Source organism: Balaenoptera musculus, chromosome 10 (assembly GCF_009873245.2).
Source record: "Balaenoptera musculus isolate JJ_BM4_2016_0621 chromosome 10, mBalMus1.pri.v3, whole genome shotgun sequence".
Lineage (NCBI taxonomy): Eukaryota > Metazoa > Chordata > Mammalia > Artiodactyla > Balaenopteridae > Balaenoptera > Balaenoptera musculus.
Genome location: NC_045794.1, coordinates 19,161 through 88,968, shown reverse-complemented (window position 1 = coordinate 88,968; position 69,808 = coordinate 19,161). Strand labels below are relative to the sequence as shown.

At 47.7% G+C, this 69,808-nt stretch overlaps 2 protein-coding genes across 7 annotated transcripts; both read left to right on the top strand.

Moving 5' to 3' along the window:
* Positions 1-7,523: 7,523 nt before the first annotated feature.
* Positions 7,524-24,305, top strand: TUBA8 (tubulin alpha 8). Of its 2 annotated transcripts, XM_036865487.1 has the most exons (5): positions 7,775-7,936; positions 17,267-17,489; positions 18,936-19,084; positions 20,441-21,121; positions 23,994-24,305. In XM_036865487.1, exons 1-5 carry the CDS (start codon positions 7,934-7,936, stop codon positions 24,285-24,287), a joined length of 1,350 nt encoding a protein of 449 aa, XP_036721382.1. In that variant the 5' UTR covers positions 7,775-7,933; the 3' UTR covers positions 24,288-24,305. The 2 variants fall into 2 exon arrangements, with proteins under 2 accessions (XP_036721381.1, XP_036721382.1); XM_036865486.1 differs by lacking the exons at positions 17,267-17,489; positions 18,936-19,084 and having other exon boundaries at positions 7,524-7,936; positions 20,445-21,121.
* A 13,781-nt stretch (positions 24,306-38,086) lies between these two features.
* USP18 (ubiquitin specific peptidase 18) lies at positions 38,087-66,183 on the top strand. Of its 5 annotated transcripts, XM_036866253.1 has the most exons (12): positions 38,087-38,141; positions 38,295-38,391; positions 48,971-49,078; positions 50,230-50,326; positions 51,797-51,942; positions 57,155-57,234; positions 57,497-57,643; positions 58,001-58,096; positions 58,533-58,700; positions 63,067-63,198; positions 63,663-63,712; positions 65,583-66,183. In XM_036866253.1, exons 3-12 carry the CDS (start codon positions 49,075-49,077, stop codon positions 65,626-65,628), a joined length of 966 nt encoding a protein of 321 aa, XP_036722148.1. In that variant the 5' UTR covers positions 38,087-38,141; positions 38,295-38,391; positions 48,971-49,074; the 3' UTR covers positions 65,629-66,183. The 5 variants fall into 5 exon arrangements, with proteins under 5 accessions (XP_036722148.1, XP_036722149.1, XP_036722150.1 ...); XM_036866254.1 differs by lacking the exons at positions 38,087-38,141; positions 51,797-51,942 and adding an exon at positions 55,359-55,420 and having other exon boundaries at positions 38,188-38,391; XM_036866251.1 differs by lacking the exon at positions 38,087-38,141 and having other exon boundaries at positions 38,189-38,391.
* Positions 66,184-69,808: the final 3,625 nt, after the last annotated feature.

Below are 69,808 nucleotides of genomic sequence, written 5' to 3'. Positions count from 1 at the left end.
GGATTTTTGCAGAAGTATGTCAGCATAGAGAAGAGTCACTTTAACAGTAGCACCAGCATTATTGATGTGGAGAGATTCCTTAGGCAGAAAACCAAAGTGTACGGTCCTCAGAAGGTAACCAGCAGCCTCGCCGTCAGAGCTGCATTAAGTTCTGGAGAAAAGCACTGATGCTTTTATGTTAAGAGGCTTGTTTTCCAGATGCAGCAGAGCGTAGTCCCTTCCTTGGCTCCTCGCTGCCTCTGAGGGCTCTGACTCTGCCCTTTCTGTTTCTTGGGCTGGTTTCCCTCTGCCCTTGGCCTTCGTGCTTGGAGGGAGCACACCCTCAGGGCTCTGCCGGCAGCTCTGCTCTGTCTGGTCTCCACCCCCATCTCTGACCTCGCAGGCTATTTGTTTTTTATTTCTTCTTCTAGAGTTTCTTTGAATATAAACTTTTTAAAATTTGGATATCGATCCCATTTTCTCCTTTTTTTAAATAAAAATAACTATATTATACACACAGTTTTATTCCTTTTTTATTTTTCAAAGAAGTGGCATGATTTTGAGGAATATAAAGGAATATAGGTTATTATAATGTGTCCTTTTGCTGGTTTGGGTTCTAGCTCTGCTGCTGAATTGCTCTATAACTTTGCAAAAAGCACTTAATCTTTTTTTTTTTTTTTTTAAGTTTTATTTATTTATTTATTTATTTTTGGCTGTGTTGGGTCTTCGTTTCTGTGTGAGGGCTTTCCCTAGTTGCGGCAAGCGGGGGCCACTCTTCATCGCGGTGCGCGGGCCTCTCGTGGCCTCTCTTGTTGCGGAGCACAGGCTGCAGACGCGCAGGCTCAGTAGTTGTGGCTCACGGGCCTAGTTGCTCTGCGGCATGTGTGATCTTCCCAGACCAGGGCTCGAACCCGTGTCCCCTGCATTGGCAGGCAGATTCTCAACCCCTGCGCCACCAGGGAAGCCCAGCACTTAATCTTTAGGTCTCAATTTTCTTACCTTAAAAATGGGGATAAAATTTTTCTGCCTTATTTTCTTTATGATACTTTTGTGTCATATGAGCAAAAGTCCACTAAAAAAACTTTGAAAAGTATTAAGTGATACATACATACACGGGATGGAATATTTAAAACACTACGAAATATTTACTATTATAAAATAGGATGGTTAAGTCTTTTTGATAAAATAGTTTAAAATATTTGAAATAGGTGCATGAAATAGGTTACATAGACACTGACTTTCCATATGGGCACATTTAGCTGGATTAAGGAAGATTAATGGCCCACTAGGGATCTGTGTCTAGTTACACAGGCAAATGCAAATCAACGCTTTCTCTCCGCTGTTTAAAATAATCAGGACTAGGCCAAGAAACGACACGCTCTCTGCCTCACCTTTACTTCGGGCCTGTGGGAGGAGGAGGGTGGGGCTGGAGAGTGGGGAGGTGATGGGGTCTGTGAGAGAATATTTGGTAAAGACAAAGTCTGGGGGTTGTGGTCTGAGGGGGTGACTCTGTCTCAGAGGCGGGGAGAGTTCACGACAGGGAAGCAGGTGCAGGTGGGCACTCGAATTTTAGAGGTGGATCTGTGAGCCGGTACTGCTGGGGTCAAAACTCTGACACCAAATTGACCAGAGTGAAAAATAGCTGGGGTCCAAGCCTGGCTCTGCTGCCACATGGGACGACCAGACTTTACTTTCAGGTCTGTGAACAGGCCACGTTACTCATTGTGTTTGTAAGACATGAAATGTGTTCGTTTAAACAACCTTACTAAAAAACCCATAGAAACATTATCTCCATCTTCTCTTCGATACACATGCATATTGTTTGTCATAAACATATATCTAGTACTTTCAGTTCTGCGTTTTTCATTTAATATGATCATCTATTCAGTTTTCAGCATTGCTGCTTCTTTACTATATGTATTTGTTTCCTGGGGTTGCTGAGACAAAATTAGCACAAACTGGGGGGCTTCAAACAACAGAAACATATTCTCTCACAGCTCTGGAGGCTGGAAGCCCACAGTCATGACATCTCTCTCCAGAGGCCCTGGGGAGGGTCCTTCCCGCCTCTTCCAGCTCCCGGGGCTCCAGGCGTCCCTGGGCTTGTGGCCGTATCCCTCCCGTCTCTGCCTCTGTCTTCACGTGGCCGCCTTCTCGGTTTCTATGTTTTCTGCTTTTCTGTCTCTTTTAATGTCGCCGAATTTAGGAAACACCCTAATCCAGGTGATCTCATCTTGAGGTCTTAATTACACCTGCAAATGAGGTGACAGTGGAGGTTCCAAGTGGACGAATCTTTGGGGTCTCAGTTCTCCATTTTAGCAGCCATGTAACCCTTCCTACTGATGTGCTGGCCATTCTAGATCTTGCTGACATTTTGCTAATGTGAACAACAGCTCTGAACAGACTGTGTGTACAAAGGCCGTGAAACAGCACTGTTATTTTCCTTGTGGGTTATTTTCTTGGGATAGTTTTCTGAAGCAGATTTATGGCAACGGTGAGAGTGGTTTTCCAGCTCTTTTAACATGCTGCCAGGGTGTGGCCCAGAAAGGCTGGATGTCTGTGATACCCACAGCATTATGTGAAATATCTGGAAAACAGAGAATCCAGCAATCGTTTCAGTGTCCGATAGGAGGCAGATATCCAACAAGTGAAGAATCAGCTGCATGCAGAGCACCAAGGCCTCAGAGAAGACCTGACCTGACCGCCTTACCTTTTCTATGGTGCCGCTTTACCCCGTGCAGCTCGTTTGGTGCTTTCTGAGGGGCTGGCAGCTGAAGAAGGTGGTCACCGGATGGGTAACAGAGCCTTGGGTGAGGGCGGGGGCTTCCCCTGGCCTCTGAGCAGCTTGCCCCGGTTTGTGAAGGAGATGAGTTTTTCTTAGTTCACCAAGCTCAGGGTTCTCTGCACTTCGCCTCCCGTCCCGGCTGCCTTGTCTTTCTGCTGAGTTCTGTGTGCCTGACGGGTGATGGCTTAATGGGCTGCCCCCTGGGAGGTGAGCTTAGCAGGGATCAAAGGCAATGCCATGGAGTGTCCCACTTCTGACATCAGCCAGTTGGCAGGAGGGGAGCAAGAGGAGAATCAGGGCCGTTAGGAAAATGCCGCCGTCCCCAGCTTAAAACAAGGCCACCCAGACCCTCCACGGTTGGTTTTGGAAGGGGACGCGCCTTGGAGAAGGGTTGGCTGGACCGTGTGGCTCCGCATTTGCGCCTGTAGATTTCGGTGCCGCAGCCGTCCGCCCTCAGGGGAGCCACTGCACCCGTGACCCCGTGGCCATCGATGCCCCCTGCCCATCCAGCGCCCTGCAGCGCCTGAGACACAAGCGGGCAGTCCAGTATTCAAATGCGAGTGGTCTTACGGCAGGTGGTCACCGGAGTTAAATCCATGTGGCAGGTGCCTAAATCTAGATAGTCTGGTTATGAAACAGAGTCCCCCAGCAGCGTGGGCACCCGGGAAGTACCGGGTCTTCTTCCTCCAGGCACCCGTCGCCCTCCGCCGTAAGCTCCACCTGTAACACCCACCCCCTGGAGCAGCTAGACGTTTGGCCTCCAAGTCTAGCCGAGCACGAGGACAGGCCTCTACCTGAGGCTCAGTCTGGAGGTGATGACTGAGCATGGAGTCTGACCCCCTGAGTGCAAACCCCAGCTCTGTCTCTTACCAGCGTGTGATCGGAATGACAGCTAACACTGCTAAGTTTCAGATTCTTCACCTGTAAAATGGGGGTGATAAGGGTGTTAAGTTCAGGGGCTTGTTGCGAGGAGTAAAAGAGATAAGCACCCAGCACAGCATCTTACACACACAGTGCTCAGAGTCAGGGAATGTGTAAGTAAGGAACACACACATCGTGAAGACCGACCCCAGGGGCTTCCCTGGTGGCGCAGCAGCTAAGACTCTGCGCTCCCAATGCAGGGGGCTGGCATCGAGCCCTGGTCGGGGAACTAGATCTCACACGCGTGCCACAACTAAGAGTGCACATGCCACAACTAAGGAGCCAGTGAGCCACAACGAAGGAGCCCGCCTGCTGCAGCTAAGACCTGGCGCAACCAAATAAATAACTAAAATAAATATTAAAACAAAGCAAAACAGAAGCCTGACTCTCCTCCTGGGGGATTCATAGGAACTATCTTGCCTGCTACTCCGATGCGTGTGGCCCAACACTGTAGGCGTCCCTGTAAGTATTGTACTGGAGAACATGACCCCATAGCACAAAAGCCGCGCAAGGAGAAATAACATGGTCTCTGGAGTCTGGTGGATGTGGAGTAATCTCTTTACAAGGCCTAAATCACGCCGGGAGGTTGCCTTCTCATGAATAGCCCAGATTTTTTTTTTTAATCATTGCAGAAGCTAATTTATTTCACTCTTTTTATAAGAACAGAACAAACTCTTGATCCCAGTTGGGTCCAAATCACCTATTTTCGAGGCTGATTTTTTTTTTTTTTTTAATTAATTTATTTTTGGCTGCGTTGGGTCTTCGTTGCTGCGCATGGGTCTTCTCTAGTTGCAGCGAGCAGGGGCTACTCTTTGTTGCAGTGCGTGGGCTCCTCATTGCAGTGGCTTCTCTTATTGCAGAGCACGGGCTCTAGGCGTGCGGACTTCAGTAGTTGTGGCACATGGGCTTAGTACTTGTGGCTCGTGGGCTCTAGAGCGCAGGTTCAGTAGTTGTGGCACACGGGCTTAGTTGCTCCGCAGCATGTGGGATCTTCCCGCACCAGGGCTCGAACCTGTGTCCCCTGCACTGGCAGGCGAATTCTTAACCACTGTGCCACCAGGGAAGCCCTCGAGGCTGATTTTTAAAAATCTCTACAGGGAGCAGGGAACTTTACAGCTATTAGAGCAATGCTGCTCTTCTCTGTGAACAGCCTGAATTTGACTTCAGTTTTTCCACCTGCAAAAAAGGGGGACTGTGTTAGGGTTCTCCAGAGAGAGGGCACCCATGGGATATATGGAGACACACACACACACACACACACACACACACACACGGAGAGAGAGAGAGAGAGAGAGAAAATAAGGAATTGGCTCACACGATCATGGAGCCCAAGATCTGGAGTCTGCAAGCTGAACCCAAAGTAGCTGCTGGTGTGAGTTCCAGCCCAAGGGCAGGAGAAGACCAGTGTCTCTGCTCAACGGTCAGGCAGGCAGCTGGTCCCTTTACTCAGCCCTTTTGTTTAATTCAAGTCTTCAACTGATTGGATGAGGCCCACCCACACTGGGGAGGACAATCTGCTTTCCTCAGTCTACTGATTCAAATGTTCATCTCATTCAGAAACACCTTCACAGACACACCCAAAATAATGTGTGACTGAATGTCTGGGTGTCCCGTGGTCCAGTCAAGTTGACACATAAAATTAGCCATCACGGGGACTGAAGACACATGTCCTTCCTCCTTGCCAAACTTCTACTCAGGGAGAAAGGCATAGGATGGAGGTGGGGTCCAGGTTGCCACAGATCAAATAATTGTGAGACAGAGGACTTAAAAACCAAAAAGGAGTAGATGTTTTTTACTCTTAAGACGGTCAGGCCACTATCTGAGTCTTTTTTTCACTATCTGAGTCTGAATGGGCTGCCATAACAAAATACCACACACCAGGCGGCTTAAACAACAGAAACTTACCATCTCACCGTTCTGGAGACAGGTAGCCCCAGATCAAGGTCCAGCAGGGTTAGTTTCTGGTGAGGCCTCTCATCCTGGCTTGCAGACGGCCACCTTCTTGCTGTGTCCTCACCTGGCCTCCCTCTGTGCATACACTCCTGGTGTCTCTTCCTCTCCTTATAAGGACACCAGTCCTATTGGGTCAGAGCCCCACTCTTATGACTGCATTTAACCGTAATTACCTCCCTAAAGGCCCCATCTCCAAGTACAGTCACACTGAGGGTTAAGGCTTCATATATAAACTGGAGGGGGCTGGGAGCTACCCATCTTTTTACCTCCCTGGAACCAAAAGATGTCATATTCAGCATTTATGGTGTAGACATGGCTCCTTCCAACCCTTAACCCCATAAAGAGGAAAGATGATGAGGTTCAGTGAATTATCATAATGAAGGCTGCTGAATGCCATCATAATTACCACTGTGTCATTATCATTTTTATCCCAAGACATTAAGAACCTGTTCATAACATATTTGGTGGTTTACAAAGAGAACTCGAAAAATCAATTTACTCAGCATTGTTTATTGAGCATCTTTGATGCACTTGACTGGCTACTTTTGAGGGGGAGGGAACCAAGATGAATAACAACCCCTGCCTTCAAGGTGTACCAGTTTTATAGGAATACTTAAACACATGCACACGTACACATACCAAGAATCCAAAGTGGAAAGTGATAAATGTAGTGGAAGTGATAAAGTGATAAATGTACACTCTGGGAGTTTGGAAGAGAGATAAATACATAGTTGATAATAGTCATCATCCTTTATTGAGCATTTACCATGTGCTTGGCAGTTAGCTTAATCATGATTCTCAATTTTTAGGATCTTACATTATAAGATAGACAAAAGTCAACTCATAGTTTACTAAGCACTGTATGTATCGATGGGTAAAGCATTGTGTCTGAGACTCTCTCAAATGCAAAGATGATTAAGACACGTGTCCCGTCCTCTAGAAACTCATAGTATAAATAGGAAACTATAGGAATGGGTGCTCAGCAGAACAAATTGCTATAAAATAAAATAAAGTATTCTCACTCTCTACTGGCCGGAGATAGGCACCTGTCGGGAAGGGAAGGGAAAGTGAATCTGTGTTTGTGCTTGGACACTTGGCGAGTCGCCACGTCCGGCCAGAGCAGCTCTATGTGGTAATACCTTGCAGAAAAGCCACGGATTTGCCTGGAGTGACATGGGGTTGGTGGTCGGGGCCTGAGGAGAGCGGGAGAGGAGACAGAAGTGCCTTTGCTCTTTAGCACTGAATGGACTCTGGTGGGGAAGTTTGCACTGAGACCAAGGATCAATGTCGGCCCTGCCCACCACTAAACTGGGGAGGGGAGGGGAGAGTGAGGGAAGTTCAGTAAGGTGGACAAAATCTGAAGTGTGAAGAGAGGCCCAGACCCATTGTCCCCACCCCCTCCAACCAGGGGAAGCGGGGCAAGCCCCTGGCCCTTCAGCATCACTTGTGGCCACCAAGAGGAAGGCTTATTACTGAGCAAAGAGGCAGCCAGAATCCTGGTATCCTTGTGCACGTTTTGGGCTTAAAAGTAGGAAGAGGAAAAAAAAAAAAAAAAAGTAGGAAGAGGGAGTGATGAGAAATGAATCAAGAAAGAAACTTGAAAATAATGGTGGAGGGAGGAGTAGAAGCAGGAACAGAGGACGCCCTGAGCACCTGCTAGGGTCTCACGAATTCTTATCTCAGTTAATCCCCCAGTAGCCAGGCCGGCCTTGATGGAGGTGCATCGGGCTTCAGAGCAGAGGCTCCACCCCCCACTCAGCACAGGCTGACGAGCGGCAGCAGAGCTGAGCTCGGAGCCTGTCCCTCCCACCGGGTACCCTGCCCCACCACTCCTGCACTCCCCCGGGTTGGGGGTGACTGCGCGAGCTGAGCCCCAAGCAGGTGCCTTTCCTGCCTGGGCCGGTCCTTCCTGGCGCAGCTAGTGTTTGGCCGCAGGAAGAGGATGAAAGTTTGGGGACCGTGAACGTTTATTCTAACAGCACTTTACATTTCTTTCCTAAGCGGCTGGAGTTACAAAGGCTGATCCCACAGAGCATAGCGTGGGAACCTGGAGCCCAGCCGCGCAACCCCGCGCGGACGGCGCCGGGGACCCGAGCCGCGGGTGGGCGGGGAGGAGCGATTGTGACCTGCCCGGTCCCTCCCTCGCCGGCACTGTGATGCTGCAGGGCAGCTGCTGGCCCAGCGTGTCTGTCCCCGGCCCCCTCCCGCCTGGTGTCACAACAGCGGAGGCGGCTGTATCTGGAGCAGTTGGAGTGGGCAGGCCCAGCCGGGAGCGAGCGGGCTACGGGAGCGGCCGCGATGGTGAGCCTGCCGGGCCGGGGCGCGGTGCGCTGGGGGTTGGGGGCACGCGGCGCCCAGCGCAGGGCCGCGTCTACGCGGGGGCTAGCAGCCATCGCTTTGGATCTGCGGAGTTCGAAGTCTCCTGGGGGTGTCAGTTCAGGGTCGAGGGGTTCGTACCCTCGGGCGGAGGACAAGCCGGTGCCAGTGCCCCTTCTCGTAGGGGGCGAGTCGCCCCTTAAAGGGACCCAAGGGAGATTTGCGCACTCAGGTGAGGGGAAGGGGGACATGGGGGCCCCGCGCAGAAGAGGTGAGGCTCTGAGGCATCACCTTGGGGCAACTCCGGAATCCGAGTCGGGGAGGGGCAGGCAGTCCAGGGATTCCCGGCGGCTGAGGTCGTGGGCGGTCAGGTCCCTACACCCAGCCAAATGTGACAGAGCCCCGAACGTGTCAGGGGACTTAGGGCGTCACAGCCCTACGCCTGGGGGCCTCGTTCTCCTTTCCCTACCCCGGCCATCTGGTTTGGGCTTCCCAGGCCCCCGGCACCCGCTCCAACTCCCCAGTTTTTCCAGGGGTCCAAGCCAGAGGACTCTGGCCCACAGGGCTCTCCCTCCGGAAGGCCGGGGGTGGGGTGGGCTTCAGACCTGTGGTGTCCTACCCTGGCCTCTGGTCTGTCCATCTCCTTCGCGGACTTACTTGCTGGAGAGGACCTCCCCCACCTCCTCCCTTCACCCCCTGCGCCCTGGGCTGGGTAAAATTTGCCTCCAATACATTTGCCCGGACGCCTGGAAACCCAGAAATCTCCTCGTCCAGAGCCCGGCTGTCTGGGCCACTGGGAGGGGGGTGGAAAGGTTGGGTGGGGAAGGGGGCAGAGCGAGCAGTCTCACAGGCCAAGGTCAGGCTTTCTGCACTCTTGCCCCGGTGTCAGTGACCAGAAAGACAGGTGAGGACTGCCCTCCTCCCGGCCTCTGTTCGTTCTGGAGAGTGCCCAGGGCCCCTGGCTCTGGCCCCAGCTCTGCTGAGTCTAGTCCAGGTCTGTCCGGCACCCTCCCTCCCCAGAGCAGCCTCCTCGTGGCCAGAGGAATCCACTCCTGCCTGAGGCCCCTGGTGCGGGGCCACGGAAGGAGCTGAGCTGGGAGTTCAGAGTTTTGGCTCCTGTCTCTGCAGCTAGATGTGTGACTTCAAGAAAGTCACTTAACCTCTCTGAAGTGGTTTTTCTCATCTACAAAATGAAGAGGGCTTATGGTTCAAATTTTCAAGGCTCCACCTAGCTTTACTATTTTAACCTTTTTATACAGAGATATAAAACATATTTTAAACATATACAAAAGAAGAGTGTTATAATGAACCCCTGTATATGCCTCATCTAATTTCAACATTATCTACTTATGATGAGTCTTGCTTCATTTACTCCCCTTCCCCCTCTCTCCCTGTTATTTTGAAGCAAATCCTAGGCAGCATACTCAAGATTTGATATTTAATATTTATAATATCTAGCATGTAGCTAGTGCTTTATAATTTTCAAAGTGCTGTCTCTTGCATGTTTTAATTCCGACCTGAGAGCCGTAGTGAGTCTTAGAGGGGATCCCATGATCCTAATCCAGCTCTCTGAGCAAACTTCAACGTGCATTCAATAGGCCAGTTTCTGAAAATACCTAATAAACCAAAAAATGTAAAGTAAAACCTTATTTTAAATGTGCTAAAGAATTTGAAAGATGTTTAACTGAAAACCTATGGCTGAATATTTTGGAAAGAGAATATCTTTATTTTGAAACACTGAATTTTGTATAGCAGGTTCTATTTGGAATATTTATGTACATGGGCAGCGCTGTCTTGATGGGAAAACATTTTTTATTGACCATTTCACACTCACAGAATCTAAATTTATTTATGTATTTACATTTATTTTTGGCTGCGTTGGGTCTTCGTTGCTGTGCGCAGGCTTTCTCCAGTTGTGGCGAGCAGGGGCTACTCTTTGTTGCGGTGCGAGGGCTTCTCATTGCATTGCGGTGGCTTCTCTTGTCGCGGAGCACGGGCTCTAGGCGTTCAGGCTTCAGTAATTTCAGCACGTGGGCTCAGTAGTTGCGGCATGCAGGCCCTAGAGCGGGTGGGCGTCAGTAGTTGTGGCACATGGGCTCAGCAGTTGTGGCACACGGGCTTAGTTGCTCCACGGCATGTGGGATCTTCCTGGACCAGGGCTCAAACCCGTGTCCCCTGCGTTGGCAGGAGGATTCTTAACCACTGCACCACCAGGGAAGTCCCCAGAACCTCTTTTTTAAAACCCCTTGACTCGTTCCTGCAAGGCTAGGCTGACACATGTGCACACCTGGACCCAGAGTTCCACCCGTGCTGAAAGGACTTGCCTTCCTCCAGTGGCTGGGCTTCCCTCCTGAGGGTTGGGGAAGACTGCCCGTGTTGAGGATGGATGCAGCATTTCTGTAGTTTCTAGGTGAGGATTTTAGAACTAACCCTGTAACTGAGCATTCCCATCTGCTCCCAGGGTCCCTCTGGTAAGCAGTTCTCCTGGGAACTGAGACTGTGACACCTTCTTTGGTGTCGGTGATTCCAGGCCTCAGAGAACGTGTCTGTGGTGCACGGGGGGAGTTGAGAGCACAGCCTCCTCAACTGCACTCCTCCTGGTGGGGCGGGCCCGTGAGTTCAGGTGGGAACTGGCATCTGATGGCAACAAAGAGCCTGTCTTCCTGCAGAAATGGGCAGCTAGAAGGGAGAGTGTCCTGGGCGCGAGGTGGATGCTGCTTCCGAGTCCACAGGCCTCTGCAGACGCCCTGAGCGGGCGGCGTGGCTGAGCCCCACAGGGTCCGGGCTTATCTTCCGACTCCGAGCCCCCCGGGGGCTGCGGTCACTAAGTGCGGGTCCCCAGAGGTCCCTGGGCACATGCTCCGAGTGGCAGCGGAGGCCCCACCCCCAGGCACCGTGTCCACAGGGAGCGTCTGGGCTACGGTCGGGCCCACGCAGAGCCCGGGAGTGGTGCTGCGGCTCAGTGACCTCAGTGACCTTGAGAGGAAGAGGGAAAGTTGCAGTAATTTTTGAGGAGGAAAGAGCTAGTGAGTACAGGGCTAGTGATGGGGTGGGTGGAAGGATGTGGCTCTTGGGGGCAGAGTAGACCCACTGCTCCTTCCCTTTGGCCACCAAGGGACTGACAGGACTGTCTGTGGCCTTTGTGGCTGACGTCCCCCGTCGGTGGCGTCCTGTTAGAATTTCTTCCAGATGAAGAGACCAGGAGGAGAGTGGGCACCGTGTGCGGCAGATTAACACTTGCTCACTCTCTCCGGCACCTGACCCCAGTGTCGGCTGAAGCTCAAGGGCCTTTGGCCTCGAAGGGTCTAGAGAGTCTAGGAGTCTACGACCAGCCCTGGCCACTCCCGAGGGCCGTCTCTGCCACCCCTGTTGCTGCCCTGCTGCAGTGCCTGCAGCCTGATGTTAACTTAGGTCGACTCTGTTCCTGCTGTTTCTGGCTTGCTATCTATTCTTTGAGTCCAAATATGCTCTAATTGAAGGATTTTGAGCAGAGATAGTGCAATCTTTCGTGAACCACATTGTTCTTACTTTAATTATCCCTCTGGAACACTGGCTCTACTTTTTACCTGTCATCTCTGACCTAGATCCTGAAGTGTAGGTGATTTATTATCCTAGCCTGACAGCTAGAAGTAATTGGGTCTAAAAATATGCTTCCTGAAGGCAACTGTGTGGCCCTTGACCCACAGGTGGTTGGGGTATGTGGCCTGGTCTCAGGTTTTCACTGGCCTGCACTGTCAGGTTCCTTCCAAGATAATATGCCAATTTCACTGTTTTGTGATAGTTCAAAACTATTTTTAAAGCTACAAAGCCTCCTTCTGCAGAGGATTGCAGTGAGCTGATCTGAGTCCTCTGAGAGCAAATAAAAAGGAAACGATTACCATTAAAGCAGAAATAATGTAAGGTTGGCCTCAGGAAAGATTTCTGGCAGTGGAGTTGTAAGAGGACTGTCAGGTTCTGGAGTGTCTTTCTTCTGCCGTCCTGCAGAACTGGGCACCCTCCCCGGGGAGGACGCTCGTGGGCAGCTCTGACGCTGCTTCCGCTCTGCCTTCACAAGCCTGCGCTTCGGACAAACTAAGCAGTTTGTGGGACCTGCCCTAAATTCTCCCGCATCTCGTTCACACTGCTCCAAAATCCAGCTGAAAAACCTGCTGGCACATCTACATTCTCCAACATGTCTGCAAATATTCCTGCTCGGGGAAACCAAGCTGCAAGCTGTCTTTTCTCCTTTGAGCTCCTGTTGCCTCTCAGGCCCTGGCCACTCCCCTCCTTGTTAGATAGACTCTAAGCCTCGGCAGGGTTTTCTTTCCAATTACCCCTGCTGCACTCGAGCCCTGTACTCGATGCTGGGTATCTGGCCAGGAAATGGGGGCTCCTTGCTCTCCACCGGGGAAGTCAGAAAAGCAAAAGAGCGGCTAGGAGCCGTGCAGTAGAGCAGTGATGGGGAGGCGGGGGCTGAGGGAGCGCGCCGTGGGGCCCCGGCTGGTGCGGGGCCTTCCAGACCTTCTGCAGGAGGGGATGATTAATGAGCGACTTGAAGGGTGAGTGGGAGTTGGCCCAGTCCCTCCTGATGCCTTCTTGCAGACAACGACAGTAGCTCTGTGCTGCAGGAGCCAACAGAGCAGGTCACTTTGGTAGCCACCCAGCACTAGGTCTGGGGAGGGGTGTCATGCTTTCCTCGAGGAAGGGCGCTCCTGTGTTAGGTCTCTCCAGCTCCCTCACCTTCACCCTCTGGACTGCTGGGCCGGAGGCTCCAGCAGCACAGGCGGGACCCCCTTCATCTCACAGGGGCCCAGGAGCAGAAAGCTGGCCTGAGCCCTACAAGCCCAGAGTCAAAATAGAACTGAGGGAGGAACAGTGTGGGAGAGAAAGCAGGAGCTCTGCCCAGCCAGAGAGGGAATCTGAAACATGAGTTTGGAGCAAACACATGATGTAAATACCCTCTGCTGAGTCAGCTCCTCCTCTCCGGCCCCGGCCTTGGCACACACCACCCGGAGAAACAGTCCTGGTCTTCCAGGGAGGGTGGCCCATTTTCAGAGGCTCCCACCGTGAGCCCTTCTGTTTCTCTCTGCGATGGAGCTTTCTTTGGTTTGGAGGTTTGCCATCCAAGCTTGCCTTGCTCTCTGCTATCAGGCTTGTGCTGCTGTAGATGTGACCCACCAGGGCCCTGGGGGTTAAGAGTGCAAACGAGGCAGGGGGTGGGTGGTGTCAAGGAGAGGACTCGGGCCGAGGTCAGAAGACCTGGATTGGGGCCAGGCTCTTTCCCTGTGAAATTTCCAGTCTGCCCCTTTACCTTTCTGAGTCTCAGCTTTTTCACCTGTAAAATAATGGGGTGGGAATCATATTCGGTGATCCGTGAGGCCAGCCCAGCTCTAGAATCCTGTAGGCTCTGAGCTCACATAATGTCCCTGGTCATGGCAGATGGGTGACCTGTCTTGGGCATGAGGGCCGGCCCCCAGGCCGTCAGCACTGGGGGTGCTTTGCGTTTTCCCGTGTAGAACCTCCAGGCAGGAAGGAGGGATGGCAACGAGGCAGAGTGGCCAGAGGAACCGTGGGGTCCTTGTCCCCTCACAGCAGGTGCAAATGGTGCACAGACCTTAGCACCATTAAATGAGGGGGCTCACCTAACTTTTCATTTCACTGGTGATTTCCTCATATGACTTTATGTAATTAATTAATTTATTTAGGCCGTGCTGCGTGGCTTGTGGGATCTTAGTTCCCCAACCAGGGATTGAACCCTGGCCCCGAGAGTGAGAGCACCCGGGTCCTAACCACTGGACCGCCAGGGAAGTTCCGCCCTCACGTAACTTTAAAGTTCTCATTTGCCCCAACAAACTGGGCTCTTGGTCATTGTTAGTTGAATCAATGACGAAGTGAAAAGGGACAGGAAGAGCCTGGCCCTTTGCGATGGGTCATTAGGGTGAGGGGAGCCCTCACTTGGCTCTTACTCTGTTTCCTTTCTTTAATTTTTGTCATTTTAGTATGAAAACCGTCAAACCTTCAGAGAAGTACGGTAGTGTATCGCCACCCATATATCCAGCCTGATAATAATTTTTAATAATTACTATTAATAATTTAATAATTACTATTTTTCTGCCATATTTACTTTACCTGCTGTGTTTGTGTTCAGTAGTTGTGGCATGCATGCTCAGTAGTTGTGGCTCACGGGCTCTAGAGCGCAGGCTCAGTAGCTGTGGCGCACGGGCTTAGTTGCTCCGCGGCATGTGGGATTTTCCCGGACCAGGGCTTGAACCCGTGTCCCCTGCACTGGCAGGCAGATTCATTCTTAACCACTGCGCCGCCAGGGAAGTCCCCCCCACGCCATATTTTGATTTGTTCAAACCAGAATTCAGTTAAAATTCACATACTCCATGTGGATGTTATGTGTCTTAAGTTCCTCTTGATGTGGGTCAGTCCCTCCTTCACCTTTGTTTTTCATGAGTTAAAAAGATTGGGTCAATTTCCCTGTAAAATGTCTCACCTTCTGGATTCATGTTGTTTTCTCGCAATGTCCCTTATCCCTTTGACCCCTGTGTTTTCTATAAAGTGGGAGCTACATATAAAGGGTGTAATACGTTAAGGCTGAGTATTTTTGACAAGAAGCCTTCATGGGAGGTGTCATGTGTGTCCTACTGCATCACATGAGGTTATCTCACTATTGTGGGGTTTATGATCCAACCCAGTGTCAGAGGCTGGTGACCGTTGCAGTTATTTTCCCCTTGTGACACACAAGTAACCTAAGTAACAGTGATTCTTTGGCACTGTGTGAATATCTAGTTCCCCATCAATCCTTATCCAAATCAGTTATGTAATCAGAAACTCTAACATGCAATATTTCTTAATATATCATTCTTTCTACACTGACTAGCTGGGAGTCTTCTGTTTTAAAAAAAGAGCTTTCCCTCCTCAAAAGGGCTGTTTGGATGGGGACAAATGAGTTTCTTTAGTGGGAGTTTTCTTTCTTAATAACGCGAAGGACATGGAGATTTTTACGTGTTCATCCTGTTTCAGTCGACTGCCGCTGTTCCTCTTTTTGACCCTCAGATTGTTTCACCTTTGGCCATGGGAGCCTCGTCTGGTTGGTGTCTGAGACCTTCCGGCGTCTATTCTCTCAGGCCCCCAACGACGTTCCAGGTCATCCTGTGCATCCCTTGTCCCAGACCTGGAACCCCACCCTCCAGGGAGCCCTGGCTCCTGCTGGTGGAGAATGGCACTGAGAGGCCGCTTCTGGAGGCACCTGTGGACCCATCAGTTGCTTCTGAGTCTATCTTATACCTCCGGTTACTCTTGTGAATTAGTGTAACAGGGAAAACTGCTCCTCCTAAGGAGTGTGTGTGTGTGTGTGTGTGTGTGTGTGTGTGTGACTGATTTCATCTGTGGAGACTGGCACATTGACTAGCATGAGGTTAAAGGGGTGTGAAAACCTCTGTATCACCACGTTGCTGGTTTTCAGGACACTGAGATCCTTTACTCTTCCTCCTCTGACCCTTGATCTTCCTGAAATACCCGTGTATCCTTCCAGAAGGGCCCAGGGGATGCCTGGAGGATGGTTGGGGGGTGGGGTCACAGGACAACATGTGGCACCTGCTCCTTTCAGGTCTCTCCAGGGTCCCCTCAGTTCACACCCCCCCGAGGAAGCCACAGCTGCTTGTGAAGGTGTGGTCTGGTTGGTAGCTGCTGGTTATGGGGGGTTCCTGGGAGAAGGACCCTGCTGCCTTAGGCCTGAATTGAGTCTGAAGATAAAGTCCTTTCATTGTGAGGGGAACGTAGCCTGAGGTCTCCGGCTTTCCACGTGTGCCTCTTCCAGGTGGGGAGTGAAGCTCCAATAATGAAAATGCATAATGATAAGGATAAAGATAAGGACAACCGCAACAAAAACGATCACGGTCACTTATGCTTTTCAGGTGAAGGGGGTTTACGTAACTCAGCCCAGGTCACACAGCACAGCACGTAACTTGAGAGGCAAGATTTGTGCCCTGGGGTGTGGGTGACTGTGAGCAAAGCCCTTTCCTGGCCACCAGGCTCACAGAAGCACAGAGGCCAGGACACAGAGACAGGTGTGGAGCAGTGCCACGTTGTACAAGTGTTAGGGCACCGGCTCCTGACACCGCTGGCTTCCCTGCGCCCACACCCAGGGAGCCCCAGGGTCCCAGGAGTCCCATACCCCATGCCCAGCCACGGTCTCTGGAGGCTCTGCTCCTGGCTTGGGTTCCCCGGAGCTGGAAAATGCCAGGTCGTCACGGTTAAGAATAGAAGCCCACACACCAGGCACGTGCTTCCCTGCCCAGCTCCGTCTCGAGCACACAGTCTCCTTGCGGGACCCCTGCTTCCCTGGTGGGGTGTTGGGGGTGATGAGTACACCGTCCCAGCAGAACCATAACACACACGCACACACTCACATCCACACACACACACTTACACATATATACACACACACACACCACACGAATGTACACAACACAAACACGCACACCCCTCCCCATCCTAAGCTGTTAGTACCAGGACCAATCAGGTAACTGCAGCTTCACACCAAAGTAACATGGAGAAAAGGACACTCTAAAGGTCAACTTTATTTAGCACTTGGCCCGACGTGGGCGAAGGAGCAGGTTATGGTGGCCACAGAGGAACTTTCCAGTCACTTAGAGTTCAGGAGGCGCCTACTTTGTCCCCTCCCAGCCCTCCCTTGCTGACGTACTGATCCTTTCTTATTCCTACATTTGTAGCCAGAACACTAATGACACCCATGATACAGACTCCAAAGTACATTCCCCCATGGGTGTTTCTCTGTTCTGTGATGCGGAGATGGGGAGCGTGCGTGTGTGCGTGTGTGTGTGTGTGTGTGTGTGCGTGCGTGTGTGTGTGGCGGCGTCTGGGAGACTCAGGCTGCAGCAGGAACGTGAGCACTGCACCGGCCACGGCAGTGGATTTGGGGGTGGTTCCTGCTGTTCTCACTGGTTCATCCTTTGACCGGCTCCATCCATGCAAGAGTCTCGTGGTTTGGAGTTAGCCCAGTTTCCTCTACGCAGCTGCCCTCTTTTTCCTTTTCTTGACACAAAGGATTAACCCTGGAAAGCAATCTTTACAGCAAACCACAAAGCTGTGGTGCTTCTTTGGAACCGAGTCTTGATCCAGATGCTGTGGTGCCCAGACCCCACGTGGCTGGGGCATGGCATGGCGGGAGGCATGGGTGTCCTGCCGGTCGAGTGCCAGGGATGGACAAGTCCTCAGAGGTGGGGGCCTGGGGGCCTGGGGGCCTGGGGGTCTGGGGCAGAGGCGCGGCCGGGCTGGGGCTCTGACCGGGCTGCTCTCTCCCCGCAGCGGGAATGCATATCCGTCCACGTGGGCCAAGCAGGGGTCCAGATCGGCAATGCCTGCTGGGAGCTCTTCTGCCTGGAGCACGGCATCCAGGCCGATGGCACTTTTGGCACGCAGGCCAGCAAGGTCCAGGACGACGACTCCTTCACCACCTTCTTCAGCGAGACTGGCAACGGGAAGCACGTGCCCCGGGCCGTCATGGTCGATCTGGAACCCACCGTGGTGGGTGAGTGTGGGCCAGGGTCCCCGGCACAGGGACAGCACCGGACTGCAGAGGCTGTGGTGGCTGGGGAAGCAGATCTCCACGTGGAAGGGGTGGCTCATCCGGAGCCCCCCACCACATGACTCTTGGCTCCTAGAGCTCTCCGCAGTCTCGGGATCTCAAGTGGGGATCACAGATCTCTGCTCCCCATTAAAGCTCCAACCTAGCGCTCTCCACTGAAATCTGCTGAGACAGACCGACATTGCCGAGATTGTTCATTAAATACTAAGGGTCAAAATACAAATAATTTCAGAAATTATAAGACGCCCTCAAACAGTCAGTTTCCCAAAGTGTATGTTTCCGATCCTACGGTAATTGCGGTCTGTCCCGGCGGCCTGGTAGAACCTTGCAGCATCTTGCACACGAGACGAAATCGCAGCAGGCACTCTCTCTTACAGCCAGAGGCTGCCGTAGGTTAGAATGAACCTCATCTGGATCTTAGGGAACAGGAATTCTGACTTGTGTTGGGGCAGGATTCTTGCTCTCCCAGCTCCCCCGGCCCCAGGACCCCCTGGGTCAGTCCTCGCTCTTCATCAGGATTTTCTCATCTTCAAAGTCTGCTCACCAGCGAAGGTGGACAAGTCCCCCAGGGATGTCTGGGCACTGCCTGCGGTGCCTGAACACTGTTTCTAGGGCCACAGACCCCAGGCCCTCTATCCCATGGACACTTGTACAAATACAGAAAGGGCAGATGAGCTTCCCGGGCCACTGCATAGATGGGTGCTTTCCCTGGGGGAGCAGAGGGACCCTGTAGAGGAGAGGGGCTGTAGGTGGGGCCTGAGGCACCTTGGGCTGCCGTGTGTCCACTTTGTGTGGACCCTGGAGGTGAGCAGAGCCCCCGGCCCCACGGCCTCTCTTGGGCTCCGGCTCTTCTGGAGCCTGGAACATAGCTTTGCTTCAGAGTTGTTCTGCAGTATCTCTAATGCCTGACATGTATTGTTGCCACCAGAGATGGAGGTTAGAGCTGGGACAATTCCGGGAGAGCCTAGGAGCCAGGCATATCATTCTGAATCTTTCTCTGTGTCCCTGGAACATTTGGATGCAAGTGAAATCGGGTTAAATTCCGGGGTGAATTTTGCAGCATGAATGAAAAACAAGAGGGAAGCCTTGTGGGTCCAGGGGGAAGAGTCAGTCAACTTTGGTGTTTGGCCAGCTTTGTAAACCCAAGGCTTTTTAAGGTCCAGCCAGTAGAGCAGCTGGCTTCTCATTGCTGCTTGAGTCCCAGGCTTCTGGCTCTGTTAGTGCCTGTGTTACCCTGGAATTCTCTTAGCCTTGCAGATGTATGATAGGGTTGTCTGGTTCCACCTCAGTGGAGTTCAGTAGGTAGGGGTGCCATGTGTATTCTAGAGGGGAGGGAGCCGTCTCTTCTGGGAACCAGGTAGTAAGACTGATGGTCCGCTCTCTTGGTAGATGAGGTTCGGGCAGGAACCTACCGCCAGCTGTTCCACCCAGAGCAGCTGATCACAGGAAAAGAGGACGCAGCTAACAACTACGCGCGGGGCCACTACACGGTGGGCAAGGAGAGCATCGACCTGGTGCTGGACCGCATTCGCAAGCTGGTGCGTGTTTACAAGGGCAGGGAGCTGCTGAGCTGGACGCGCTGGGATCCACCTCTCTGAACAGGCTGGGTGGAGGCATGTGACCCCCCGGCTGCAGGATAAATGCCTAAGATTTGGGAATTTCTGCTTATGTTCTGTAAGAGGCATTCACAGGGCTGGCGCCCCTTCCTCTGGCTGGACATTGTGGGCTGCCCTCCAGGTGATGCCCCGGTAGCACTTACAGATGCTCTACGGTGGTGTCTGGGGAAATTCCAGGTGTGAGAAAGGCGAAGCTCTTTGCTTCCTGGCAGCACAGGTTAACAAAGCATTTAACTTGGAAGAGAAGAGGAAGATCGTTGATCTATTTCAGTGCTTACAAACGCCATTACCAGTGTCAAATACGTTCCTTCGTTTAATCCCCTAAATAATGATACAAAGGAGGTCTTGTCCTTGAACTTTACAGATGAGGAGATTGAGGGCCAGGATGGTTCAGTAACTTGGTCTGGGTCCCACAGCTAGAAAGTGGCCAAGTCAGGATCTGAACCGGGTTGGTTTGACTAGAAAGCTCAGGGTGGGTCACTTGTCTACTTGAGCCCCCTTTCCTAATCTGTACAACGGAAAAGGTTGGGCTTGATCAGGGGTTCTTTACTTGGGAGCTAAGAATGCCGAATTTTCTGTTTAGAGGAGGGCTAGTGGGGTTCATCCGTCTCAGAGCCGTCTGTGACCCCCAAAGTTCAGAACCACGGGACTGAACACAGTCATAGATCACGGCCAATGGGGAGGTTCTGTGACCTATGAATTCTCTTAGTTCTGCTGAGAGCTAACTGTCAGGTCCTTGCTTAATTATCACAGTAACCTCATGAGATAAATATTTTTTACTGTCCTCACTTTAATCAAGAAGAAACACGAGTCTGGAGGGTTCAGTAACTTGCTCGAATTTTTACAACTCGGAAGTGGCAAAGTTGATGTTAAATCTCAGGTTCTCTGACCCACTTATCTTCCTGAGCCACCTTCCAAGGTTGGGCTAGGATGTGTAGGTCTGCAGTTCCCGCAAGATCAAATGACTAGGGCTGGGGAAGTGGGCAAGGAGCTGGGGCCCTCATGGGGCAAAGTCATTAACCACCGTGGTTCTGGAAGCTCATTCCTGGTCCAACCAGGCCACTGGGCTGGAAGCTTCATGGACCCGGAGGTGTGTGCAGGTTTGCTGCCCGTATTTTAGCGGTTCCTCCCAAGCCCGCCGAGGCTCCTTTGTGTTTCCTTACTCCTTCAAGGCTGTTTTGATTTCACCCACTTGACAATGTTGAGGGGTAGAGTGGGGCAGACAGAGAGGCCCGTGAGGGAGTCCTCAGAGCCTTGTCTTGTGTCCTCCGCTCCCAGACAGATGCCTGCTCAGGCCTGCAGGGCTTCCTCATCTTCCACAGCTTCGGGGGCGGCACCGGCTCCGGCTTCACTTCTCTGCTGATGGAGCGCCTCTCCCTGGATTACGGCAAGAAGTCCAAGCTGGAGTTCGCCATCTACCCGGCCCCGCAGGTGTCCACGGCCGTGGTGGAGCCCTACAACTCCATCCTGACCACGCACACGACCCTGGAGCACTCGGACTGTGCCTTCATGGTGGACAACGAGGCCATCTACGACATCTGCCGGCGCAACCTGGACATCGAGCGGCCCACGTACACCAACCTCAACCGCCTCATCAGCCAGATCGTGTCCTCCATCACGGCCTCCCTGCGCTTCGATGGTGCCCTCAACGTGGACCTCACCGAGTTCCAGACCAACCTGGTGCCCTACCCCCGCATCCACTTCCCCCTGGTCACCTACGCGCCCATCATCTCTGCTGAGAAGGCCTACCACGAGCAGCTCTCCGTGGCCGAGATCACCAGCTCCTGCTTCGAGCCCAACAGCCAGATGGTGAAGTGTGACCCCCGTCACGGCAAGTACATGGCCTGCTGCATGCTCTACCGGGGGGACGTGGTGCCCAAGGATGTGAACGTCGCCATTGCCGCCATCAAGACCAAGAGGACCATCCAGTTTGTAGACTGGTGTCCCACAGGCTTCAAGGTGAGAGCTGGTGACTCAGTGGAGACAGATAACTAGAGAAGCAGAGGGAGAGACCAAGGATGGGGAGAAAGAGGTGGAAACTCAGGGTCTTGGACTGATACACATTCCCTGGGAGCTTTGGGGTGAGATGGGAAGAGGGACTTCAGCCAAATGTAACACTGATTTCATTCATTAATTTGTTCATTCACTTATTTTAGGTCAGGAGAGATTCTGAGAGGATTATTGGGAGAGGGGGAGGGCGCTAGTGCAGTAGGGAGAAGGGCTCTACTTGCTCCTGCCCTGAGATCTGCAAACATCTCAAAGGTCAGGCAGAAAGGACTTTTCTCTTACAGGGAGGAGTGAACGGGGCTAGGATGAACTTGTGTGCAAGTGGGATGAAGAGGATGATGGGGTGGGAGTGGCTCTGATCCGACAGTAGATCAGAGAATGCAGTAACCAGATTATTCCAGTTGCCGGAGAGGTGTAACTCCCTCCTCCAACAAAAGATATGTTCTTCTCTCCCCAGTTTATTTTGAAAAATTATTCGCCTTGTAAGTAAGTTTTCATCAGTTTAGAGTAAGGATAAGAAATTTCATGGTTATCATATGGTTGTGATTCACATTATGAAGCCCTAACATTTCCACTAACCGGGAGTGAGCTGGGAGCCTGTTGTAGGTCTGCAGTCTGGGGAACACCAGATTCTGAGGGTTGGTGTGGGTACAGAATAGCCAGGGAAGGCCCCCAGGTCCCAGGACCAGAAGGTGTCGAGCATTGGAAGCCACCCCCCCGAGTCGCCCTGGCCAGGCAGGCAGCTGCCCCTGCACTCGTGCCTGCTTGACTGCTTTGTCCTGTGTCCCACGGTCTCATCCGAGTCCACCATCAAAGCAGCTGCCACCATTCATGTTATTAGACCCCTGGCAGGCCTTTAATAATTTAGAGGTTTGCTGAACACCAGAGGTGGTTGTGACAGTTGCTTGAGACAGAGATGAGCACATCTCAGTTTTCCCTGCTGGGACTTACGGAAACAAGACACCTCATGCTGGCTTCTCGGCCGAGAGGCTGACGGCGGGGAGCGTTCCCCACCCTGCTCTGCTCCCAGCCACGTACAGAATCCTTTCCCCTGGACTGTGCCTATTTTTATGTGGCAGTTCTGGTGACTCTTGCGAAAACATTCAGGATCTTCCCCCAAGTTGTTGGGTTTTTTCCTTTCAAATGGAAACAAGCAACAAAACAAGCTAGTAGTAAAATGAATAGGCAAAAAAAAAAAAAAGAATGAGATATGAGGGTGGTGGAGAAATTAACAAAAAAGGAGATGCCCCTGTATTCTCGCCCGTTTATTTTAAGCTGAAGCTCTGGGGTTATGACCAGAAAGATAAGGCAGTGCTAGAACCTTTAGCTGCTTCTCAGAAAAGCACATGCCGTGGGGGTGGATGGTGTTGAACTTCACCCTGTAGCATCCTCCCCAGGGTCTAGGGATGCTACTGCTGAAAAGAGAGCAGAGTTGGCTGGTCTAGTGAAATATGTCACGTGGCATTGCCTTCTCCCTTCTCACTTTGGTCCTTTGCCCCTGTCTCAGCATCACCTCCACCCCCAAGATGCCACTTTTGTTTAAGAGGAATGATAGATCATTGTGAATTCATTTAGTGGGTTACCCACCTTGGCTGTACAGCCTGCTGCCACTCCCACCTCCACCTCTCAGAGGACGTGCATTTCAAAGCTATGAATTGAAGAGATTGGCAGTTAAGACCTGGTAGCCTGGTGGAGAGGCATTTTGAGGCCAGCTCCATGGTTCTCAGTGTCCCATGAGTATTATCACAGTCGTCACCTGAGGCCCCTTCCAGGTTCCTAGAGTTCCTGGGGTCGGCTCCAGTTTGGGGTATGTGTGGGGAGAAGGGAGATTTCCGGGATAGTAGCCCCCTCGTCAGGTTGGGCTGGATCAACTTGGAGGACCCTCCATGCTGCCAGAGCTTGGGGGATTGGCTCATCCAGCAAGAGTTTTAACTGACTTTCTTTGATTTCCATGCTTTTCTTCCAAGAAACCCCACTCCCCAGAGATAGAGGGCCTGGTAAATGCTGACACCATCCCCAGAACCTTTTGCATCTCTTTATTTATTGCTTGAGAATATCTCCCTGATCTTTTTTAAAAATTGATTAATTAATTAATTTAGTTTTGGCTGCGTTGGGTCTTCGTTGCTGTGCGCGAGCTTTCTCTAGTTGCAGCGAGCGGGGGCTACTCTTCGTTGCGGTGCGCCGGCTTCTCATTGCGGTGGCTTCTCTTTTTGCTGAGCACGGGCTCTAGGCGCGAGGGCTTCAGTAGTTGTGGCACGTGGGCTTCAGTAGTTGTGGCTCGCAGGCTCTAGAGCACAGGCTCAGTAATTGTGGCGCACGGGCTTAGTTGCTCCACGGCATGTGGGATCTTCTTGAACCAGAGCTCGAACCCGTGTCCCCTGCATTGGCAGGTGGATTCTTAACCACTGTGACACCAGGGAAGTCCTCTCCCTGATCATTTAAACAGCCCTTCACCCTTGGCAGAGAAACTACCCTAAACCCGTTGACAGCATAACTAAGAGGAACCCGAGATACCATTGGAAGGAGTGAATTTATAATAATCTCCATCTACTGGCACTGCACACCCACCCTGCTTGACCCCCCTCATTTGTCTGCTTGAGTCTCCCACTGGGGTTTCTACCAGCCCTTCCCCTCCCCTTGAGCTTCCCGGCCCAATGCCGCTTGCTTTTGCTTTCTCTCCCACATGCACCTCTCTACCCACCCGCCGTCCCACCTCCTGATCCCCCTCTTCACATCCAGGCCTGCTGCCCCACCCACCATGTGACCAAGGTGCCCCAGCTTGCGTTATCCGCTGACTGCCGCATCTTCACCCTCTGTTCCCCAGGTGGGCATCAACTACCAGCCCCCCACGGTCGTCCCCGGGGGAGACCTGGCCAAGGTACAGCGGGCCGTCTGCATGCTGAGCAACACCACGGCCATCGCCGAGGCCTGGGCCCGCCTGGACCACAAGTTCGACCTCATGTACGCCAAGCGTGCCTTCGTGCACTGGTACGTCGGAGAGGGGATGGAAGAAGGAGAATTTTCCGAGGCCCGGGAGGACCTGGCTGCCCTGGAGAAGGATTATGAGGAAGTGGGGACTGATTCTTTTGAAGAAGAAAACGAAGGGGAGGAATTTTAAATACAAACGTTCCTCGTGGCTGTGTCTCTTTATTCCTGCTGCCCCTCCAAGCACGTTTAACTTTTCCTAGAGCAGCAGACCCCAGCCTGGGTCCCGACACCAGTACCTGTGGGTGACGGGGCCAGCACGGACGCTGAGCTCTGCCAGACCCTCCCGTGGGGGAGCGCAGCTCCGTGTCACCAAAGGAAACGAGAGTCACTGTCTCTGGGTTAGGGTGCAGGCCAGTCACACCTGTGCGGAGACCTAAGCGGGATTTAAAATTCTCTATTAGGCTGGGCTCACCCCAAACACAGCCTGCTGGCTGGGGAGCAGAAAGGTGAGATCTGGGCGCGGGGAAGATTCTGGAAAGGGAGTGTTCTCAGAGTTAGAGTTAGAAGCAAGAGCCCATTTCCTGCCCTTGTAAATACACAGATAAACGAGTGGGATCATTCCAGACAGTGTTCAGTGCTGTGAAGCGAAAAAGCAGTGATGGGAGAAGTGGGTGGTGAGGTCAGAAAAGGCCTCATGGAGACCCGGGTGCAGCTCGGAGCCACCCTGGAGGTTCTGGAGTCAGAGACGCCGGGTGGGTGTGTGAAGAGCAGGGAGGAGGCCAGGGTCCCCAGAGGATGGAGGTGAGGGATGCGACCAAGAGCCACACGGGGTGCAGGGCACACTTAGGCTAATCCTGCAGAGGACGTAAGGAGTTTAGGTTTTCTCTAAGTGAAACACAACATTTCTGTTTGGAATTTGGAAGGCTTTAAGCAGAATACCTACTATGCTTTATATACACATATACCTTATCTCTAACCCCCAACCATCTCAAAATGGATATTCTTCTCATTTTATGGATGAAGAAGCTGAGGTGTAGGGAGTTTATGTGTTGGAGATACAAAAGGGCGGGGCCAAGAGTCTGTTCTCTCGGCTACCCCGCACTCTTTCCACCGTTGGTGTTTGTGTCCGGTTCCAACCGCTGCCTCATAAAATGAAGGGTGGGGAGAAGAAAAGTCCATTTATTACAAGGGAGAGGACAAATTAATGCATCTCTTCCCTGAAGTTGGCAGCTCCGGTAGGATTTTGGGAGAAATCAAAAGGCTGCTCTGATTAAACTACTGATAAGACACCCAGGGTTGGGCCATAGCAGGTCCCTGTGCGTTAAATGTACAGCTCGTCAATTGTGGACTTGCCCTACATGTTTCTACGCTGTATTCCTTGGAGGCCCCGAGAAAAATAGAATAAAATGTTCCAAGGAAAGGAAGACCAGGCAGGAAGTGACGCTGACCACTTGCTGAGGCCTGTTTGCGGAGAGACCACACTTTCTTGCTCTTCTGTGAAGGAGATCATGGTGCTGAGGAGGAGTACAGATCTCTGCCCATCAGGACCCCCTTGCCCGAGGTCACGCCTCACCAAGTCCCGCAGGGGCTGCAGGGACAGACCCAGCTGTGCAGAGAATTGGGGTCAGGAGCTGTGGCCCATCTCAGGAAGGGGCATTTCCCCTCTGACAGAAGTGAGAGACCTACCCACGGGTTTCAGATAAGCCTCGAAGGACTTCCCGAGTGTGTAACTAGGACCTAATTAGGGAGAGAGTGACAGACCCCCGAGGCCAGGGTTTAGGGGAAATCACCTACAGTGTCTTCCTTCCCTCTAGATTTATGTGAATTAGGTTAAAATAAATACGAATGGTGGGGGCTTCCCTGGTGGCGCAGTGGTTGAGAATCTGCCTGCCAATGCAGGGGACACGGGTTCGAGCCCTGGTCTGGGAAGATCCCACATGCCGCGGAGCAACTAGGCCCGTGAGCCACAACTACTGAGCCTGCGCGTCTGGGGCCTGTGCTCCGCAACAAGAGAGGCCGCGATAATGAGAGGCCCGTGCACCATGATGAAGAGTGGCCCCCACTTGCCAGAACTAGAGAAAGCCCTCGCACAGAAACGAAGACCCAACACAGCAATAAATAAATAAATAAATAAACAAACAAACAAATAAATAAATAAAATAAACCCAAAAGTTAAAAAAAATATGAATGGCAAAGTCACAGAGGTGATGTCTGAGAGGTATGGGGAAGGGGGAGTTTGAGGGATGATATTTTAGGGCCTTGGATGTATTTCCCCCCAGTTTCTTCTCTTCCATTTTCCCTTGTTTTGTTGAGTCCCTGTCTGATCATGGGGTTGGGCCCGTCTAGCCCTGCTGGCTTTTATCTCTGTTCACGAAGCAGGAGTATTGAATTTTAGAACTGGAGTAATGCATTCCTAGAAAGAGGGTGAATAGGAAAGTGGATGATTCTCTAGCGTCCCCCAAGAAAAGGCAGCTTCATAATTCTCCAGCACGGGATTGGCTAGAGGCTTCTTAAGACGGTAAAGTAAGTTTGGCAGATGCCAGAATTGGGCCACGGCCTGTGGTAGGCAGCTTGTTTAGCTCACTGGACTTTAGCCTGGGTTATCCAGTTTCTTGAATCCTAATGCCATCTCTGAAGGATTCCTAAGTAATTTCTACCGATAAAAAAAAAGTCTTTTTTACTTTTTACTATTTTACCCCAGGAATTAGGAGAGCCCATAGTTAACGTAATATCTAGTGAAATCCACATGCATATTTGCAGTCTGGGTCCTTCTCAGCAAGAGGGACAGATCTCCAGCCTTTGACCGCAGTCAGCTTAGGTTCCAAAAAGAACCTACTGAGGAAAAAGATAGTATGTTTATATATCTATTTTCCCCAAACTTCTGATTCTATCAGTGATTTGATCGACATTTAACTTTAATACAAAATTGCCACTAACCCCACTATTCTGAATTTTTAAGGGTCACTGGATCAACGCCATGCAATTGTCTTTCCTATTACAATGCTAATCTACTAAAGGGATCAAAAACTTCCCTTTTTAAAATTTTTTTTTATTTTTTTGGCCACACTGCGCAGCATGAGGGATCTTAGTTCCCCGACCAGGGATCGAACCCATGCTCCCTGCAGTGGAAGCAGAGTCCTAACCACTGGACCGCCAAGGAATTCCCAAAAACTTCCCTTTTTAAGTTCTCAGTCTAAACCGTCTACATTAAAAAAACAAAAAACGAAGAAACCAGTGCTATAATTAGTTTTTTATTTTTAGGTCTTGTGACAAATTTATGATGTCGACCACTTTAGGGATGAAGGTGAAAGAGTGAGTGGGGCAAGAGGGGAGGATATCAATACGGATACTGTTAAATTTTGTAGAGTTTATTTCATCCTTCCTTCCCATATACACAGAACCCCCAAGAGCTAAGGTGAGTCCTCACTTATCCACATTTTTTTCATGAATATGCAGAATGAAACTCCTTATGTGACCTTCTACATATTGTATTTGGGGCTTAGACACTGAAGTCTAAAATATAAGGCTGTTTGTTTGGCTCATGGTTAATGAGACAGGACATTGTCTCTCCAAGCAGGTTCTATTATCTTGCAGTGGGGAGAAATAAAAACACATGAAGTGATCTTTTGTATTAATGCCAGGGACTTTCCTGGCGGTCCAGCGGTTAAGACTCTGCACTCCCAGTGCAGGGGGGATGGGTTCCATCGCTGGTTGGGGAACTAAGATCCCAAATGACACGTGGTGTGGCCAAAAAACATCCCAAAATACAAAAAAAAAATCCCCAAAACCCCAAGATTTGTATTAATGCCAATGCAAAAACCATTAGTAAAATATCAGCAGAGTCCATACCATGTTAAAAAATATAGCACAACCAAGAAGGATTTATTCCAGGAATTCAACCGTGGTTCAGTTATTAGGAATTCCATCAGTGTATTTTTTTTAAGTAATTTTATCTATTTATTTGTTTATTTTTTGGCTGTGCTGGGTCTTCGTTGCTCTACGTGGGCTTTCTCTCTAGTTACGGCAAGCAGGGGCTTCTCTTCGTTGCGTTGCGTGGGCTTCTCATTGCGGTGGCTTCTCTTGTTGCAGAGCACAGGCTCTCAGCACACAGGCTTCAGTAGTTGCAGCACACGGGCTCAGAAATTGTGGCTCACGGGCTCAGTAGTTGTGGCTCGCGGGCTCTGTAGTGCAGGCTCAGTAGTTGTGGCGCATGGTCTTGGTTGCTCCGTGGCATGTGGGATCTTCCCGGACCAGGGATCGAACCCGTGTCCCCTGCGTTGGCAGGCAGATTCTTAACCACTGCACCACCTGGTAAGTCCTATAATGTATATTGATGTGGGTTTCTTTGGCCTTATCTAGGGAGTCCACCCAGTTTCTTAAGTCTGCAGATTTATGTCTTTTGCCAAATTTGGGAAATTTTCAGCTTGTCATATCTTTGAATAGTTTTCAGCCTCACATTTTCTTCTCTTCTTTGGAGCTCAGTGAATGTTAGATCTTTCATTATAGTACCACAGGCCACTGAGGCTCTGTTAACATTTTTCAGTCTGTTTTCTCTCTGTTGTTAATATTAGATAATTTCAATTGTTCAATCCTCAAATTCACTGATTCTTTCTCCTGTCATCTCTCTTCTGTTGAGCTCACCCAGCGATTTTTTCCTTTTGAAACTTTGGCATGACCAAACAATTTTTTCTTTTTTAATAAGCTTTTATGGGCACTGATTGTAAATACAGATTTTATTTAATACATTGCATTTTACAACACGTTAATAAAATGCTATGTTATTTCCTTTCCCTGTGCACATATTCCCTAAGTAATGAGAAAGCCAGTAATTCAGTACAGTATTGAATTACTCAATAGCTCAACCTTAAGACCGTCACTGGATTTGTTGTGAATTTGGCTCCTTCAATTTTTTTTTTTTTTTTTTTTTTTTTTTACTGTGGAACACTGCTAAATTATCTATGCTCAGGTTGGCTTCACTTACATCTTCAAAGGTGGGCCCAGAAGAGGAGCTCCGTCACCCGGGAAGCCCCAGGCCTTCCTCTCACTCTGCTACAACTTGATAATGATGAGGTTGCAAATCTTCTCCAGCTCTTTCTGCCAAAGTTCAAGTTCTTCCTTTTCTGCAGTCAGATTCTTATCAAGCCAGTTGATGATTTCATTATACTTGTCAAGAATCTTCGGTTTGTCCTCATCTTTGATCTTGCCTTTGAGCCTCTCATCTTCAACCTTTGCTTTCATGTTGAATGCACAGAATTCAGGTGGATTTCTGGAAGCCATCTCTTCCTCTGCTTCTCATATTCAGCTTTGTACTTCTCAGCTTTTGGACCATAAGCTCAATGTGTTCTTTGCTCAAATGGCCCTTGTCATTTTTTGATGGTAATCTTGTTCTATTTTCCTTATATTACTCTTATCCATAGCAGAGACACCTAGGATACCACTGGCATCCTGAAACTACATCACCAGAAACAAATACATTGAACTGTGTATCAGATGGACACCATAACCACATAGAAGAAAATATAATCCACAGTACTGAACACAGTATTTTGACGATATATCTTCTGTGTAAAGATATAAAGAATGGAAAAAATATCTTGAACTTAGTAAGTTTGCTGTTGGTAGGTAGTGTAGCTATTCTCAAACTACCGTGTATGTGTTCTCAGATTGAGCAAAGAAAGAAATAGAGTCATACTAATGGGAACCAGGGTTCTCACTGTGGAAGAAGGAATATACAATTACGGAATGGGATAGAGCAAAGAACAACCCTGTGATAGTGGATCATATTGTGAAGTTGGAGTCTTCAGTATGAACTCATGTTTGCTTCTTTTCTTTTTTTTTTTAAATTTTGGCTGCACTGGGTCTTCGTTGCAGTGCGTGGGCTCTTCGTTGCGGTGTGCGGGCTTCTCTCTAGTTGTGGCGTGCAGGCTTCTCTAGTTGCAGGTCACAGGCTTCTCTAGTTGTGGTGCGCCGGCTCCAGAGCGCATGGGCTCAGTAGTTGTGGCACTTGGGCTCTCTAGTTGCGGCGAGTGGGCCTAGTTGCCCCGTGGCATGTGGGATCTTAGTTCCCCGACCAGGGATTGAACCTGTGTCCCCTGCATTGGAAGGCGGAGTCTTATCCACTGGACCACCAGGGAAGTCCCTCATGTTTGCTTCTTTGGTTTTTTTTTTTTTTTCTTTAGCTCTGCCCTTGAAAGGACCTAGCAGCAATGACACCCCATAGCATAGCAATGAGAACATCTAGTGCTTGTATCTTGGTTTCTAAATACCATTCCCCTCTAAAAGGAATTATGACTCATTGGAGAACTGGCTGATTTCAGGGCTGAGTCAGGAAAAGTACAAGATGAACCTGGAACATCTTGTGCCAGAAGGTAAAGAAGTGCTCAAAAAAGGATGGAAAACATGTCATAAAGACACAGGAGCCAGTTTGACAGAGCTCCTACTGGCCAGTTGAGCACCAAAATTAATAAAGGCAGTACACATTGAGTATAAATGAATTTTTGCATTTATAATATGAAGAAACAAAGAAGTAAAGAGGAGGGGGAGAAGAGAAAGCTCTTCTTTTTTAGTAGAATGCCAACTAATAAAGAAGAACCATGACAGAATCACTAGGGGAAGCTAAAACCATTAGGTGAAAGGTTCTTGGGTATCAAAGATAAACAAAGCCAGCTATTAGTTTAAGAGGTGAAAACAGATTTTATTCAGTAACTACTGACAGTAGGGGAAAGAGCTGAACTCCATTCTGATTGGCACAGAGGTGACTGGGCATTTCAAGGGGAGAATGAGGGTGTAGGGAGGGGGCTCAAATGAAAAGTCACAGAGGGTTGGTCAGTGTAAATGTGACCAGGCCAGCTGTGTCTGCAGCTGGCAGTGCTCCCAGGGAGGGTTCTGTCCCCACAGAGACTGGGGACAGAGGCCCGCATCGCAAAGGAATGGCTTTCAGGTCCTTGAGAAAGATGCTCCTGAATTGAAGGAGATACAAATACATCTTGGAGGGACACAGAAAGGATTCACAATTGTGAGCCCTTTTGAGTAAATGCTCTGAGAAACGGAGGTCGGGGCCTATCCTCCGGTATCAGAACAAACAGTAAATTATTTTGACAGCCCTGAGGCTTTTCCAGACAGGAACTCAAGAGAGGGCTGGGTGTCCCAAGGATGTGGCTTTGCTGCTAGAAGCTGTGTTAAAGGTTGGTCATGTCTCTGGTTTTTTTTCCCCCCACTTCTACCCCTTTTTTTTTTTTTTCTTTGATCAAGTCTCTTTGTTCAGGGGTTTGGATGGAGTGTTCGTGTGCAAAGTTTTTAGAGTTCTCATGGGTTAAAGAATATTTACACATTCTCAAAGTGTATCTGTCCTCAGATTACTCTTTAATTAAAGGGAGGGAGATTACCTTTATCGTGGAGAAATCTGGTGGACACCATCTTAAGTGATGGAAGCTATCATCACCAATAACAAGACAAATGGCCATTGGGTGGCTCCTGACTTAGGCACAGAGGCTATGTCGTGTACACGGCACTGCCGTCAGTCATGTGCAACCTGAATCATATTAGTAGGAAACAAGCCAACAACCCCAAATTAAGGAACATTCTGGAAAACAAGAGGCCTGTACTTTTTAAAAATGCCAGTGTCATGTAAGACAGTAAAAGGTCAACCCCAGAGGAAAGGAAACTAAAGAGACATTAAAACTAGATGAAAAACCCCAATGTGATATTACTATAAACCCATCAGAATGGCTAAAATGAAAAACACTGATAACACTAAATCCTGGCAGATATGCAGGGAAATTGGATCACTTACAGACTGCTGGTGGGGATGTGAAATGGTATAGCCACTCTGGAAAAGAATTTGACAATTTCTTAAAAAATTAAGCATGCACCATCCTACCACATAGAAATTGCTCTCCTGGGCAACTATGCCAGAAAAATAAAAACTTATGTCCATGCAGAAAACTCACATATGATTATTAATAGCAGCTTTATTTGTAATAGACAAAAACTGGAAATAACCCAGATATTCTTCAACAGATGAATGGATAAACAAACTGTGGTCCATTAAAATAAAAAGGAGCAAACTCTTGATACACTCAACAACCTGGATGGATTTCTAGAGAGCTAAACTGAGTGAAAAAAAGCCAGTCCCCAAAGGCTACATATTGTGTCACTCCATTTGTATAACTTTCTTTTTTTTTTTTTTTTGGCCATACCCCACTGCTTGTGACATCTTAGTTCCTCCATCAGGGACCAAACCAGTGACCCCTGCAGTGGAAGCACGGAGTCCTAACCACTGGATGACCAGGGAATTCCCCTATACAACGTTTTTTTAAAATTTTATTTATTTTTTATTTTTGGCTGCATTGGGTCTTCGTTGCTGAGCGCAGGCTTTCTCTAGTTGTGCCGAGCGGGGGCTATCCTTTGTTGAGGTGCGTGGGCTTCTCATTGAGGGGGCTTCTCTTTGCTATGGAGCATGGGCTCAAGGCTTCAGTAGTTGTGGCATGTGGGCTCCGTAGTTGTGGCTCATGGGCTCTAGAGCGCAGGCTCAGTAGTTGTGGCACATGGGCTTAGTTGCTCCGAGGCATGTGGGATCTTCCCGGACCAGGGCTCGAACCCATGTCCCCTGCATTGGCAGGCGGATTCTTAACCACTGTGCCACCAGGGAAGTCCCCCTATATAACATTTTTGAAATGACAAAGTTATACAAATGGAGAACAGATTAGTGGTTGCCAGAGGTTAAGGAGGGGGATGGGCAGGAAGGAAGTAGGTGTGTCTATGAAGGGCAACCTGCGAGATTCTTTCTTTTCTCTCTTTCTCTCGTTCTTTCTTGCTTGCTGCCTCGGGTCTTTGCGGCACGTGGGATATTTTGCTGTGGTGCGTGGGCTTCTCTCTAGTTGTGGCACGCAGGCTTAGCTGCCCCGTGGCACGTGGGATCTTAGTTCCCTGACCAGGGATCGAACTGGCGTCCCCTGCGTTGGAAGGCGATCCTTAACCACTGGACCACCAGGGAAGTCCCGGGATTCTTGAGTCTATGGAAATGTTCTGTATTGACCTTGGCTGCATTGGCGTCAATATCCTGGTTGTGATGTGTGCCACAGTTCTACAAGATGGGAAAACTCGACTCTCTCTGTGTTAGTTATTACAATTATCTCAGAATAAAAATTTTAACAATAAAAAACCTAAATGAATGAGATTATGGCTTAGAATCTGTATTGGAAAAAAGAGTTGATATAAAAGACAGTACTGGGATAACTGGCAAAGTTTGAATATTGACTGTGTATGTTAGAAAATATCAGTAATATTGTATTAGTGTTAAATTCCCTGAACTTGATAATAATTACACTGGAGTTATATAAGAACATGTTTTTGGCCCTAGCAGATATATTAGATTATTTGGGGCTGACGAATCTTGATTGCTATTTCCTCTCAAATAGCCCAGCAAAAACAAAAAACGAAAAAGCTGATTTAATATATATCGATATAGGGTGTGTGGGTGTGTATAAGAGAGAAAAGTAATAAAGTGTGCCAAAATGTTAATAATGAGTGAAGAGTATATGGTGTCACTGGGATATTTTTGTAACCTTTCTGTACGTTTAAATTTTTAAAAAAATATTTTATTGATTTACTTATTTATTTGGTTGCCCCAGGTCTTAGTTGCAGCTCTCGGCTCCTAGTTGCAGCATGCAAACTCTTAGTTGCAGCAGGCATGTGGGATCTAGCTCCCTGATCAGGGATGGAACCCAGACCCCCAGCATTGGGAGTGTGGAGTCTTAGCCATTGTGCCACCAGGGAAGTCCCTAAAATTTATTTCCCAAAATAAACTATTTATTTATTTACATAAATTTATTTATTTATTTTTTTGGCTGCGTTGGGTCTTCGTTGCTGTGCGCGGGCTTTCTCTAGTTGTGGCGAGAAGGGGCTACTCTTCATTGTGGTGCACAGGCTTCTCATTGCGGTGGCTTCTCTTGTTGCGGAGCACGGGCTCTAGGCACGCGGGCTTCAGTAGTTGTGGTGCGAGGGCTCAGTAGTTGTGGCTTGTGGGCTTAGTTGCTCCGCAGCATGTGGGATCTTCCCAGACCAGGGCTCGAACCCCAGTCCCCTGCATTGGCAGGTGGATTCTTAACTACTGCGCCACCAGGGAAGTCCCAAAATAAACTATTTAATTTAAAAAAAGTTCTCCATTAAGGCAACAAATCACCAGAGGACAGAGAATGACCAGGGATGGTAAGGGACACCAAGCCACAGGCTGTTTCGGTGCTGCCTTGAGACCTGTTTGCTCCATTTACTCCCAGCCCTCCTCCTCAGGAGTCTGTTCACCCAGATGAATCCTGTGGGGGAGGTTCCATCTACACACCTTAAAGGCAAATTTATTAGTTGTTTTTGAACCCTACAAAATAAAGTAAAATTTAAAATAAAAAGGCATATCTTGACAAAATGCAGAGGAAAATGGGCAGGAGTTGTGCAGAGGGAAGAGGCAGACAGGTCACACAGAACCACCTGTTTGCAGAGAAGTGAACTTTATTAGTCATTGTTTTCCTTTTCTTTTTCTTAAAACACCACTTTCCCTTTTCGTAGAGCAAAAATTAGTTTCAGGTTCTATAAATTGCTCCTCACCTTGGACACATAACTTCTCTAAAGCAGCTTCCACCGTGAAGGAGAACTAGGTTATCCCATAAAGCCGTCAAGCGCCTTCTCCTGTGAGCAAGTTTTTAGGCAGAATTTTCAAGAGAGGCAGTAGGTGTGGCTTCTTGCCTCATACATCCAATTAAAAAAAAAAAAAAGGATAAAGAGAAAGAAATCCAGCTGCTGAGAATTTCAGTGACATTAAAAATATCCCAGGACTTCCCTGGTGGTCCAGTGGTTAAGACTCTGCACTCCCAATGCAGGGGGCCCGGGTTCCATCCCTGATGGGGGAAGATCCCACATGCTGCGGGGCGCGGTCCCCCACCACCCAAAAAAAATTCCTAAATAGGCAGAAATACTGTGTGAGCTACTCGGGGCCCAAACTTTCTTTTGAAACAGGTGTTATGCAGTTTCAATTTAAACTCTTTCTGGCAAGGTTTTCAGAAATCTTTCAACTAATGCTCTCCAAGAGCACAATCTTTTTAGTAGACTTCAGAAAAAACCACTACCAACCCATATTACTTTTTTACACTAAAAAATGTTGAAACAATGCTGAACTTAGAGAAAAGGACAAACCTTTTTTTCCTTGAACTATTTGAGAGTAAGTTTCTGCATGGTGCTTCATTTCTCCTAATGCCTTAGTGTGAGGCTGCTGCTACCTACCTAGTCCTCTGACCCCATTCAGGTTATACCAGCTGACCCAATATCGTACTTTATAGCAAAAGGATCCCGTTCAGGATCTCCTGTTGCATCTACTTGTAATTATCTCTTTGGTCTGGAATAGTTTCTCAAGCCTCTTTTAAAAAATTTTTATGACCTTGACACTTTTGAGAATTACAGGCCAGCTGTTCTGTAGAATGTTCCTCAGCTAGGGTTAGTCAGGTGCTTCCTCATGGATGGATTCAGGTTGTGTACTTTTACAGGAGCATCTCAGAAGTGATGCTGTGTTCCTCCAATTTCATCCTAACAGATGGCACATAACTCAATTTCCCATCACTGATGGTGTCCAGTGAAAGTACTTCTTTTCCCATTTGTAATTAACATTTACATTAATTGTAAGTATAATGTATATTACATATGCATAATATTAGTAATTAATAATATGTGTTTGGTGGGAAAGTGTTTTAAAATTGTGTAAATATTCTGTTCCTCATGAAACTTGGAGCTTATTCAATTATTTATTTTTATTGGTGTGGACGATGAGTTCCTATTTTATCTAGTGAGTTATAATCTGTCCGTTTTGTCACTTATTTTGATGCTCAAATTGTTCTAGGTTGGGCCAGTGGGAGTGCCTTCCAGCTGGCTTCCATGTCCTTTTGACATGTCCTCATCATTCTTTGAGCATTTTCTTACTTTCCGACAGAACAAGGCGTCCTAGGCTCATCTTGTACTTAACCCTGAAAACAACAGTTTCTCTAAGCACTATGGGTCCTGTAACTAGAGAACGGCAATTAGAAGCCAAAATCTGGGCGCTCGATGGGTACAGTGCTATCAGGCTCTCACTGGTCCAGGCCTTCTCAGTGGACAGAGTTGGGGACACAGGTATGCATACACACAGTTACTGCTCTATTTGTTTCTTTGCCTATCTCTCTAAACATTCTGAAATCATGAGTCCACACTAACTCCCATTCCAGTTCAAATCGGTAGGGTTCATTCTCCCATCTGCCTCTCTGATGGTGACAAATCTGGTTCCAATTATCCTTCTCACCCTACTTGGGGGCCAACACCCTTGCTCAGGCCTCATAATAATTGTTATGGATTCTTACATTGTGTAGTCCAGTCTCCAGCCCTGAGACTGACCCTGACCATGCTACACCGGGGCAGCAATGCCAATTCCTTTGCTCCACTGCGTTACCAAGATTCAAATAGAATGAAGTGATTGACTACAAGTAGCATCTGCTAAGAATCACTGAAGGCAGATACAACTGTTCCTTAGAATTCTACTGACTTAAAGTACTTAGAAATTATACCTAATTTACAGCACCCTCTCCCCATGCCCTCACCTCAGGGGCGTGAGGCTCCTGTTTACTGACGGGTGATGTTGGTTATATTGATTGCTCTGCATTCACTGCACCTGTGTAAGCATGGGCTGCATACACTCACCCCCAGTCTGGAGAGGATGTACCCTGCGGTGCACTCTCCTGCTTTCCATTCCGGCAGCAGGGAAGGGGAGCCTTAGCTTATGTGCAGGGTATACGTGCATTCATGCACACCGATAGGTATATGCAGCATGGATACGTGTGCCTTGCTCAAGCTTCTAACAGACACGTTATGCTACGTGTATCTTCACACCAGGACGATGTGAACAGAATACCTCACTGCAAACCCGCCGCAGCCTCAGTGAGGCCCTGGCGGCTTTGGGTTTCTGAAGCCTCTCACCCTCACACCTGGCCAGTGGATGGCTTTCCGAAAGGCTGAGCACTTGTGAGGAGATTCCATTCTGCTTCCCTGCACAAGTCTACCACTGTCCAGCAGGGTATCTGAGGCCCCTGGCAGACAACCCTTCTGCTGCCAACCCACGGGTCTACACACGTGAAGTGCATTCTAAAGAGGTAACAAGAGTTTCACGCGTGCAAGTTGTCCATCCCTTTTTGAACCTTAACCTATCTGCATGCCCACCCGGTGAGCCCCTGATTTCACAGATCTGGCATTTCATATGAAGGGGTGAAATTAAAGTCAAGGCGGTGGCAGTGGGGGGTTAAGACCCCTCTGGAATCCTGGCTCTACCACTTGTAATCTCGTGACCTTGGGCAGGTCACTTAACCTCTTTGAAATTTAATATTCCCTCCTATAGAATTGGGATAAAAATAGGGCCTACATCAGGAGACTGTTGCATAGATTGAATTAGGTTTAGAGTTTAGAAGCGAGCCTGGCATTTCTCTGGGATCCAGTGTATGTTAGGTTCTAAGCAGGAAGAGGCAGTTCACTTTCTTTTCCCCAACTGCTCTGCATCACAGCGGGTCCTCCCCTCCGAGCAGAACGGTGTGATAACGGCTTGGTACCCATGTGCCGTATTTCATCGAATCTACAAGCCATCGATTTTAAGGTACCCAATTTAAGAAATTATATTATGGCTTTAAAAAAGAAAAACATGCTGCCACGTGTACTACGAAATGCCAAACGATTGTAAGACGCCCCCTAATTACTACGAGGATCTTCTAATGTCAAAAGAAGCGCTTCTTCTAGCAACCGCTGGGAAAGGGCATGTAACGCAAAGTGCGCGCACGTTTAAGCGCGAAACCAGCTTCGGCTGCACCTGCTCCGCGCGCGGGGGCGAAACGCGGGCCCTTGAGGCGAAGCCTCGGTTGAGTTTCGCTTTCGGTTCGCAGGAAACGAAAGCTGGGCGGCGGGGCGGAGCGGGGCGGGGAGGTAGGCGGGGACAGAGGTGCTGGCACAGAGGTGCTCGGCGCTTGGGGACAGAGGCGCGCGGACCGAGGTGGGGACACAGGCGCAGGGACAGAGTCGCAGGGACAGACGCGGGGGCCGAGGTGGGGACAGAGGCGCGGAGGCAGACGCGGGGACAGGCTTGGGGACCGAGACTTGGAGACCTAGGTGGGGACAGACGGGGCCCCGCTCACCCCGCCCGCAGCGCCCGCCACGCCGCTGCCTGGAGGACCGGACGCGGTTGCTGAGTTTCTCCCTCATCCAATTTGGCAGCGCGGGTCTGACGCTTCGCTGCACCTGAGGCAAGTTTGGTGATACTTTTGGAAGCTTTCTTTCCAGGGAAGGCACAACGGGGCTGTGCTCAGATGCCACGTGGATAATTATGGGATTCTTTTGGGCTGAGCGAATTATAATAATGGTCTGTATTCGTTAATACGTATATTAGATCAGTGAAATTTTCCCACGCTGATATATTTATTTGGACTTTTTTTGCACGGCTGTTTTTAATTAAAGAAGAAATTGCAAAATCCGCCTCCTACCGTCTCCCTCTTTTCCTGGAAGAAAGCTAAATTTAGACCTTTAAACCTAGAACTCTATTCTATGACCCCTGAAAAATCTGGGTTTAAAGTGTTTTGAAAACTAAAGCAGAGCCTTTAACTTCATGCTTTACAGCATTGAGGTAGTTATACTTTGAAACTGTTCAAAAAAGAGGTAAATATTTAAAACATTTCTTTGTGGTGTTATATTGTGAGAGTGAGGCGGAGGGTTCAGACCTAGTCATCCAGGTGGTCTAATGTGCTCATACAAATCGGACTAATACAGGTGCACAGATCCATCCTGGTTTTTGGATCACTATCAAATAACTGAAGAAAAAAAAACCGCTTTTTGTATTTTCACTAAAGAAAAATGCGTTCCACAGTTTGGGCACTTTTACACAATGATGAGCTTGCAGAGGGGAAAATGGGTTTCATGTGGAGTGTTCTAATCTGTGTGCCCAGCACATTACCATCACTTGAGAAACACACACGAATGATTAAGAATGAGGTCTGAATCTGTCGTTGCCATGATGGGTTGGATTTAGAAGACTGTGAGGCTTGTGTCATGTTCCAGGCATGATGATTTTGTTCCTCTTTGAGCATTTAAGGATGGAGTCAGTCCTCCTTGTAGAGAATCTAGTGGTGAGTGAAGAGCCCAGCTAGAGACCAGGGCCAGCCCAGGTTTCCATCGTGTCTTATGTTGTTTCTCCGAAGACCCCAGTTGTTTCTGTGACTACAGTGATGGCCAGTCTAAGCCAGCTGTTTCTATCATTCACGTCTCCCATTTATTATTTTTTAAATTTTATTTATTTTATTTTTTTAAAGACACCAATTGTACTTGAACATTTGTGTGTTTTTTTAAAAATTAATTTATTTTTGGCTGTGTTGGGTCTTCGTTTCTGTGCGAGGGCTTTCTCTAGTTGTGGCAAGAGGGGGCCACTCTTCATCGCGGTGCGCGGGCCTCTCACTATCTCGGCCTCTCTTGCTGCGGATCACAGGCTCCAGACGCGCAGGCTCAGTAGTTGTGGCTCACGGGCCTAGTTGCTCCGCGGCATGTGGGATCTTCCCATACCAGGGCTCGAACCCGTGTTCCCTGCATTAGCAGGCAGATTCTCAACCACTGCGCCACCAGGGAAGCCCCTCCCATTTATTTTAAGGGCAAAAATTTTTGGAAGGGTGGGAGCTATGTTAGTTTAGTTCTTTGGAACCAAAAATTTTGTTTAAATAATAGACTTTAATACTAGACTTCACTTTTCAGAGCAATTTTAGGTTCATGGCAAAATTGAGTGAGTGCAGAGAGTTCCTGTATATGCCCTGCTGCCTCCTTTGACTCCACAGTGGCCTCCACCTTTAACAGTTTGTTACAGCTGATGAACCTAGGTCATTATCATCCAAAGTCCATTCTTCGTGTTAGGGTTCATTGTTCTCTGCATTCTGTGAGTTCTGACAAATGTACAGTGACATGTATCCACCACTATAGTATCAGAATAGTTTCACTGCCCTAAGAATCCTGTGTTGGACCCCATTTTCTGAGTCAGGGGTTGAGTTTGAAAATTCAGCTTCCTTGGGATATATCCATTCTCTTTTTCCCTGTCACCAGCTGCTTAGGTCACTTTGCCTTTCCCCATCCTTCTCAGATCTTTAAGTTTCACTTTCCTTCCTTTTTTTTTTTTTTTTTGATAGGATCACTATTTATTAATGATAATATTTTGAAAACAAATTAAAATTTGCTTTCTTCAACCATTTAAATGCAAAGATCTTAATTTCATGCCTAAAACTAAAAACACACGATAACACCCAGGAATCAAAGTTTGAGTGTTTTCCAACAATACAAAATTATAAAATAATTTAAAACTGGACGCTATTTGACTAATATAATTCAAATCAGTCTCTCAGTGGAAGAGATTAACGTCGCAAAAGTGAAATCCCGCATGCTGTTGCTGTCTAAAGAATCTTCAAAGACATTGCTGTGTTCTTACTAACATTAACAGCTGCTGAAACAATTCTTTTAGAAATCCTCATTTTCTTCCAGGGTTGCAGTTTCCCAAAGAATCCCAGGCTAAAATCTAAATGGACACAGGGCCAAAACCGAGTGATACCACAAAATTCAGACTTCCTTTAAAACAACTTTTACACTCTTTCCTTGGAAGAGAGGACAAAGGACACAGCTCTCATTATTTGCTCTGTTTACACCACAAAGGCTTCAGGACAAGAAACTCTGGGGGTGATTACTGGCCAACTGGTTGAAGTGCCTCCCTGCTCATAGAGAATGCTTCTGTTATTTTCCTTCCTTTTTTGCCCCACTTAACCTGTCTCTCATCTGTGATCAGCGCTGAAGTTTCCTGCCTTTTTCTGTTGCTCTTTGGGATCTGGCCTGCCAGCCGGCCCAAATGATGCCTCCTGGGTTTTACTGTCGTATTTTCGAGGTTTTGGCACAGTGCAGAATAATGTCTCTGGAAAACAGGCTGGTCCCTTTCTACTGTTTCATCAGATTTCCCTCAATGTGGTCTCAAAGTCCTATTTTTCGCTCATGGAGTTGTCAACTGCCATCATTTCTCTCTCAGTTTGACTTCCCTAGGCTGAGCCTCGTAAGAGGAACAGCTGTTTATGACTATTGAAAGTAAATATTTACTAAGAAAAGAGATTTTGTTATCTGAGCCATTTAACATGAATCTGTTAATTATGCCACTTATATTTAGCTGTTTCCCAACTTCAGATGTTCTCCTTCCTTCACATTTTATAACAGAATTGAGAAAAAAAATTCTAAGACTTCTCATCCCCAATTCATTAATTTTTTGGATCTTGGAATAGGAATCTCCATCTCTTGGTTCTGTTTCCTGTCATTGGCTCTTTTCCTTGGCTGGTGGTTTTTCTTCCTGTGGTGGAAAAGATGGTCTGATTTATGTTCTTCTGGCTTAAAACGCCTTGTAAGAGGCTGAGTATGATCAGCCCTGAGTGGGTCACGTGACCATTGCTGAAACAGTCCCCTTGGGCCCTGAGTGGCCAGGCCTTTGAGCCAGGCAGCGTGTGGGCTCCACCCAATCCTCATAGTCTGAAAGTGGAGATAGTGTTTGTAAAGAAAAGGTGAGTATGCTACCACAAGGTGGGGCACTGGGCTGGCAGAAATGACAGGCGTCCACTGGGGTCATTTTCAAGGTCGCGGTACACGTTGCCAAGTGGTCGTCCAGGCTGGCTGTGGCAGTGTCCACTCCCAGTAGCAGTGTGTGAATAAGAAGCTCGCTGCTGCTGTGCACCCGGACTGAACGATCTCTCTGCACAAGTAACACCGAGAGGTCTTCACTGGTGACCCCTTAAATCGAAATAGAGCAGCCGGGAATGATGCACCTTTAGGGAGAGCAACGCTGGGACTGAACTGAAAACAGTCTTCGTGAAATGACCTGAAGGTAGCTGGTCTGCAGGAAATCCTCTATGCCGGTGGCCAGTCCCCTGCAGCCTGAGCTTGGTCAGTGCTTGTCTAGAACAGCTTCTCAACCTTAATGCTTGCGTAGGTCACCTAGCAATCTTGTCAAAAGGCAGATTCCAATCCTGCCTTTGTAACAAACTTCAGGTGATGCTGCTGCTGCTGGTCCAGAGACCTGCCTACCTGCTTCCGAGATGCTGGACCAGTGGATGCCAATATTTTAGCAGAACAAAAGAAAAAAATTGAGGCCCCAGCTCCCCTTCAGATAAGAACTGAACTCTTAGTAGCCATTAATTGAGAAAGCACACTGAACATCTCTGTGCATTCAGGAAAGCTTTCACACCTTTTGGCAGAACACTGAAGGGCTGAGTGTTAGACTCAGTATTTGGTTACAGTTGAGGCCATTTGCCCCTCACCTTTGCTTAAACGCACACCAATTTCAGCACATCACTGGGACGAAGAACGGGAGGCTCTTACAGGAGGTATCGCATGAGAAATATTTGGATTCTCAAGAAGACTTTCAGTGTAGTTTCTAGTGAACAAACTGCAGGTGCTAAGTTCTGAAAACTACAGCATTAGGGCTTTTTTTTTTCCCCCTTGTGGTCCTTACTGTCTTAGTAGCCTTTTAAACACATAGTGTCTGCTACCCCATAGTGTTTGAACATCTCACATAAGTACTTGACGAGACTATTCCAAAGTCTCTGACAAAGGATGATGAAACCGTCTCCCCATCTTTCTCCTCTGACCAGGATTTCTTGTTACATTCTTCTGTGCTATAATTACCCTCCTGTACGCATACTGAAGGATGTGAACAAAACACTATATACAAGACAGTCTACATAACTTGCAGGTCCCCTAGTAAAGTAAAAACGTGGGGCTCCTTATTAAACAATTGTGAAGAATTTCAGGACTGCAACAGGAGAGCATTAAACCAAGCCGGGCTCTTCTGAGTGCAAGTCTGTGCAGCTACACAGGTTGTGTACTCACCAAGTCAGCCCTGACTAAGTCCGTGATTCCCAAACCACTCATAGCCTGCATCTTCTTTGTTCCACTGTTGATGACAACTGTATGGTGTTGACATTTAAAAAACGGGTTTTCCAGTCTATAAATACTTCTTCAATCAGACTTGCAAGGAGAGAATCTGACCGAACTCACCATTAACCCACCGTGCTGTTAAAAGCTCTGGTTGTTTCTGCCTGTTCAGATGCCTGATATACATGATATAGAAGTAGCACATTTAAAATTATCACTGTTTTTTTTTGGTGCGCACAGCAGAATATAATTCAGGAAAATTATTTTTAGGAATGTATTTTCCAGAGCAATATTGTCCCTAGGATTCATAGTTTGGGTAACTGTCAAAAGTTGAGAGTTTTATTTCCAACTATTAAACTGAGTGACAATCTAAAGCCATCATTTGAACAACAGTTTTTAGCCTCCATAAGTAGACCAGACATTACAAAGAGCAGTGTGCTTGATTCATGTGTGTAGTCTGTGGTTTTTGAAGTTTGACTAGTGAGAACAAACTGTGTTTTGGGTGCTTTGGTTCTTTTCAGATTTTTTATATTCTTTATCACACCTGGATTGAATGATGATTTAATTATTGATTTTTTTGTAGATATGTTTGGAGTTTTTCCTCCTCATGATAAGTGGTAAAGTTGATGTTCAGGTTTTAATTCATCTTCACAAGATGTGAAGAATTTGCAAATAGGGTTTTTTTGTTTTTGTTTTTAACTTATTTATTTATGGCTGTGTTGGGTCTTCGTTTCTGTGTGAGGGCTTTCTCTAGTTGCGGCAAGCGGGGGCCACTCTTCATCGCGGTGCGCGGGCCTCTCACTGTCGCGGCCTCTCTTGTTGCGGAGCACAGGCTCCAGACGCGCAGGCTCAGTAGCTGTGGCTCACGGGCCCAGTTGCTCCGCGGCATGTGGGATCTTCCCAGACCAGGGCTCGAACCCGTGTCCCGGGCATTGGCAGGCAGATTCTCAACCACTGCACCACCAGGGAAGCCCGCAAATAGGTTTTTTTTCTTGAAAGACTCATGGCTTAATTGGGATTAAATAATTAAAATTTAAATACAATTCTTAAAGATTATTTTGTTTAATATTATGAGAAGGCTGGCATACCAAACAATTTTGCAAAGTCTAACTCTGTTAGACTTGATACAGTCTAACTCTGTTATTCTCAATTACTTTTAAAATTTAATAAAGTTGTAAGCCAAAAAAGATATAATATCCTCTATAAACTATTTAGCAAACTTATTCTCTTTACTATATGTATTAATTTCTTTTCCTTTTTTAAGATTTTAAAATAATTTTATGCATATAATGGCCCAGACCATTCACTGTTACAGCATCTTTCTTTTGCAGTGAAAATTATGCTTTTATATCTCAACATACAAAGTACAATATATGAGATTTTCTACCCTAAGTTGTGTGGATCATTTGTAACTGGATATTCAGATATTAACAGTTAATCCAAGTGACCCCCCCCCCCCTTTTTGTTACACTGGTCACATGGCGTGGTAACCAAAGTGATCACTTGATTGTGTACCAGCGCAGGGACACCAGAAGGGGACTGAGGTGGGCGTTTGGTGGATGGCCTTTCAAAGGCTGAGGCCAAGGAGCAGATCTCAGATGAAGAATGATAATAAAGTGAAGCCACGCTTTGGTACTTTCCTACTTCATCTGAAAAACGTAAGTCTTCACACAACGTTTAGCATGCATTTGGATGCAGTGCCACTATCATTAAGTGCTCTGGCAGTAGGTGGGAACGACTGGTCTTTCGGTATGATTCAGGGTTTTCGTGTTAGGTCTTTTATTATCTGTCCTTGGGTGTGTGCTCCCGTCTGTTTAGTTGGTACCAGCCTTGGCAGTCTGTCTTCAGCCCACGTCCACCGGGACATTCCCATGTATCCACTAGGGGGCAATGCCGACACTCCCACGCCTGGTTTGGCTTCTGCTTTTCTCACTGGAGAGAGAGATCTAAGGGCATCTGCCTTTAAGGACTTCTCTAGTCAATTAAAACTGAGCTTGTTGGGGAGAGTCCTGGAAGTGATTTGTGGTTCGGATCTGTCAGCAGTTGAGTTACCTGTGCCTTCACTGCTGGGCTGTGTGTGTGCTCTTTGCGGAGAATGACTCCACACCCGCATCAGACCATGTCTGTTTGCCTCAGACCACTGGCCTTGACTCCAAGTTCCAATTAATTAATTAACTAGTTAATGATAAAATAAACACTTATGAAACCCTTCCCCCCAAACTAGAACATTACTGGCGATTACATGCTCTCTACTTGTCTCATCCCTCTGCCTGCCCATTGGAGGTAATGACCTGGTCTTTTTTTGTTTTTTTAATATTTATTTATTTATTATTTATTTGGCTGCTCCGGGTCTTAGTTGCGGCAGGCGGGCTCCTTAGTTGCAGCTCATGGGCTCCTTAGTTGCGGCATGCGAACTCTTAGCTGCAGCATGCATGTGGGATCTAGTTCCCTGACCAGGGATTGAACCTGGGCCCCCTGCATTGGGAGCACAGAGTCGTAACCACTGTGCCACCAGGGAAGTCCTTGACCTGGTCTTTTTGATCTTCGTTATCCATTTAAAAATCTTTGTCACACATGCACGTTGATGCCTAAACAGCATAATGTCTCATTTTCCTTGAGTTTGAATCTACAAAAAGAAATATTAGATATTATCCTCTAAGAATTGCCTTTTGACTCAGCATTGTGTTTCTAAGATTCACCCTATTGTGACATGTTCAGTCAGGTGCAACTGAGGAATATTATTTCATTGTGTAAATTTATTACAGCTCATGTACCCATTCTTCTGACATTTGGGTCGAGCGATTGGATTGTTTCCATGTTTTCGCTGCACAAACAGCACTGCTATGAACATTCTTGTTTATGTCTCCAGGGACACATGTAAGAATTTCTCTTTTGAATTTTTGGGTTGAAGTTAAGTGAATGTTTAACTTTACAAGATGATGCCAGGTTGTTTTCCCAAGCGACTGTACCATTCTACACCCTCCCCTAGTAGTATATAAAAGACCCTATTTATCTACATCCCCTCCAACACTTGGTTCCATCAGAATTCTTAACTGTTGCCAGTTGAATAGTGTAAAATGGTATCTCATTATGGTCAAGGTTTGCACTTCCCTGGCCACTAGTGACCACTTACTTTTTATAAAAACTAAAATTCTGGAACGTCTACATTTTATTCCAGTCCCGGCTTGGATGCACCCGTGCAGGTCTTCTCACAGTCCTTTGCACACTCTTCCCCACATGCTTCTCCCCCAAATCCCTGGGCTTTTTTGCACAACACCTGCCCTGCCTCAAGGTGCCCCTTATTTTAAACCATAGCCTTTCCTCTTTAATAAACTCAGATCCAGACTCACTTTTCCCACGAACCCTACCCTCGTGAACATCAGTGAACGTAGGTTACTTCATTAAACCACTGAGTCCTGACAGGCCTCTGAGCCACTGGCTAGAGTACAGACGGGGGCAAGTCATTTAGCCACGTATATTAAGAGGCTTAAACTTCGTACACTGTGACCTTGTAATTCTATTTTTAAGAATATCTCCTAGGGCTTCCCTGGTGGCACAGCGGTTAAGAATCCACCTGCCAATGCAGGGGACACGGGTTCAAGCCCTGGTCCGGGAAGATCCCACATGCCGCGGAGCAACTAAACCCGTGCGCCACAACTACTGAGCCTGTGCTCTAGAGCCCGTGAGCCACAACTACTGAACCCGTATGCCACAACTACTGAAGCCCACGTGCCTAGAGCCCGTGCTCCGCAGCAAGAGAAGCCACCGCAATGAGAAGCCCGTGCACCGCAGCGAAGAGTAGCCCCCGCTCACCGCAACTAGAGAAAGCAGACGCTCAGCAACAAAGACCCAATGCAGCCAAAAATAAAAATATAAATAAATAAATTTATTAAGAAAAAAGAATATCTCCTAGGTATTTAAGGATTCTTTTTTGAAGTGGACCATTTTTAAAGTCCTTATTGAATTTGTTGCAATATTGCTTCTGTTTTATGTTTTGGTTTTTTGGCCGCGAGGCATGTGGGATCTTAGCTCCCTGACCAGGGATCGAACCCGCACCCCCTGCATTGGAAGGCGAAGTCCTAACCACTGGACCGCCAGGGAGGCCCCCCTCCTAGACATTGATTTAGCGTCTGGTTGTATCTGAAGGCCACAGGTTTATTTGCACAGGGACAGCGGAGCGATTGAGGAAACAGCATGGGTTGTGCCCGAGCTTAGACCCGGGGGCAGGCCTGAGCCCTGGGGAGATACGGCTGCCCGCAAAGCTGAAGAACTTGGTGAAATGAAAAGGCACAAGGCAGTGGGAGGACTGGGCTTGGATCCCACTTCCACGTGAAGGCCCTGCTTGTAGATACGAGGGAAGCTTTGTGCATGGATTGCTGTGTCGGGCAGTGCCCTGCAGACACCAGTGGGCGCTCCAGGGCAGGTAGGGACAGGGTATGATGGTTGTGACCTCGCTCCGAAACATAAGAGACTCCTGAGATTCCCACACACCTGGGGAGAATTTACAGGTGGCTGAAGCCTGTGTTGCCAGGAAGACGTGGGTTCTGGTTAACATGACCTGGTTCACAGCTGCAGTTTTGTTGTGTCCATGACCTTTGGTTTGCCTGAGGAAAAATCACATAGGTAGAAAAAGGTTTTATACCTAAAAATGTTCACTGCAGTTTTTTTTATAACTGCAAAAAATTGAAAACAGCCAGAATATTCTGCAATGTTTTGTTGCTATATCAGGCATCACTGTGAAATGGTTGAAAATATACTGCTTTTTCCATTTCACATTATAACAAGAATATTTGATTACAAGTCTCTCTCAATTGCTTGTGCCCATGCAAGGGAAAAAGGAGAAAGCCCAGGGCAGAAAAGAATGTGTCAGAAAGTTTATATATGTGAATGTATACATATGGGTGTGGTGTTTGGGTTCCCAAGGACATTTGCCAGCCAGTCCTGGCTGAGTCTCAGCATTTCTTGGTGGAGCCCGTTGAGAAGAAGTCTCTATACCCTGTGTGTGTGTGTTTTGTCTGAGAAAGCTCAATAGACTCAAGGCCCCACCATTGATTTGCCCTCCTTTGACGGTGTAGTCCCAGCCGAGCTGTGCGTGGGGAAGGTTTCCTGGGGAGCACGCTTGGGAACGACACCCAGGGGTGAGCACAGCAGGTGGGCAAACGGAGGACTTGAACTCCCAAAATTTGCGACAGAGGCCTCAGCCAACGCTAAGGGTAGCTCGGGGGCTGGGCGACCCTTCAGGCAGGTGGTAAGGCCCTTAGGCCCCCTCATCGTCCAGACTCTGGATAGGGACCGGGCCAGCTTTCTTCACTGGGGTGAATTCTGGAGGGGGCCTCAGCTGGGGGCCGTCGACCACCAACACCCGGCGGCCTGGGGAAGGGCTCCTGTCCCGCCGGAGTGTGAGTGGTCACCACCTTCCGCTACAGGCAGACATAGCTGTTCCCCGCCGCAGTTACTTGAACGGCCCTGTGTACAACACGCGTGGGCGTTCGCAGCAACCCCTGCCCTGGGAGCCAGGACAGGCTTCCTTGGGGCCAGAGTGTGGACGGCAAGGAGAGGGCTTTGAGCAGCCTTCAGGCAGTGGAGGGCCTGGGAGTGAGGAGCAGGGAGACCCAGGTGTCTGGTCTGGACCCCTTGGTGAACGTCGAGCCATTTGCCAGAACAGAGGGCCCAGGGCAGAGGCTGGGGCCGTGGGTCCCTATGAGGACACTGTGGGAATGAGGGACCAAGGGGACGGAGTCTCGCCGAGTTGTCGTTTCTCGCCCTAGAGCTTTGCGGGCCAGTCTCCCCAGACTCTGGTCTCCCCCCAAGCCTGGCTCTTGGGGATCAGAACTGATCACTTGGACGTGCTTCCCCTTCTCTCATCCTTTCCTCTGCGGTGTGCTTTCACAGAGGTCCCGCCAAGGCCGGCTCATGAGAGCTCTTCCCGGAAGTGAGGTCGTGCCGTCCTGAAGACGCCCTGCAGCTGCCGTCCGGGGGTCTTGGAGTGACCGCTGATGGGTAAGGTGCCGGGTCCCTAGGCCGGTCTTGGCTGTCTCAGCGTTTCTCAGCAGAGCCCATTAGGAGAAGGAAGGGAGCAGCAATGGGAAGAGGCACAGGGAGCCCCGAGCCCGGGCTCCCAATGGGCCGAGAACCCCAGTCTTCTCTCTTGACTGCGCAGAAATGCTTTGTTCGTCCGCTGGACCGTAGAGCTTTGTGGTTGACGGTTGCTGCTCTCTGTGCCTCCACTTCTGCATCTGTGAAATGGGGATGATTATGATCCTGAGCCCATAGGATTGTTGGGAAGAATAATGAGGTTGTTGTGGAAGCTGCTTTAATCCTGTGCTTGGCATGTCGTGGCCCCCAGCCTTCCCCCGGGTGCTAGTGTGTCTGGTGACAAAGTGCTTCTGCTGATCGGGTTCCTGCTGACCACGGATTCTTACGTTCTTACTGCCCCAGTTCGTACACCAGAGCCCTTTCCCCGGGAGCTCTGAGATTAGTGGACTCCCTCCCTCTTAAATTATGCACCTTGTAGGGTCTGCGGAGCCCAAGGTTGGGTGGGAAAGGGGAGGTTGGTTGCTAGTGGGTCAGAGAAATACTACCTTTTGGTTTTCTCACATCCTCATAAGTTCCTTGTGGCTTCCAGCCTCTCAAGGTGAGTTTAGATGAGGTGGATCTCTCCCAGAGCTTTCTTCTGATTCCCTTCCACCACCTGGTAGGGCCTGGGCAGGGGCCTTACCCCCAGGGCCCAGAGTAGATTGCCTGGGAGATGACTCTCGCCCCTGAGCCCGTAGATGCCCGCTGTGAGCCAGCTCTGTAGGGGCAGCTTGGGTGGGCAGGGCCCCTAGTTCTCCCCGATGCGCTGTCTGTAAGGTTTCTCTTCCTTTGCTCTTACTGTTGCTTGGGTTACCAGTTTGACAACGAGTGATACACCTCCTTGTGGCCTCTCTTTTCCTAACGGACTGTTAAAACTTCTGCTGCTATTTCACTTTGCAGAGGCTCGTGTTTCTCTCTCCTTTCCAATTTGTTTCCAAGCTCCTTAGTGAATTCTTTGTGCCTCTGGGAGTACCTTATAGAATTTCATGTCCTTAGGAGGGTCCAGAGAAATGTTTGGTGTTTGTTGAATTCTGTGGCAGGGCTTTCCCTCAGTATCTTTCCTCTGCTCCTCATAGGCCCGGTCGGTTTACACAACATTGGACAGACCTGCTGCCTTAACTCCCTGATCCAGGTGTTCGTTATGAACATGGAATTCACCAAGATATTGAAGAGGTAAGGCAATTGTTCGGGCAGATAAATGTGTATATTATTTTATGTTTTCAATTATTCAGTTATTCACAGTGGTTTGGACTTTTAGAAGTCTACTTCCAAAAGCTAACAGAGAAAAGATCTTGTTTTGCACAATCTGGACTATATACTATAATCATCTAAGGTGATTTTTAAAAAATGTAAATGCTGATCCCACACCCAGATATTTGGTTTCACTTGGGGCCTAGGTGGGTGTCTAGGGTGGGGCCCAAGCATTCGTACTTTTCAGAAGATTCCCCAGGTGATCCTCAAGTGTAGCCAGATTGGCAGGCACTGATTTGGTTAAAAGGAAGTGGGGACCCTGCCAGTGTCAAATCAACGGGCAGGTCTATGAGTCTATTGATTTTTCTCAAACGAAACACATCCACATCCACACAGTATACACACCGTGAGAACCCTTCTTTCTTTTTTTTTTTAATGATTTTTAAAAAATTTTTATTTTATTTTTATTTAGTTTTGGCTGCGTTGGGTCTTCATTGCTGTGCGCGGGCTTTCTCTAGTTGCGGCGAGTGGGGGCTGCTCTTCGTTGCGGTGCGCGGGCTTCTCACTGCGGTGGCTTCTCTTGTTGCGGAGCACGGGCTCTAGGCGCACGGGCTTCAGTAATTGTGGCACATGGGCTCAGTAGTTGTGGCTTGTGGGCTTCAGAGCACAGGCTCAGTAGTTGTGGTGCACAGGCTTAGCTGCTCCACGGCATGTGGGATCTTCCCAGACCAGGGCTCGAACCCCTGTCCCCTGCGTTGGCAGGCGGATTCTTAACCACTGTGCCACCAGGGAAGCCCGAGAACCCTTCTTTCTTCTCAACCGGTTCTGCAGAGAGATGCTGAGACTCTGCCAGGACTGACTGGCAAATTTCCTTGGGAACCCAAGCACCACGCCCATATGTATATATTCACATACATAAACTTTATCACTCATTCTTTTCTGCCTTTTGCTTTCTCCTTTTCCCCTTCCATGGGCATGGGCAGTTGAGAGATGCCAGTGATTAAACAAATCATTGCCAAGATTCACTGACATTCCTTCATGTGTCCTTCCCAGAACCTAGATCATATTTGCTTTTGGCCTTTGGAGAACTTCAGGCTGGCCATTTTGCTGTGGACGCAGGACCTATTGCACCTGCCCTTCGTTTTGGTGTGACTGCCGTGCAGGGTGGGGAGAGGGGTGAGGCCGCAGCTGTGCTGATCCCCCTCTCGAGAGGATACTCCCCTGTAGCTGATTTGCTAACGCGGTAGCTCTTCAACCTTGTCTATATGTTTAAATCATCTGGGAAACTTAAAAATCCTGGGAACTGGGCCCACCCCCAGAAATTCTGATGTAGTTAATCTGCAGAGTGGCCTGGACGTGAGATTTTTGAAAGTTCTCCCAGGTGCTTCTGGTGTGCCCCTGGCACTGAGAACCGTGGCGACAGGGAGGGTCGTGGCTGTTCTCACTCGGCAGGATAACGGTGCCCAGGGGAGCTGAGGAGCGGAGGAGAAGTGTCCCCTTCCAGCTGCTCTTGCTGCTGGAGAAGATGCAGGACAGCCGGGAGAAAGCGGTGCAACCCATGGGGCTGGCCTACTGTCTCCAGACCTACAGTGTACCACGTAAGGCGGTCCTCCTGCTCGGGCTCCCGGCCTGGCGCTCTGAGAGGGAGGGGAGCGCGAGGGGGAGGGGACGCGAGAGGGGGCAGCGGAGGAGAGGAGAGGAGAGGAGGGGGACGGATGCTCAGTGAGTGAACAGGAAGGAAACCCTTGTGTCGGAGGCGCGTGTGTGGATGCGAGATATCTTAAGGAGTCCGCATCTTCCAGGTGCAGCACTGGTGTTATTTATGCATGTATTACTTCCACACTCACTCTTTTTCTGCCTCTCGGTGGAGTAAGTAAGCCTAAGAGTCTCCTCAAAGCTGATTCAACTGCCGGTAAAGGATTCTAGGGAAACAGAGTAAAGGCTTCGTAAGGAGAAACCATGTTCTACAAAAGGAAACTCTTAAATAGCTTAGTTTTTTTAAAAAACAGCCTTAATGAGATATACATCACATACTGTAAAATTCAGTCATTTAAAAATGTACAATTCAGAGGTTTTTAGTATTTCACAGAGTTGTGCAATTATCATCACAAACTAAATTTAGCAAATTTTCATCACCCCCCAAAGAAACCCCATACCCATTAGCAGTCATTCTCCTTTGTTTTCTTCTAGGTTTTATACTTTTAGCTCTTACATTAGATCCATGTTTCACTTAGAGCTAAATTTTGTGAATGGTGTGAGATAGGAGTCCAACTTCATTCTCTTGCATGTGGGCATCCAGTTGTTCCAGCACCATTTGTTGAAAATGCTACTCTTTTCCCACTGAATTGATTCAGTCTCTTTCCCTGTTACAACGAGCATCCTTTCATTTCAGCTTGACAAACTCCTCTCAGCCGTCCTTGTAAGGTAGGTCTAGTGGTGATGAGCTCTCAGTGTTTCCTTGTCTGGGAAAGCCTTTGTCTCTCCTTCATTTCGGAAGGATAGTGTTGCTGGATACAGTTTTCTTTATCAGCAGTTTTCCCTTTCATCACTTTGAATATATCATCCCACTTTCCCATGGTCTGTGAGGTTTGTGCTGAGAAATGTGCTGATAGTCTTATGGGGGTTCCCTTGTAGGTGATAAACTTCCTGTCTCTTGCTTTTAAGGTCTCTCTTTGTCTTTGATTTTCGACAGTAGTTTTGACAGTATTATGATGTGTCTTGGAGAACATCTGTTCAAAGGGAATATGTTTGGGGACCAGTGAGCTTCATGAACTTCAATGTCTAAATCTCTAACCAGATTTGGGAAGTCCCAGCCACTATTTCTTTAGATGAGTTTCCGGCCCCCTTTCCCCTCTCTTCTTCTGGGACTCCATTAAAGTGTAGGTTGTTTCTCTTAATGGAGTCCCATAGACTTTCTTCAATCCTTCTCAGTCTTTTTGCTCCTTTGACTGGACAGTTTCAAATGACCTGCCTTCTAGTTCACTGATTCCTTCTGCTTGGTCCAGTCTGCTTTTGAAGCTCTCTGTTGAATTCTTCAGTTTGATATTCTTTGGTTCTTTTTTATGTTTTCTATCTCTTTGTCAAACTTCTGTTTTAATTGTATTGTTTTCCTGATTTATTTAAATTGTTAATCTGTGTTCTCTGGTAGCTCTCCGAGCATCTTTAGAACAATTATTTAGAATTATTTTTTCAGGCAATTTGGTATCTCCATTTCTTTGGGATCAGTTACTGGAAGTTTACTGTTTTCTTTTGGTGGTATCATGTTTCCCTGATTGTCCATGATCCCTGTAGACTTGTGTAGGGACTTTGCTAAGAAGGACCTTCACCTGCAGCTGGGGTGTGCTGTGATCCAGGTGTAGTGCTGTGAGGCTTGTGGTGGTTCTGGGTCTGGGTGGGTGTGATATCTCATTGGCTCAGGCTGCTGGGGTCCACGACCTCGATAACTGTGCCATCCTTGGAGAGAGCTGCAGGGGGTCTGAAGTAGCTGCAAGGGCTGTGAGGTAGTATTTCATTGTAGTTTTGATTTGTATTTCCCTAATGATTAGTGATGCTGGGCATCTTTTCATGTGCTTACTGCCATTTGTATGTCTTCTTTGGAAAAATATTCCAGTTCTTTGCCCATTTTTGAATTGGATTATTTTTGTTGTTGAGTTTAAAAGTTCTATATATTCTGGATGTTAATCCCTTATCAGATATATGCTTTGCAAATATATTCTCTCATTCTGTGGGGTGCCTTTTTACTCTGGGGATACTGTCTCTTGATGCATACATTTTAAAAATTTTCGTGAAGTCGAAGTTTTCTATGTTTTCTTTTGTTACCTGTGCCTTTGGTGTCACATCCAAGAAGTAATTGCCAAATCCAAGGTCGTGTGCTTTTGTCCTATGTGTTCTTCTAAGCATTTTATTGTTTAGGGTCTTACATTTAGGTCCTTGATCTGTTTTGAATTAATTTTTGTATATGCAGTTAGAAGCGTTCAACTTCATTTCTTTGCGTGCGGATATCCAGTTTCCCCAGCATCATTTGTTGAAGAGACTATCCTTTCCCCACTGTATACTCTTGGATCCCTTGTCAAAAATTATTGGACCATACATGTGAGGATTCATTTCTGGACTCTTTATTCTATTGCATCAATCTGTATGTCTGTCCTTATGCCAGTACCACACTGTTTTGGTTACTGTAGCTGTGTAGTAAGTTTTGAAATGAGGAAGTGTGAGTCCTCCAGTTTGTTACTCTTTTTCAGAATTGTTTTGGCACTTTGGGGTCCCTTGAGATTCTATATGAAATTTTTTTTTTAACAATTTTGCTTATAGCTAGAGGAGTGAGTGGAGAGTATAGTTTATTTATTTATTTATCCATTTTTATCTTTGGCTGTGTTGGGTCTTCGTTTCTGTGCAAGGGCTTTCTCTAGTTGCGGCAAGCGGGGGCCACTCTTCATCGCGGTGCGCGGGCCTCTCACCATCGCAGCCTCTCTTGTTGCGGAGCACAGGCTCCAGATGCGCAGGCTCAGCAATTGTGGCTCACGGGCCTAGTCGCTCCGCGGCATGTGGGATCTTCCCAGACCAGGGCTCGAACCTGTGTCCCCTGCATCGGCAGGCAGACTCTCAACTACTGCACCACCAGGGAAGCCCCTATATGAATTTTAAGATGAGTTTTTCTATTTCAGCAAATATCTTATTAGGATTTTGTTAGGGATTGCATTGAATATGTAGATTGCTTTGAGTAGTATTGACTTTTAAATAATACTAAATATTCTAGTCCATGTACATGGAATGTGTTTCCATTTATTTACGTCTTCTTTAATTTCTTTCAGCAGTGTTTTGTAGTTTTCATAATACAAGTCTTTTACCAATTTGGTTAAGTTAATTCCTAAGTATTTTATTGTTTTTGAAGCTATTATAGATGGATTTGTTTGTGTTATTTCATTTTCAAATTGTTTATTGTTCATGTATGTATAGAAATACAATTGACTTTTGTGTGTTGACTTTGTATCATATTTTTAATTTCATTTATTAGATCTAAAAGCTTTGTTTCGTGGAGTCTTTTAATATATGAGATCATATCATCTGCAAACAACGGTAATTTTACTTCTTCCTTTCCAATGTGGATGCATTTTATTTCTTTTCTTATCTAATGGCTCTGGCTAGAACTTCCAGTACTGTGTTGAATAGAAGTGGTGAAAGCAGGCATCCTGCTTTTACAGAGACCCACACTCCACTGTCCCAGTTGTATGTCACCTTTCTTTAGCTTTCCATAGCAGTTTGTACACCTGGGGAATTTTTCTCATTCTTCTTCTTTTTTTTAAAAAAATACATTTATTTATTAATTTTTTTTTTGGCTGAGTTGGGTCTTCGTTCCTGTGTGCGGGCTTTCTCTAGTTGCGGCAAGCAGGGGCTACTCTTCCTTGTGGTGCTCAGGCTTCTCATTGCAGTGGCTTCTCTTGTTGCAGAGCACGGGCTCTAGGCATGCAGGCTTCAGTAGTTGTGGCACGTGGGCTCAGTAGTTGTGGCGCACAGGCTAAGTTGCTCCACGGCATGTGGGATCTTCCCGGACCAGGGCTCGAACCCATGTTCCCTGCATTGGCAGGCGGATTCTTAACCACTGCGCCACCAGGGAAGGCCTGGTGGCCTTATTCTTCTTTGAATTGTGAGTACATGGATACTTGCCTCCCAGTAGACTATAGGTTTCTTGGGGACAGGAACTTTCTCTGGCCTGTGCAATGCCTTGCACGTAGCAGGTGTGAAGGAAGTTATGGGTTGGGCAAGCACCCCTGTATTTCTTAGATGAATCGGGATTCCTGGTTCTGGGATGGTCAGGTGCGGCAAGGTGGCTCTACGTGGCAAGCTGACGCGACTCCCTTTATGTCCTGTGTGGTGGGCAGCCTTCTGAAAATAATTCCCTGGAGACTGCATCAGTGCAGCCTGCTACCAGCCTGCTTGTCTACGGTTTGGGATTATTAGCTTGGAATGCGGATTAATTAACCATTCAACAAATATGTAATGTTCACCTATTATGTGCCAGTTACTGAGCTGGTAAGGGAATTAGACTGACAGAGTATTTGCCTCCATGGAGCTGACAGTTTAGAGGAGAGACACAGGCCAAAACGAAATACAACCCCAAAACATTAAGTACAGATTGTGATAAGTATCATGAAGGAAATTGTGTTGAGATAGCAGATATGAATGTTTAATACCTTTTCTTGCAACGTCTTTGCGACTCGGGAACATGGATTCATTCACCCCTGTGCACCGCTTGTAGCCTGATGTTCACGTGTGTAGGATTCATGGCCTATTCCTGCTTCCTCTCCGCCAGCACCCTCTAACACTGAGAAGGTTATTTCCCTTCTTGTTCTCCCGGACACCTTTGGGGAAGACCTGGGTCAGGTATTAGTGTTGGGAAACTGCTCAATTTTTAGGGGAGTGAATAAAGAAAATATGGAGAGGCATAGAGAAGTCAGTGGCCACAGGAGTCCAGTTGGAGGCTTGGCAGGGACATAGGAGAGAATCCACCGCTGACTATTGGTTTTGTGTAGCTGGATTCCCCAGCGGAGGCCAGCAGGGGTGGGTGGCAACTCAGAGGACAGAAGACTTGTGTGATGCGGTGGGGCTGGACTTTGAGTTTTAAAAGGAGTTCTCAAAATCAATACCAAGCTGATCTTTCATTTTTATGACCGAACATCCTGTGGAAACTTAGCCTGAAAGCGGGGAAAGACAACGTGACGAGTGTTCGCATGCATCTAGGTAGCTGGGGCAGGAGGGCATGACAGGTGTCCCTGGGTCCTCACCCTGGGCGTTGCTTTTCTCTTTGGCCAGTGTTTGTCCAGCATGATGCTGCCCAGCTCTACCTCACAGTCTGGAACCTGATTAAAGACCAAATCACAGATGTGGACTTGGTAAGTCCTAGAACGAGAGAGCTCAGAAGGTGAGCATGCTGTCTGTGTGACGTGTAGAGAGGATTGAAAGGGGAAATGCATGTAAAATGCTTATCACGATTGCATAGTGCAGTTGCTGTGATTTCTCTACGCCTTTGTGAGCGAGCGGAGAGCGGCTGCCCTTCTGGAGCTGTGTGCGGCGGCCGCAGCGCTGGAGCTTGGCCGGACCTGCTTACTCGCGGCTTTCTCTGCACCTTCATCCTCCTCCCCCTCCCTTTTGCAGGTAGCGAGGCTGCAGGCCCTCTATGCCATGCGCGTGAGGGAGTCCCTCGTTTGCCTTGGATGTACCGTGGAGAGTGACAGAAGCAGCAGCATGCTGACCCTCCCCGTCTCTCTTTTCGACATGGATTCAAAGCCCCTGAAAACACTGGTGAGGGGTCCTTGTGGGGAGTTTGCTGTTCCCGCACAGCCCAGCGCTGCTGGTGCCCCCTTGCTTCTTTAATCCACCCTTGGCTTTTAAAAAATCATTTCCGTTTCCTTTGCATGGCTCTGGCTAAGTTCTCCTTTCATTTGCGGGGGGAAAAAACGTTTCTCTTCCTACGGCCCCTTATCCTCACTGCTTCCTCCAAAACGTAGGTCTTTCCTGAGACCCTGGCACATGTACCACGCTGGGCTGGATGTTAGGGGACCTGGGGAAAACCAGGAGAGAAGCTTAAGCTCATCGGCAGGGTGAGGGGTTGTACCCAGAAGGAAATAACCCTGCCTTTCCCTTGCTCCCCTGGGACAGGAGGACGCCCTCCGCTGTTTCTTCCAGCCCAGGGAGCTGTCCAGCGCGGACAAGTGCTTCTGTGGGAACTGTGAGAAGAAGACCTGCTGGAAGCAGGTACTTGCTCCCAAACCGAATGCTTCTGGCCCGTCTGGGGTTCCCCTTGGGGGCCTCCCGCTGAGGGAGGGAATCCCTTCAGGCTGGGGATCCTGGGGCTTGTGACTTCCAGGGCTGTGGATACGCTCCTCGGACCCCATCACTGAGACGGACGGGGGAAGGCACAAGAGCGGGGGCTGTTTTCCCCTCAGGGCCAGACTCCCCTGGGAGGGGAGCAGACCCCCGTAGTTCTTCTGGGTTCCTGGGTGGAGCCCTGGGCTTCTTGAGCCTTCTGTGGGAGGCCCAGCAGATCCAGCAGGTGGGGCCCTTACCGTGTGATTCCATTCCGCTCCCTTCTTTTTTGGAAGAAGAACATACCGTCGGCCCTGGTGTTTCTCGGAATCGACCTGTTTCAAGTGCCTGGGACTCGTCTCCATGGTGACTTTGCTTTTTCCAGGTCTTGACGCTGACCCACCTGCCCCAGACATTGACCATCCACCTCATGCGTTTCTCCAGCAAAAATCTGCGGACAGAAAAAATCTGCCACTCACTGTGTTTCCCCCAGAACTTGGATCTAAATAAGCTCCTTGAGATGGAGGGAGAGCCGTGCGCTGCTGAGGAGCAGGTGAGGGCCCCTCGTGTCCCTTCCACCCACCACGTAAGACGGCCCGTCCTTTGTTTGTCTTCCCTCCCCCGAGCTGATTGGCGTCAAGATCACCGGAGATGCATTTTGAGCATCCTTCTTTCCTCCGGTGGCTGAGCTCAGGACACGGAGGGACGCTCACCAACGGCTTGGTATGATTCATAGAAACATATTCATACACTCGAGAAACACTTGTTTCTCTAAAAAGGAGTTTAATGATGGGAACCCGAGTCTCTCGAATAACAGCGATGGGCTGTTAGCCTCACATTGCCACCAACATTTGCTGTTGGCAGTTGCATTTCTTTTAAGATTCAAAAGACTTTATTTCTGATGATTGGATTTGCACTCATCTACCTCACAGCAATGAGGGAAGGAACCCATAAGTCAGAACCTTCCTTTTAAATAGGATGTGCAGTGCTTATGTAGCCACAGGTAACCACGGCACCCTGGGTTCTAAATAGAGCCTCAGCCTAACGTTCTACTTCAGGCAGCTTATGCTTACCTTGGGGATAATAAGAAAGCAGCCAGCACGTTGGGCCAAATTGATTCAGAGTAAAGTTGGATTCAATTGTCTTGAGCTAATAAATTGTTGGGAAATTCTGAGAAAAAAGTGACATAAATGTCTTTTCTCCATAGGTTTAAAATGCTACATTTATTCCCATACATATGTGAGTCCATTTTTGGACTTTCTGTTTTGTTCCACTGGGCTGTTTACTATCCATGCTCTAGAACCATGGTTTTTTAAAAATTGAGGCCCGACAACGTGTTATAGTGGCTCCTTCCCTGTTCAGGGCATGTACATTTCATAGGATTCTCAGTTTCTTTCCTTCTAGTTTCCTTATTTCCACTTGCACAGCCTACCTAATGAAATGTATCTTAAAATTTTTTTCCTCTTGAAAAGACTTGTGAGGAATTATATAATGAATCTCCACATCCACCAACGGCTTAAACAGTTACCCAAACTCATGGCCAGTCTTGCTTTACCTACACCCCATCCTCTTCTTTCTCCAAACCTCTACTGGATGATTTTGACGCAAATCCCAGACACCATACATGTCATTTGTAAGCATTTCATTATGTCTCTCTAAAGAATAAGCACTCTTTTTCTAAACATGACCAATTCCATCTTATGATTCTTTAATATCCTCTAATAACCGGTAAATATTTGGATTTCCCTGACTGTCCTGTAAGTTGTTTGCTTTGTTTGAATATACAGCCAAGTAAAGTCTACACTTGTATTTGCTTACCTTTGTTTCTCCCCTCCCTCCCCCTTGCCTTTCTTTCTTCTTCAGGTTAAGTTTCTTTGATGTTTCCCCTCCTTTTCTTTTCCTTGAAATTTATTTGGTTGAAGGTTTTTTTAAATGTATATCCAGAATTGGCTGGCGGGTCTTATTTGACATATTCCTCTGGCCCTGGTATTTCTTGTGAACTGAGAGTTAGATCCAGAGATTGCCCCGCACTTTTTGCACAGCAAAGGAAACCATAAACAAGACAAAAAGACAACCCTCAGAATGGGAGAAAATATTTGCAAATGAAGCAACTGACAAAGGATTAATCTCTAAAATATACAAGCAGCTCATGCAGCTCAATATCAAAAAAACAAACAACCCAATCCAAAAATGGGCAGAAGACCTAAACAGACATTTCTCCAAAGAAGATATACAGATTGCCAACAAATACATGAAAGGATGCTCAACATCACTAATCATTAGAGAAATGCAAATCAAAACCACAAGGGGGTATCACCTCACACCAGTCAGAATGGCCATCATCAAAAAATCTACAAACAACAAATGCTGGAGAGGGTGTGGAGGAAAGGGAACCCTCTTGCACCATTGGTGGGAATGTAAACTGATACAGCCACTGTGGAGAACAGTATGGAGGTTCCTTAAAAAGCTAAAAATAGAACTACCATATGACCCAGCAATCCCACTACTCGGCATATACCCTGAGAAAACCATAATTCAAAAAGAGTCATGTACCACAGTGTTCATTGAAGCACTATTTATAATAGCCAGGACATGGAAGCAAGCTAAGTGTCCATCGACAGATGAATGGATAAAGAAGATGGGGCACATATATACAGTGGAATATTACTCAGCCATAAAAAGAAATGAAATTGAGTTATTTGTAGTGAGGTGGATGGACCTAGGGTCTTGTCATACAGAGTGAAGTAAGTCAGAAAGAGAAAAACAAATACCATATGCTAACACATATATATATGGAATCTAAAAAAAAAAAAAGGTTCTGATGAACCTAGGGGCAGGACAGGAATAAAGAGGCAGACGTAGAGAATGGACTTGAGGACACGGGGAGGGGAAAGGGTGAGCTGGGATGAAGTGAGAGAGTGGCATGGACATATATACACTACCAAACGTAAAATAGCTAGCTAGTGGGAAGCAGCCGCATAGCACAGGGAGATCAGCTTGGTGCTTTGTGACCACCTAGAGGGGTGGGATAGGGAGGGTGGGAGGGAGATGCAAGAGGGAGGGGATATGGGGATATATGTATATGTATAGCTGATTCACTTTGTTATACAGCAGCAACTAACACACCATTGTAAAGCAGTTATACTCCAATAAAGATGTAAAAAAAAAAATCCAGTGTAACATCCCCACATGAGAATAGAGAATGATTTTAGACTAAGCTTCGTTTGTCCTACCCTCATCCTGTCCCTTTCACGATCCTGTTTCAAAGTCTCAGGTTAGGGATATTATTTGACTGTGTTGAGAAAACAAGTACAGTTTTCCCGACTCATGTGGAGATCTTGCTCACAGTCAGTGAAAACTCTTTCTCTTGCCACTGTTCTCTTTTCACAGAGAATTCTCTCTTATCTTGACTTGCTAAGATTTGAGGGAGTAGAAAGACTTACTGCCAAACCTAGTGAATACTTTTTGGTCTTTCCCTTACTTGATCTTTTTGTGATATTCTGTTATTGATCCTATTCTCCTTCAAAATCTGCCTACTCTAGGCCTCTCACCTGGGGTTTCTTTCTCCATTGCTGGATCCTTTACTGCCCATTTTTATTGGTATTTAGTTTTAATTACATTCCTTTTTCTTCCCATTTGTTGAATGTCATCTCATTAATTCTCATGGTTTCAATCACCTCAAACTGAAGACTTCCAACCCCTGTCTCCTGCCCAGGTCTCACTCTTGACCTCCAAACGGTGTGTCCACCTCCTACTCAGTGTTGTCACATGGTCCCCAAATGCACTGTCTTCATCCCCAAACACCTCTGTTCCATGTGTGACTTTATAGCAGCAGCGTCTTCCTAATTTCCAAGCCAAAAATCTGGGGTTCATCCTTGTAGTGCCCCCTACTTGCTCCCCCACCCCCATATCCATCAGTTGCAAAGGAACTTATTATTTTTCCTTAACTTTGCACAAATCTGTCCTCTCGTCTCTACGTTTGCCCTCACTTACTCAGTATAGGGGTCGAGAGCTTGGGCTTCGAAGCCGGGCGGGCCCGGGTTGAAGTCCCGCCTCTTCTCTTTGTAAGCTCTGACCCTTGCGTAAATTACTCTGCTCCCTGAGCTCAGATTCCACGTCTGCAAAGTAGGATTTATGCTGGCACCCAGTTTACAGGTTTGCTGTGGATGTTAAATGTAACAATGCATGTGAAGACTGAGCCGGGTGCTGGCAGTCAGCTAGTAATTGCCGTGTTATTAATGCTTATTATCATTTAGGGGCTGCTCCCGGTAGTAATGGCTGGGCTCTCACCACTTCTTCCTCGTGCTCTTGTGGTTCCCTGACTTGTCTCGTTGGCGCTGCCTCACTTGAACTCTCAGTCCGTTTTTCGCACCACGTTATTTCAGTGTTTCTCAAACACAAATCCGATGACGTTGCTCCCCTGCGTAAAGCCTTCCGACGGCTCCCCCTGCTCGGGATAAAGTTCTGATTCCTGACTGGGCCTTTGTGGACGTTAATCCCATGGCTCCCAGCACCCCCAGCTGCGTTTCCGGGTGCACTGTTCTGTTCCCACCGGGCCTCCGCAGTTCCTGGTCCATACCCCATCACGCGTGTGCCATGATGGCCCTTCAGGATCAGTTCAAGCACGTCTTCTCTGGGAGCTTTCCTCAGCTGGTCATTCCTTCTCCTTTTTGGGGCAAAAAGTGGTTCTTCCCAAATTTACCTCCAAATGCATCTGGTATAAAACATGGCATTACAGCTCTGGCATAATTGGCTGTGAGCCTTGTGGTCAAAGACGGTTTTCTAGTGCCCCGGAAGCACCAGTGCCTGGCAGAGAAAGGCACTGAATAAGCAAAGGCGTGATGAAATAGTTTCCTCCTTCTAGACGAGGGTCAGAAGAGGAGGGATGATGGGGGTCTCTTTGTCCTTGTGTCCTTCAGCATGGGGGACAGTATGAACTCTTCGCTGTGATTGCCCATGTGGGGAAGGCTGACTTCGGTCACTACTGTGCTTATGTCCGGAGTTCTGTGAATGGAAAATGGTTCTGCTTCAACGACTCCAATGTTTGCTGGGTGAGAAACATCCTCCAGAATTGCCTCTTGCCCTGGATTCACCATCTCTAATAAGTTCTGAGCCAGGACTAGATGGGCCCTCAAGGCCCAGACACCCTGTGGTCCTGTTCTCTGTGTGGGGGGCCTTTCGTGGGGTTTGAAGCCCTTTTCTTCATGGAGCCCCTGTCTGGTTTACAGCGCTCTGCTACTCCACTTAGCTCAGTGTCTAGGTTTTTGGGATTCTAGGCTCAGTGCCCTGCAGCCTCGTGCTCTGGGGGAAGCTTACTGAAAGCAAGAAGAGTCAGAAGGAGTTAGAAAATCTTGGCTTGGCAACACCAAGTTTAAACAGAGGGACAGTGTACTAAAGAGACTTCATACACATGGCACCTGTCACTAGGTGATCCAGGTCACGGGCGTAACGGGGGTGGGTTTGTCTGGGTGAGTGAGGGAGGGCCGCTTCACCTTGTCTGTCTGTGTGCTTCCAGGTGTCCTGGGAAGACGTCCAGTGTACCTATGGAGATCACAGCTACCGCTGGTGAGAGAAGCACTGGGGTGGTGGGGTCCCAACGCGCTCACACACCCTGAGCAGCATAGGACACTAGCTGCTCTATGAAGCGCTCACGGACTCAGCTGCCACTCGCCTTTGGATGGCCCCCTCGTGAATACTGCTCAGCCTCATCTTTCAGTACCACCCACCACACTGCTCTTCCTGCAGTTTAGACTCCAACAGTACTAAAGTATAAGTGGCTCCCGAATATCACGCTGTCCGTGGCTTTGCGCATGCTGTTCCCGGCCTGTGCTGCCTTTTCCTAATTTGTCACTGCGGCAAAGCCCCTCTCGTGCTTCGGTACGTCCGCTCGTGCCCGCCTGCTCTGTAAAGCCTTCCCAGCAGCATCCGGGCAGGTTTGTAGGAGCTTCTCAGATGCTTTCCCTGCATTTGGAGCTCACCTCCTTTACAGCAAGGATCCCACTGCTCTGTAATTGTTCGCCTACATAACATTCTTTCACATTAACCGTGAACTCTTTGGAGACAAGGATCACTCTTTTCCTCCTTCTTTGTCTGGTACAGTGGCTTGCATGTAGTAAATAACGATAACTAAATTGTTAAAAATCAATAACTACAGAGGGGAAGCTGGAGAGAAAAAAACCGGGTGAAGGTAAAGCAGAGACTTTGTAAGTCTTTCCTGCTAAGCTTCTGGCTTAGAGGTGACATTGTACACTAAGTATGATGTGCGAGATGACCCCAGCTGCACACGCAGGCCTTCACTTGGAAACTAATGAATTAGGTGAAATTCGTGCTTGAAATCCTCCCCGCCTCCACCTTGTACCTTTCGTCTTCTCTTCCTTTTCTTCTAAGCATCTCCCTTAGATGCCCACTCTTTGTCACCTTTTGGTTGTCAGTGATCCCCCATTATTATTATTATTTTTTAAAATATTTATTTATTTATTTGGCTGCGTGGCATCTTAGTTGTGGCACGAGGGATTTTCATTGCAGCGCACGGGCTTCTTTCTAGTTGTGGCACGCGGGCTCCAGAGCACGCGGGCTCAGCAGTTGCAGCACGCAGGCTTAGTTGCCCTGCGGCATGTGGGATCTTAGTTACCTGACCAGGGATCGAACCCATGTCCCCTGCATTGGAAAGCGGATTCTTTTTTTTTTTTAATTAATTACTTTTATTTTTGGCTGCATTGGATCTTCCTTGCTGCCCGTGGGCTTTCTCTAGTTGTGGCGAGCAGGGGCTGCTCTTCGTTGCAGTGCGTGGACTTCTCATCGTGGTGCCCTCTCGTTGCGGAGCACGGGCTCTAGGCACGCAGGCTTCAGTAGTTGTGGTGCATGGGCTTAGTTGCTCCATGGCATGTGGGATCTTCCCAGACCAGGGCTCGAACCCGTATCCCCTGCACTGGCAGGCGGATTCTGAACCGCTGTGTGGAAGGTGGATTCTTAACTACTAGACCACTAGGGAGGTCCCGATAACCCATTATTTAGATCAGGGTTTGGCAGACTTTCTCTGTAAAAGGCCAGAGAGTGAATGTTTCAGCCTCTGGGACACACAGTCTCTGTTGCAACTCCTCAACTCTGCCTCTGCAGCACAAAAGCAGCCACAGATGATATGTGAGTGAATAAACATGGCTTTGTTCCAGTTATGTTTATTTGCAAAAACAGGGTTGGATTTGGCTCACGGGCTCATAGTTTGTCAACCCCTGATTGAGACGTTAACTAGCAGCTTAATAGTAGTTATTTTCCCAGGTCACCAGTTTTGTCCCCTCTGAGGTGATGGATATGAAGACTTACTTGATCCAATAACCTGGAAAGTTTTCTGACGGGTGTCCTATCGTGAATTAATAATGTATTAATTAACTATGAATGTTTCATTTCTGTGACACTGTTGCAATTGTTTTCTTCCTAGGCGGGAAACTGCCTATCTTCTGGTTTACATGAAGATTGAGTCCTAATGGATGTACCCTAAACCTTCAGAGACCTACAGAGTATCATTTTCCTTCTCTGTTCCTGGATCTGCAGACTCTTTTAAGATATCCTGCAGTGAGGAGAGGCGCCGTTTTGAAATTGTTTAATTAAACTTTATTTATAATCAGTGGTGATTATCAAAATATTTAACAGTGACGCTGTGCATGTTTGGATCAGTCAGAGTGGATACTTCCACCAGTGGACCCTGGCCCCTTGGCTGCATCACGTCCAGAGTACTCCTGCTGCGCAAGGGGTAGTCCTTTAGCTGGGAGATTGCGGAGCCCAGGGGCTCCCAGGGGAGTAGAGACCAGGCCAGCACTGGTAGCAGGGGGCAGTCAGGTGGCAAGGGGCAGTGGTAGGGAACTATTTCCATATTTTACAGCTAAGGTTACTGTACTGGTTGGTACTGGCTGTATATCATTTCTGTTTATAATTTAAAAAATTTTAGAACCTGTATCAATTACATAAAACTCAAGTGCTTTGTAATTGTTATTCATTTATTTGGCAAATATGTATTGATCACCTACTCTCCATGAGATGGTGTGCCAGACACAATAATGAATAAAGTTCTTTCTCTCAAAAGGAGTTTTTAGTTTAATGGGGGTTATACTAAGGGTTAAATGCTACAGGAATTCAAAGGAAAGTGAAATTGCTCCTGTTTTGGGGCCATGGGAGAAGACTGAAGGCTGAAAAGGGGCTTAGAGTGAGGACAGTTAGTTTACAGGGAGAAGCATACCCAGTGGCATGCTTGAAAGGGCAAGGTTCAAGGTCCAAAGATCATCCACACACCTGGATGGAAGGGAAGTGGGGCTCAGAATGTAGAAGGTCTTGATCTAGGCTCAGAAATTTGGGTTTAATTTAATAAGTAATGAGGAATTTCTGGGTTTTTTTGGAAAGGGTTCAAAAAGGAAAGGAACAGTTAGTGGTGTTTTCGTAAAATGGATTTGCCAGGGCTGGCGACATGGATTAGAGACAGGATGGCAGAGCGGGTGGAAGGGCGTTCACAGTCTCTGGAGCCACGTTAGAGGAAGAACGTGGACGGTGAGGGGCGGTCCCGGGAGACTCCATACCAACCTGGGAGGTGAGTACGTGGACACCCTCGTCTTACAGATGAAGTGACTGAGTCCTTCACATGTTTAACGACTTGCTCCAGGTTTCATACTCGGTAAGTGGCAGGGGCCGAAACTTCCAATGTGAAATGTGGGTGGTTTGTTATTTTATTTTTATTGGCAAAAAATTAGCCATGCAAGAATAAATTCTCGCTGTAAAATATATTGACAGAACCTCTTCCTTAGACGTAAACATTGTTAAACAGGTGTGTATTCGTTTCCCAGCACTGCCGTAACAAATTATCACAAAGTGCTTGGCTAAAAACAAGAGGAATTTTATTCTCTCACAGTCTGGAGGCCAGAAGTCTGAACTCGAGGTGCCACAGGGCTGGTTCCTTCTGGAGGCTGTGAAGGAGAGTTTGGCTGGTCTCTCTCCTGGCGGCTGGTGGTACGGCCCTGCCTGTTATTTCTTGCGTGTCGCTGGGTCACTCTGGTCTCTACCTCCCTCTTCCCGTGTCCGTCTTTCCTGTGTGTTTTAGTGTAAGGACACCAGCCACAACTTAGGGCCCATATCCTAATCCGGCGTGACCTCGTTTTCACTTGGCTGATTACATCTGCAAAGACTCTATTTCCAAATAAGTTCACATTCTGAGATTCCAAGTGGATAGGAATTTTAGGGGCATACTATTCAGAGTAGTAAAATGTGTATATCCCTCTAGGCCTCTTTCTAGGCATTTGCATACGTGTATATAACAGATACAAATAATTTTTACATCATAAATTCTACTGTACAAATTATTCTGCTCGTTTTTTTTCACTTAATAATGTCTTAGGAAAATTTCCAAGTCTGCATACAGATGGATATTTTAAATTGTTACATTTAACCCATAAATAGATATACTATATTTTTTCCATTCCCATATTGGTAAATATTGAGGGCATTCCCATTTTTTCACTATTTAAAATGCAGAGTGAATGAACACCTTTAGATGTATTTTTGTGCATGAGTAAATATTCTGCAGGTACTGAGAGGTGAAAGTACTGGATCAAAGGGCATGAGTGTCTAAAACTGTGGTAGGTACTGCCAAGTTGACTCCAATTAACACCAATTACTAAGTTTTAATTTTTGTCAGTCTGATAGATTTTTAAAATCTCATTTTTTAAAAATAAATTTATTTATTTACTTATTTATTTATTTATCTTTGGCTGCGTTGGGTCTTTGTTGTTGCGCGTGGGCTTTCTCTAGTTGCAGCGAGTGGGGGCTACTCTTTGTTGCGGTGCGCGGGCTTCTCATTGCAGTGGCTTCTCGTTGCAGAGCATGGGCTCTAGGTGCGCGGGCTTCAGTAGTTGTGGCTTGCGAGCCCAGTAGTTGTGGCACACGGGCTCAGTAGTCGTGGCACGTGGACGCAGTTGTTGTGGCTTGTGGGCTTTAGAGCACAGGCTCAGTAGCTGTGGTGCACGGGCTTAGTTGCTCCACGGCACGTGGGATCTTCCCGGACCAGGGCTCGAACTCGTGTCCCCTGCATTGGCAGGCGGATTCTTAAGCACTGCGCCACAAGGGAAGCCTTAAAAATCTCATTATTGATTAAATTAGATCAGATTTAATTTACAGATTAATACAGTTGAGTATCTTTCCATATGTTTATTAACCATCTGTATCTCTTCTATGAATTTCCTATTATATACTTTGTCCTTGTTGTAGTATTTTACTTTTTTGTTATTGATTCACATAGGATAATAATTTTATCTATTACATATGTGGCAAATATTTCTCCCCAGTCTGTTGCTTGACTTTAATTTATTCGTTAGTATTATTACTTTAGGTTGCAGAAATGTAACATTTCTACCTAGTTATATCTGCTAGTGGGTGGAGTAACTGTGGGGAGTGAAAAGCTGGTGTGCATGTGAATACAGTCTTTTTGGACAATTCCATGGTTAGGTAAGATGTTGGAGGTGGTTCCCATCTGGGAGTCCTGTCCTTTCATACCAGGTTTGGGGCAAACTTGCTCTGTTTTTCTCTCTTTCTTTCCTTTGGCTCTGATAGATTGATAAGACCTTGATTGGACTTCAGGGTGGAAATAACAGAGTGGCTTGTGATCTTCTTTGAACAGAGGATACAGAGGCCTGTCTGATATTGGAAAAATGAGTCCTCCACTTAGCTTGGCTTAGCCACTGGAGTTCAGTACTGGCATTTGGGGTCAAAGCTCCAGCTCGTAGTGAAATGTTACCTTGCTTGCTTTGTATACTTTATATAAATCTCTTCTGGTTTCCTTGAAGAGAACTGGCTGGATGCAGATATTCTTTTATTTATTTATTTATTTTTAATCAAGGGAACAATTTTATTTATTTATTTAAATTTTTTGTATTCTACTTTTTAACATCTTAACTGGAGTATAATTGCTTTACAATGGTGTGTTAATTTCTGCTTTATAACAAAGTGAATCAGCTATACATATACATATATCCCCATATCTCCTCCCTCTTGCGTCTCCCTCCGGCCCTCCCTATCCCACCCCTCTAGGTGGTCACAAAGCACTGAGCTGATCTCCCTGTGCTATGCGGCTGCTTCCCACTAGCTATCTATTTTACATTTGGTAGTATATATAAGTCCATGCCACTCACTCACTTTGTTCCAGCTTACCCTTCCCCCTCCCTGTGTCCTCAAGTCCATTCTCTATATCTGCGTCTTTATTCCTGTCCTGACCCAAGGTTCTCCAGAACCATTTTTTTTTGATTCCTTATATATATGTGTTAGCATACGGTATTTGTTTTTCTCTTTCTGACTTACTTCACTCTGTAGGACAGACTCTAGGTCCATCTACCTCACTACAAATAACTCAATTTCGTTTCTTTTTATGGCTGAGTAATATTCCATTGTATATATATGCCACAACTTCTTTATCAATTCATCTATCGATGGACACTTAGGTTGCTTCCATGTCCTGGCTATTGTAAATAGAGCCGCAATGAACATTGTGCTACATGACTCCTTTTGAATTATGGTTTTCTCAGGGTATATGCCCAGTAGTGGGATTGCTGGGTCGTATGGTAGTTCTATTTTTAGTTTTTTAAGGAACCTCCATACTGTTTTCCATAGTGGCTGTATCAATTTACATTC

Coding starts and splice junctions, on each gene's coding strand:
- TUBA8 (XM_036865487.1), top strand. Junction 17,490..18,935: donor TCTGGAACCCACCGTGGTGG/GTGAGTGTGGGC, acceptor CTCTCTTGGTAG/ATGAGGTTCGGGCAGGAACC. Junction 19,085..20,440: donor TGGACCGCATTCGCAAGCTG/GTGCGTGTTTAC, acceptor CTCCGCTCCCAG/ACAGATGCCTGCTCAGGCCT.
- USP18 (XM_036866253.1), top strand. Junction 57,235..57,496: donor AAATCACAGATGTGGACTTG/GTAAGTCCTAGA, acceptor TCCCTTTTGCAG/GTAGCGAGGCTGCAGGCCCT. Junction 63,713..65,582: donor GGAGATCACAGCTACCGCTG/GTGAGAGAAGCA, acceptor TTTTCTTCCTAG/GCGGGAAACTGCCTATCTTC.